The sequence below is a fragment of the Meles meles genome, chromosome 8 (genome assembly GCF_922984935.1).
Source record: "Meles meles chromosome 8, mMelMel3.1 paternal haplotype, whole genome shotgun sequence".
In the NCBI taxonomy this organism is placed as follows: domain Eukaryota; kingdom Metazoa; phylum Chordata; class Mammalia; order Carnivora; family Mustelidae; genus Meles; species Meles meles.
In genome coordinates, this window is record NC_060073.1 from 56,903,900 (window position 1) to 56,975,988 (window position 72,089).

Here is a 72,089-nt window from a genome sequence, read left to right on the forward strand (position 1 = left end):
GGGCCAAGAAAAATCTTACGCTTGCTAACATTTCTTCCACTCCAGCTCCCTCTCTTGCTGCCTTGATTTCTTTCTTTCTGGGAAGGAAAATTGGCTCCTAGTTCTCACACCTGCAGAGATGCTCTGGCTCCTTCCCCAGAGTCACTTCTAACATCTGGCTTGGGGCAGGTGGCCAGCTTGCTGCCATTGTCAGGGCTCCTTGCATGGTTTTCCAGGAGTCTGTGGTCTAAGCAAATGCATTTTCTGTTTGCTCATCTCTAGTGTATAATTATTAGGGCATCTGCCACCGACAGGACGGCTTCTCCTGATTTGCCACTTGTCAGGAGCTTCCATCCGGCCCATATATCCTCAGCTCCCCTCCCAGATCTCACTTTCCACATCTACTAGAACCAATCAGATTTGCCCCTCTGGTCTTTACCATTTTGTCCACATGCATCAATAGCTCCAAGAGTCCTGTCACCTCTGGTCTCTTGGGGACAGAACACCAGCCCAGTCCTTACCTTGATCCAGAAACCTCCCTACCCTCAGATGTCTAATTCACTCACCAGGCTTGGGCTGACTCCCTAGAGCAGGTGGCATAGCTCCATAATAAAATTCAGATTGTAGGTCTGGAGTTGGGCTGTTTATCCTCTCTTGTGGAACGGTGGAGGGAACACTTCCACTAGGGCTCCAGGAACAGAGCCAGTCTCCACCAGCCTCACCTTCTTCCCAAATAGGCTGGCTCTCTCAAACTATTTCCCATTTCCCTTCCTCTCCTCTTGATAATCTTCTCTCCTGGAAAGCCTTTTCCCCCTAATCTAGCCTTCCTAGAGGCCTATTTAATGAATGTTAACTCATTTTCAAAGGGAATATAAATACAAAAAATATGTACTAATGATTTCTATCTGTAAAGTTTTGTTCCTCATAAAGACTTAAGTTGAAGTTATATTCATCCCCTGGATTTTAATAAGTTGCAAATTTTAGAATCATGAATAATGATTTTTTTTAAGATTTTATTTATTTATTTGTCAGAGAGAGAGCACAAGCAGGGGGAATGACAGGCTATGGGAGAAGCAGGCTCCCCACTGAGCAAGGAGCCCAATTCAAGACTCGATCCCAGAACCCTGGGATCATAACCTGGACCAACCGCAGATGCTTAATGATTGAGCCACACAGGCATCCCTGTTATCAAGCTTTTGACCATTTGTCACTGATAATTTATCTAGTGTGACTGCCCCTCTGCAAAAATGGCTGACAGTAATTCTTTCCTCTGCAGCATGCATAAGCCAATTCCCGGTGTCATGATGTGCAGTTTGTTCCCCATCCCCTTGAATCTGGGATGACCTTAGGACTCATTTTGACCAGTAAAATAGGGTTGAAATGATCTGTGAATTCCAGGGCATACGGACCTTGCAACTTCCATTTTGCCCTCTTGGAAGCCAGCAGCCAGTTAAAAAGCTCAGGCTAGACAAATGACTAAGAGACGAGGTGGAGAGAGATCACATGGAGGACAACAGAAGCACACCAGCTGCCATAAAGGGAAGGGTTTTGCTATAGTTGCTTCTTCATAGCATAAACCTGACCTGTTCTTGGCATAAGGTAGGCACACGATATTTATTGAATGAAATATGATTGAATGAATAACCTTTATCTGAAGGATAGAAATATGACTTCAGTCACTGAGTATAATTTTTAAGGTGCTTGGATACCCTGAAGCCTGGTGATCCCACAGTCAGGGACAGTTTGGTGGTTTTAGAAAGTTTGATTGGTGTTAGATGATGCCAGGGAAAGGGATTTGGGAAACTCTCACTATTCAATTCATAGGGAAGTTTCTCAAGAATTCCCACTTCAGCTAGTTAGGCATTTTGCTGCAGGTTACTTTTCCAGCAATATTTCTCATTTCATCTTTCATAACTGTTCCTCAGACACAGTGCATAATTCATCATTCACCCCTCCTTAGTCATGCCATGTGCTTCTACTACTTCTGTGTCTGTATCCTCATTGATTTTCTTCTGCCAGGAATATTCTGTTTCTTTGACTGATGGATGAACCTGTACTCAGACTGCAACCATCTAAAATCTGAGCTCCTTCGTAGAGCATGTTATAAATCATTTTCCCAATGTAGCATTATAAAATCATACTGTCTTGATGAGAAAACAACATGTTCACACTCCTCTTTTTTAAAAGTGTATTTTTTAGTAAAGTAGGTAAATGTAGAACAATTTGACAAGAGTCCAAATAAAGTGTTTATAAAAATCATTATTTTTTTCAATGTAGAGATATACACTACTATCATTTCAGATAATATTACTAAATATTTCCTGTGTTGTATGTGTTCTATCTAGATACACATTTGCCTTTAAAATGTACCAAATACTACTATTCACTGTTCTGGAACACATTTTCCTCACTTAACAATATAAAGTGGACATATTACCAAGACAAGCATACGAACTTCTGCAGACATTTATAATTTACCCATGTATAATTTAGCCAAGTACACTCTTTTTTTTTTTTTCTAAAGACTTTATTTACTTATTTGACAGAGAGAGAGACACAGCAAGAGAGGGAACACAAGCAGGGGTAGTAGGAGAGGGAAGCAGGCTTCCTGTAGATCAGGGAATCTGATTTGTGGCTCGATCCCAGGACCCTAGGATCATGACCTGAGCTCAAGGCAGATGCTTAACGACTGAGCCCCCCAGGTACCCCCAAGTACACTCTTTTAAAAAGCATTTCTCACACATCATTGTAATTAGTTTTTATTGTTGTGTTTGTAGGGAACAAGAGCAGGCTGCTTCAAGATAAGTCACTTTGTCATGAGTATTATTTTGAGTAAAAAGCAACCAAAACCCAGCAGATTCAGGAAAAACTCTTTACCCTCCTTCAACAGCCAGCTTGTACTAGGAGAGCTGTTAACAGAGAGTTTCCTCTTTACCTAAGAATCTTATCTGCATAAAGGACAACCTGTTTGCCAAACTCCTCCTTTCACCTACTTGCTAATGGTCTTTCTCTCCTTTGTATCCTCAGACCCTTACCTCTCTCCTTAGTTCATAATAAGCTTCATGTTGCCTCACTGTCTGGGATTTCCACGTCTGTGTGGATTCCCCATATCTACACTACTGCTATTAAGTTTGATTTTGTCCTGTTAATCTGTCTCATGTCAATTTGGTTCTTAGTCCAGCTAGGACTTTGAAGGGTAGAAGAAATTCTTCCTCCCCAACATGTCCAATCAACAGGAGGTTCTCAATATATATTGCTCCATTAGTCTATTAATCATCTAACAGAATAGGTATTACATTAAGATGCTTATAATATTTTTCTTTTTAAATCATATAAAATCATGAAATTTTCACTATAAAATAAGAAATAATGAAATCCATAAAATGGACAGCTGTTGTTAGTATGGTTTAATTTATTTTTTCTTTGCTCTTTTCTATATATTTTTTAATATTCACAAACAATCTTTTATGGAGATTTATAATAGTTATTATATTTCAAACATATTTTCTGCAATATATGCAATATATGCAAAATATGTCAGTTTATGATAAAATCATATTTTTACCTACCCAATTCATAATTATTATTTTTACATTTTTAATAAATTTTAATTGTAGTAAATACGTATAACATGTCACTTCTGGGTGGCCTAGTTGGTTAAACATTCAACTCTTGATTTTGGCTCAGGTCATGATCTCAGTGTTGTGAGATCAAGCCCCACATTGGGCTCTGCACTGGCCATGGAGCCTGCTTGGGATTCTCTCTCCCTCTGCCCCTCACTCTGTACCCCTACTCTCTATCCCTCCCCCAAAAAAAAAAAATATATATATATATATATATCTGTGTGTGTGTGTGTGTGTGTGTGTAATCATAAAAATTACCATTTTGATCATTTTTCAGTGTACTATTCAGTCGTGTTAAGCATGTTCACACTGTTGTGCAATCAAACTTCAGAACTTTTCATTTTGCAAAACCGAAACTCTATACTCATAAAATAACTATCAATTTCCCCTGTCCTCCCGCCACTGGCAAACGTAATTCTACTCTTCGTCACTATCAATGTGACTATTCTAAAGGTCTCATATAACTGGAATCATACACTCTTTGTCTTGTGACTGGCTTATTTCACTTATCATAATGTCCTAAAGATGCATCCATGTTGTAGCATATGTCAGAATTTCCTTCCTTTTGAAGGCTCAATTACCTATTATATGTATATACCACTCATTTAAGCATTCCCAGACCTAGTTCTAACATGGGGGAGATCCTCCACACAACACCAAGCAATTCTAGGCCCCCACCAGGGTGTCCAAGAATTCAATTCAATTCTGACACTACCTTCCTAGAAATAATGTCAGATTCCACAGAGTAACTGTTCAGCCCTACAAGACTGCCCCTCCCCCATATCTGATGCCGGGTGCAAGCCCCAGGCTGTTACCCTGGCTTCTGACTCATGCAGCCTCCTCTTTTGGGTCCTTGAATTTGCTAGGGTGGCCCACAAATGGCAAGGAAACACATTTAACAGCTTAAGGATCAAGTCAACAGCCAGATGGGAAAGATGCAGAGGGTGAAGTATAGAGAAAGGGCAAGGCACAGCCACGCTTTCTGAGTGCACCACTCTGCTTACATCTCCACAGTTTCACCAACCTGGAAGCGCCAAGGTTCTAGTCTTTGGGGTTTTATGGAGGCTTCATTCATAGGATTGACTAAGCTCACAGAAATCCCAAACTTACTAAGTGATTTAACTTCCAGCCCTTCTCCCTTCCAGAACCGAAAATTCCAATCCCTTAATCACAAACTGGTCCATAGGCTAACCAGCCCTTGCTCCTGGGTGGAGTCCTAATGTCACCTTTATTAACATAACAAATATACCTTTGTTGCCCTTATCACAGGAAATTCCAAGGGTTAGAAAGAGCTGTGAGGCAGGAACCTCAAATGAAGACCCAATATGTATGAGGACTGGGTTTTGGGCCTCTGGGTGACCAGATACATATATTTCTTATAAATTACAGTATTGCAACCACATCATGTTTATCCATTCATCCATTGATTACCCTTAGTTTGCTTCCACCTTTTGCCCATTACAAATAATGCTGCTGTGAACACAGGTACACAAATAGATCTTTGAGACCCTGTTTTCAATTCTTTTGGATATATATACCCAGCATGGATTTGATGAATCATATGGTAAATCTATTATTAATTTTTCGAAGAACCACCATACTGTTTTTTATAACACCTGCACCATTTTACCTTCCTACCAGCAGTGCCCAGGGGTTACATTTCTTCCAACATTTACAATTTCCTGTGAGTTACTTTGTTGTTCTTTTGTTTTTTTGATGACAGCCATCTAACAACTTTGGCTCATAAAGGTAGCGTAAATAGATTAAGACAAAATGTCAGTATTCTCATGTAAATATTAAAACATTATTATCAAAAATGCCAACGTTTAAATGGCTTACTTAATACAGTATGTATTTAAGTTCAAGTTTTTCCAAATAATTAAGGAATATATTTTTTGTAATTAATGTTCTAAACATATATTGATTTTTTTTTATTTAAATTAAGTCAGTTAACATATAAGGTATTATTAATTTCAGGGGTATACTTGTGTGATTCATCATTTGCTATAACACCCAGTGCTCATTACATCAAGTGGCCTCCTTAATGCCCATCACTCAATTACCCCATCCCCATCGTATATATATGAGAAAGAGGCGGGGCTGGGTTGGGAGAGAGAGAAAGCTGGGCTCCATGTAAAGCTCACAGAAATCCCAAACAATGTGGAAATGTAAGAAAACAAGAGATAAGGGAACTCTCCAGACCACCCACCCCAGGTCTCTGAGGAGTAATTCTTTCTTACAACCGTCTACTGTGGTCAACAGAAAATAACCAGACCCTAAAAAGAGTAAGTCATTAAAGATGTTTTATCACTAGTCCTTAATCAATGGTGAATCAATGGTGCTGCCAGTAGAGAAGCCAAAAAGATTTAAGTTCCTTGGTTAGCTTTCTGTGAAAGACCAACCCTAAAAGCTCTCAGTGGCAACACTGTTGGGACCCTCTGTATCCTTGCTTTATAAAAGGTTGCTTTACTCACTCTCCATTGTCCACAAGATTCATTCTTCAACTGTGAGACAAGAACCCTGCTTTCCCACTTCATTTACACGACATCTTCTTTATTCATTGATCCATCGATGGACATCTGGGCTCTTTCCATATTTTGGCTATTGTGTACATTGCTGCTACAAACACTGGGGTGCATGTGCCCCTTCGCATCACTATTTTTTTTTTTTTGAAGGTTTATTTATTAATTTTGGAGAGAGAGAGTGAGCACAAGCTGTGGGGGAGAGGCAGAGGGAAAGGAAGAAGCAGGCTCCCCCCTGACCAGGGAGCCCCATGCAGGGCTGGATCCCAGGACCCCAGCATCACAACCTGAGCCCGAGGCAGCCGCTTAACTGAGCCACCCAGGCGCCCCTTCAAATCACCATCCTTCATCCATTTTTAATTCATTTTTTGTATGGCATACAAAAGTGGTCCAGTTTCATTCTTCTGTATGTGGCTGTCCCGTTTTCTCAACACTTTTTGTTGAAGAGACTGTCTTTTTCCATTGGATATTCTTTCCTGCTTTGTCGAAGATTAGTTGCCCACAGAGTTGAGGGTCCATTTCTGGGTTCTCTAGTCTGTCTTACTTATCTATGTCTGTTTTTGTGCCATAACCATGCTATCTTGATGATTTGTCATACAGCTTGAAGTTGAACTGGGACGCCTCCTGCTTTGGCTTTCTTTTTCAATACTACCTTGGCTATTTGGGATCTTTTCTGGTTCCATACAAATTTTAGAATACTTATTAATTCCCTTTCGAGTGGAAATTTGGTGCACTAATGTTAACAATTCATTTATTGGAAATAACACATGTGCAACCCTCATTGAGGGATGGTATTGTGGAGGGATGTGCAGTTTTAAAAAGCCATAAATATGCAGCCCGTGTATGTGGGTCACAGGGAGAGATATTAAAAAGGTGGTTCTACTTCTGAGCTTCCTGGCATTAATAGCTGCCCCTGAGATCTTCAGGCCATCACATTTTCATCTCTCGGTATTACTTCTATAAGTTTTTCTAATGTTGTAGGTTTGTCCTCCTATCAACCATTGTACTGTTATTGGTGAACAGAGGTTCTACCTGTAATATGGAATTATCACATTAATAACTTAAGGGAAGGCAGAGAAGTTTGACCTCTTATTTTCTTTCGTTAAACATTTCAATAATTTATTGATATTCAACTTCTTGTGATTATTTAACATCTATTTCTTTTCCCTCTAACTTCATTATTCAGTAACTAAATGGACACCTATTTCAAGTAAATTATTCTATCCATCCATGTTTGTTCCTGTAGTTCCTTTTGAATATTTCATCTCTTTGTGTATGTCCACAGGCACAACCTCTTCAGCTCAGCTCTCATGAGATCTCACTTCAATCTCTGCAAAATCTTTCCTGGAAGTGACAAGAGACAAAACCCATTTGCAATCTGTTTAGGGGTCCATCCAATCAGAGCAGAGCATACATTTCAAATTTGGTTGTCTTCCAACCTCCTGAAAATCCTGATACACTCTCCACCAGTTCCATTCCTTTTGTTCTGTCTCCTTTAACTTATTTACTATTTGATTTTAGGTTGGCCTTTAATTTAAAAAGATGGTTGTTACTTAGTCCATGCCCATGTGTATGACAGCAAAACATCTCATCTCTTCCCCTTTCTTTCACAGTTTTAGGCTACAGGATGGAATAAACATAGTTCCAAAAAAAAAAAAGCTAAGGTTCTGGGTCTTCTATGAGAAAGAGTAATTGCCCAAATTTCCAGGTGCTTCTTGTAGTCCATGTAACAGACTACTAGATCTCCACAAAAATCTGCACTTGCCCTTCCTTGAAACTTGATTGTACATAATTGCATATGGCTAGACAGTTCTACAATTTTCCTTGCAGGTAGGTATGGCCCTGTGGCTATTCTCAGAATAGAAAGTGAGCAGAAATTATGAATCCCATATTTAAGAGAGCAATTTAAGAACCAAACTGTCTCCCCAGGTTATTTTACCCTTCTGCAGGCTTGTTGCTTAAGACAATACTGTCTTTGGGGATGGCAGACTCAGATGGAAGAAAGCTTGGTGCATAAAACCCACATGGAACAGTGCCACACAGCACTAAATACACTCATGTTTGATTTTTATAAGAATTTTTTTTATTTGATCCATTATTCTTGGGTTTACTTTTCATAGCAGGTTAGTCTATTGCATTAAAACCAAAATGTCAAGGCCACTATGCCTCTGCCCAGACCCCCCAGGAGAGTCAGGGCTACAAATTCATGCCTCCAAATCTCATTGGACAACCTTCCCCAGATCTCACCTACACAATCCCAGCAAGTACTTTTGTCTTTCCTTCCTGTTTAGGCCATTCACTGAACACCTCCACTGGCAGAGGACAGCTGGCCTAACTCGCTTTTTACCTGGAACTTATTACATGAGAAGTAAGTGGCAGGGAGCAATTACTCAGGCAGATTCTACCATCCCTCATCCTCAGACCCCCACCAGCTCTGTGGGCAATGAGTTGCCTGCTCTATCTCCTTTCATAGTTCTAATTGAAATGCATGGTTTGTCTCCCCCTCTGATATAAATGTTGGGTATTCATCCTTTCTGATGGAGGCATAATACTCCATTGTATATATGGACCGTATCTTCTTTATCCATTCATCGGCTGAAGGGCAAATCAGGATGAAGAGTGCATTTGGCCTCTGGTTTCCCACAAATTTCATCTCCCAAAGAGAATTCTGCCCTAGAGCAAACCAGTATGGGGTTTTTACTGTAACCTGTACTTCATGTCCCCACAGACACCAGAGCTGAGCCCTGAAGATGAACTAGTTACTATTTCCTCAAACCATGAAGGAACATCAAATGTCCAACAGACTGAGGGCTAAAGATAGGGACTGGACTAGGCAGAATCATTTTCTCTGGCCATGATCCCTTTCTATGATCTTCTACCTCATAAATTTCTAAATATGTTGAGATCTTTTCTCTGCCCACACTGGGGCCCTGGTAGGGATAGAGATTGCATTACAGAAAGAGCTGTCCAATAGAAAGACAATATAAGCCACATGTAATTTTTTTTTAAAAGATTTTTATTTTTTTTTGAAAGACAGAGATCGCAAGTAGGCAGAAAGGCAGGCAGAGAGAGAGGAAAGGAAGCAGACTCCCTTCTGAGAAGAGAGCCCGATGTGGGGCTCGATCCCAGGACCCTAAGATCATGACCGGAGCCGAAGGCAGAGGCTTTAACCCACTGAGCCACCCAGGCGCACCAAGCCACATGTAATTTTAAATTTTCTAGTATCTAAAAAGCAAAATGAAACTGGTGAAGTTAATATGTATTTTTTAATCCAGAATATGCAAAATATTATCACTGCAATCTACAACAGAAAAGCTAGAAGATATTTTACATTGTTTTTTAAAATTAAGTCTTCAAAGTCAGGTGTGCATTTTATACATAAAGCACACTTCAATTCAGACTCGTCACATCTGAAGTACTCAATAGCCACTGGTAGCTCTTGGCTACCACTGGACAGCAGCTCTAGTCGACTCCTTGATATTTGTTTCCACACTCACATCCACCTCCTAATTTCTTCTAGAGCTGGCTCAAAAGCATATACCACCTCTAGCAAAGTCACAGCAGCTCACCCACAAGGCGTTCACATTTGAGCATAAAGATAGGCCGTGAAGCCCGAAAAATTTGTTCTCTTCCTAAAACCACTTTATATTTTCTTTGTACGTTTCCCTCCCATCCTGGGAGAAAAATCTGTATTGGATTGATCATTTTCTTCTCCCCTTTATCTACTTCAGTGAATTTGGGAGATTTGTCTTAAATTTTCAATTACTACCCTTAAATTTTTAAATCCATGAAGGTTGCAGTGAAAACAGAAGTTAAAATTTCTTTCTTTGAATTTAAATCCACCAAAGTTAACGTGTATAATGCTTTTTAGCACTCTATCCTATATGTACTTATACAGAAATACAGTAATTTCTTTGCTTATTTATTGCATTTTATAAAACCTGACAACAATGTTACAATGCAGGTCAATTTTTTTTCATAAATGGAGATAGAAATGAAACTTAAACAATGCATTAGCAAAAACAAATCCAATATTGCATATGAAGAACCGTGATTTATTCCAGGGCTTGGTGTTACACTTAAAAATGGAAACAAATCACTGTACTCCAGTTACAGAATAAAAATGACACAGGATTATCTCAATAATTATAGATACTATCTGCTGAAATTTAATTTTTCATTCAGTACAAAAAGGTATAGCAAATTAATAGAAAAGAACTTGCTGAATTTGCTCCCATGAATCAGCAACAACAACAAAAAACTCTGTCAAATATCATGCTTAATGGTAACATGTTGAAAGCGACCCCCCCAACCCATCCCAAGATCTGTAATTACTTAGGGATGTTCACTATCACCTCTGGGTATATTCTGGCGCCGAGCCAATGTCTGAAGGGAAGGATATAAGAATGCGAGAAAATGGAAGTTCAGAAAGGAGAGACTGAGGTACGGATGAATCTCAGAGTGAAGGATCCTGCTCAGAAGTGGATGCAGACAGAGGAATGTTCAAGGGCTTGGCCGACGCAGGGTGATTGGGACTACACAGTTGCAAGGATTAAAATATGGAGAAAGGGTGGTAGGAAAGTAATATTTAGAGAAGGTGTAGATGGGAAAGCCATGGTTCGTGACATTATAAAAGGAGACAGTGCCGGCCTCATAGTCTAAGAAAACCCCAACACGGCGAGGGGGCACCATCATGGAGAGGAGCAGGGAAGTGGAAGACTCCTCATAGGCTCTATATTCATGTTTACGATGCAGCCCAATCACCCAGTAGCCACTCTGAGGTTGGTATCTGGAGTAAACATTCCGATTGTTCGTAAACTGGTTGAAACAGTACGTAGAGTCAACTGAATTACTGCATACCCCTAGGATCCAGTCAGTCTTCTTAGTCACATCCACCTCCCAGTAATGTTTCCCAGAGGAAAAGACCTGAGAGCCCAGAATACCACAGTCATAATGCTCTTCCAGGTAAGACCCAGACAGCTTGGCACCCACAAATCTCACCTGTCTTCGGTTTTTAGACATGACAAGATTTAAGTTAGCTGTGTGTGGATTCAGAGTCACGTCCACTGTGGGAAAAGGTACAAAATCAGCGGATGACAATGGGTACAAGGGTCTTAAGACACTGAGAAGAGGAAACACAGAGGAGGATGGTATTAACACCCTGTAACATAGTGTGTGTGGTATGTCTAGGGGGGAGCATATGAGGTAGGATAAGAACATGCCAGCTCAAAGATGCCATGGTTGCTACTTACCCCAATAGCTCTGGACATCTGTCAGTTCTGTAACGATAAATAGAGTCAATTACGTTGTACAGAATGGACATAGATCAGGGCTGCTTGGTCGAGGGGTGAGGTAGGGAATTCTATAAGGATGCAAGTTACCATCTTGCTCCCCCTTAAGTATGAACTGCATCTTCTTCAGCACTGAATGTCCCTCTCTCCCTGTCCTCTCTGCGCCACTATTCTCAAACACCAACTCTATACTCTATTCTATTTATTGCTTATGCTACAATAATTCCACCTCCAAAAAGCTGTCCCCTGAATCTCCTCACCTCTGAACACTCGCAGCATCCTTTTCAGATCTGGAACTCGAAACATACTCTTCAGCTTAGTAGGGAGAGCTTCTGGCTTCTTTAGGGTCCAGAACTCACTTCTAGAGAGAACAGACCTTATGAATGTCCTACATTGCTGGCCTTGGGTTTCTCCAACATCCATCTCCTCATTGAACAAGCCCCTGGGAGAACTTCAGCATCCTTTCTTGAAGAAAATTAGAATCCTCCTGCAAGGAGCTCTGGCACTGGGACCAGAAGACCTAGACTAGAAACTAGCTTCTCACCATCTGTGCAAACTTTGATAAGATCTAATCCTGCAAAGGGTTGTTTCGTTTTTGTAAAATACCATTTCCCCTTCTCTCTCTCTACATCCTAAGATTATATAAAATTAAACAATCGCTGGGAAATCTTTTGCTAACTCTAAGAAAGATACAAAATACTTACAGTCAGTGCCATCTTAAGGGTCTAGTGTAAGGGGCTGGAGATGTGTGTGTTGACAGGGAAAACACCAGGAACCTGCTTGTTGGGGCTCTGAGAGTACTGAGTAAAGGGCTTCCTTCTGAACAGTGAGTTAGGCCTTAAGATCTGCCAGAGGCCTAGGGACAAAGGCCTCCAGAACAGTGTTTGAGGAGGCACTGTCTCTGGGAATATCATGCCAGTTGGAGAAAGGAGACATCTTCACCTCCAAACCATGAGTGAACACTTCAGAAGTGACAAAAGTCTCCATATTTCATGTGTCTGTGAGAAGCTTAAAGGTCCCAGGTGTGTGGGGAACCTCAGAGATCACCTTGATGGATGAGATTTTAGAGTATGGGACAGAGAAGAGAACATGTTTTGTTCCAGGACCAAAACCAATCTTCTCAAGACCTCATGTCTATGTTTTTACTGGAACTGAGAAAAATGGGACATCTGAGGAAAAATAGGTGGAAGGCAGGACTCTTCTAAAGCCAAGAGAGAAAGGGAAATTGAAAGCAAATGACCGAGGCACTGATTCTTGGACCTTGGGAAAGACAGATGGGAAAATTCCCCAATAAAATACTAAAAGCTCCTAGAATCAGGGCTGGAAACAGGTAGTTTTGTAGCAAAGGGTCGCATCATGGGATACTACAGGAGTTAGCGATACTGCAAATTTTATTCTTAAGAACACTACTGTTACCAATTTGTGACCATCCCCCCCACAAAATTACCCCAAATTCTCTTACCATAGAGACTAGGTAATTCCATTTCAGGGAACCCAAAAATTCTCAAGATGAGCAACTTATGACATCACAGTCCTAAACCTTCCCTGCCTTGTGATTTTTCTTCTTTCCTTTTCCACCGACCATAAGATAACTCTATGGGTATAGGAATCTTTTGTCAACCCAAGGGAACCACCCTGTATTCTCTCCTAAACATACCTTTTCATGACATCACTCACATCCTAGGAAGGAAAGAGAAATGTTAAGTCATTAAGTAATAGGCCTCATCCATGTTCCTTATTCCAACCCCACCACCCCATGGTATGATGGGAATAAAGATGGACCCAAAATGGAGGCCACAAAATAGAATAAGAACTCAGAGTAGACTGTCCCTGAGACCCTACATAGAGATGCTGGGAAATGACTGAACTCATTCATTAGTACCTTTATTTTGATGACAGAGTGTGTATATGTGCATCATCTATTAGCACTAGAGAATCCCACTTGATTAAGTCATAATTTCTGTCTTTGAGAGGCTGCCATTCTCAAAGATGAGATGTTGCGAGGATTCAAGAGCCTTAAAAGTGGTTATTTCTCAAACTTCACCTCTTCTCACCGTTTATGCTACCCTTGCTGACTTCATCCAGTTTTCTTGATTTCAACACACCCATGTTCGTGATTCCCAAATCTGTCCATCTGCTCAGATCTCTCTCACATATGCCAGCAAATGAGCCACAGGCACCACAAAATCAAGACATTTAAAAAACAACATAAAACAAAACAAAAAACCTTACTTTTCCCCCAACTGTGAGGTCTCTTTCCTTTAATCTCCCTCAGTGCTGCCACCATCCATTTAATCACTAAATTCAGACAAAGTGTGAACCTAAAAACTACCTTCTATTCACCGTGATGTCCCATCTCAAACAAAGCCAGTCCCCATCTTTTAGCCACCTGCTCTTCACTGTCATTACTGCCACCGCCAGCCTCCCTGGAGCAAAACTACCTCATGGCCTCCCCCTTGGTCTCCCTGACTTCTGTTCTATACACCACACCAACTGAAGAAAAGGCTTGATCTATGTAACACAGGAATAACTATTTCCTCTGTGTTAGGGCTATTTTCAGAGGCATTTGACAGAAACACAGCTCAAATGGCTTGAGTACAGAAAGCAGCAAAGTGGGTAGATGTGTCAATTGACACTGAATATCCAGGATGCATCAGCCTTAAGGCATGGCTGTAGGGAGGAACTCAAATGGCCAAATCTGGGTGCCACTTCTTGGCTCCTTCTCTTGCATTAGCTTTATTCTCAAAGGTCACACTGAAACTTGAGAGCTGCAGACTTCCACTCGTTATCAAATCTTAATGAGCAACAAAGTCACACAGATACAGAGAAGAGGAGGAAGATAGTGTGCTGGGTGAGCTCTAGAAAACCTGACTGTGAAACAGTACTCAAGTTAAAAGATCCACTTGGCAGTCATATGAACAGGTGTGAGGGTCTCAACAGGGACCGGGGTGAAATCATACAAACAGATGATCTCTCTGAACTTATGGAGCGATTTTTACAGCTTGAAAAATCTGTGGAGGGGCTAGAATGGGGCAGGGAGAAGCGTTAGGGTAACCCAACACCCAAGCTGAAGAAAAAGGGCAAGAGGAATAAAACGAAGATGGGAAACCAGAAGCAACACGTGAGAAAAGCCCCAATAGGTAGAGTGTAGCTTCTCCATGACCCCAATGCCAGGGCCCAAGAATAAGTAAAGAAGTGATTATTCTACCAACAAAGGGAGAGCAAGAGGAAAGCAAGAAGTAAGGCATAGCCTGAAGTTTCCAGAATGTTACAAAATACATCCTGTCTCCACCATCAGTCACACCATTCACTCTACATAGAAAACACCTGAAAAGATTTCAACTTCTGTTCAAGCTCCTGCATCAAATCTGTCCAAATTTGACACCCCGCACCCTCCTAGTGCACACACATGCACGCATGTGTACACCCAAATCCCAGAGCCCAGCTTTTTTTGTGCCTTAAAAAGACCTGTTTATACTTCTATTACATGTTAAATGATTCCGCCCAAGAGAGAGTGGAAGCAAAGAAGGAATGATGATGACATACAGAATCTCTAAGTACTTGAGCCTGGTGTGTTTGTCTGTGACTAAGCTGGGGTACCCGACAAATCCCAACACAGCCTCAGAGACAACAGGTACCACATGGCCAGTGAATCCCAACAGGGGGAGAGAGGATTATGAACCTACCCCACAGGGACATCTGACAATATCTGGAAGATTCTGGGTTGTCACAGCTGAGGGGAGATACTACTGACATCCATCCAGTATGTGGAGGCCAAGGAGGCTTGCCAAACATCCTACAAGGTACGTCAGCCCCTCATGGCAACGAATTTCCAGCTCAAAGTATCAGTAGTGTTGAGATTCAGAAATGTTGCTCTAGAACATCAGTGCGTATCATAGATCTCCACAGTAACAAATAAACTTTTGGACTACACTTTGTATTTAATAAATAAAAATGAGACAGTCCCCAAGCATTTGTATTTTCATCATCCTATGCTTTACCCATGACCTCCACACAGTTTTAATAGGCAAGAGGCGCACCAGGGCCAAATAAATCTTTTTCTTGCCCCTACCAGGTCATGAATCCTATGCATGAAGGGAAGGAATGTTGGTCTCCCTTTGCCATGACTCTCAGACTGGGGGCTCCTCACGAACCTTACCTGCAGCAGCTCCACCGCTGACCCCTGACACCGAAGCTCCAGATCGGAGATGAGCTCCCTCAGTGACTGGCTCTGCCGGACCAGCTCATTCTCAGCTTCTTCTAAAATACTCAGCCCCTTCCTCTCTTCCTCCTCCAGCTTTTTCAACTGTCGCTGCTCCTCTTTGTCCAGGATGCTTCTCAACTTATTAAACTCTGTCTGGATCCTGTGTCTCTCAGGTTCCATCTGATTCTTTGGGAACATGCAAGAGAAAACGCCTGCTCATCTGCTAAACTAGGGTCTCTGCTCCCGGACTGGGCTGGGGGTGGGCAGGGGTGGAGGGTCAGGCTCAGTGCCGCTCTCCTGGCCAGGTCTCACCGGGAGAGGAGGAGCAGAGATGGGAAGGAGTCCCTGAGAACCTGTTCTTTCCTTCTGCTCTCTCTTCAGCTCTTCCCAAACCATGAGCCCCAGGCTACCTTATCGAGGACTCTAAGACATAGACTGTGGCTCCCGGGTGAGGTCTAGATTTAAAGCTGCCTCCCCAGCCTCCTGGGCCTCTGCATCCACTTCCTCTTCCAATTTTGAGCACCCATGTGGGAATGATAAGCTGGTGTGTGACCTGTCTTTCCGGGAGCTTTCAGAACTTCCAACTGTAGAACAAGGTCTGGAATCAGGAATTGCGGGCTGCCAATGGCCATGGTTCCTCTCCTCTGTAAGTATCCTTAAAAACCTGAATTCCTTTTTGATATGTTCATTCTCTAATTCCCCCTTCTCTATCACTGCACCATGAACAACGTCCTTGTTGAAAAGGGCTACAGTAATGGATTATGCAAAAAGAAGCTCTTAGAGCCCAATCAGGAAGAGATAGGACCCAGACTCCCATGCTCTGCCCCAATTCTTCTCCCAGGACACCTTCAGACCTTCAGGAAGAAGCCTTACCTTCCAGGATGTCCTCTTTCTTATGATAACAGCGGCCAGTCTCTCAGCTTCCTGCTGCTCTAGCTTCAGCTTCCTCAGAGACTCCTGGAACTTCTCCTTAAAGAAACATCAGGGCAAGCAGGGTCAAGCACTACCTTATCTCTCTGCTCAGAACATAGTGAATGGGGGGAGATTATGCTGACCTCGGAAGCCTGTCCTGCTGGGCTGAGAAATGAGAAGCCCTAAGGCTCTTTTATGCACAGGGGGGTGTGCATAAAAAGCCAATGGGCGCCGGCGGATTCTCTTTCCTCCCAGGGAACCTGTCCATGCAGGACCTTCCACTCACCACCACCATATCCCCCACACTCAACCACCGAGCCCCCTAGTTACCCTCCGCAGCAACCTGTACTCATGGGGAGCAGATCTTGAGCAGCAAGGAAGAGATAAAGTCTCTACTCTTGGGCAGGAGGGCATTTTCTAGGTTCATCCTCTAGGCAAATGGGAAAACCAAAGAAATGAGATTACAGCATGGAGGTAAGTTACACTCTCCTGCCAAGGGCCCTGCTCCTCCTTGCCTTCCCTTTGGAATCCTACCTGGTACTCGTGGACAACCTCCTCCATGAGGACCGTGTGGTGACCACGGTGCTCCTGAGAACGCTCGCAAAGCCAGCAAATGAGCTTCCCATCCTCCTTACAGAACAGCTGGAGTTTCTCTCCATGGTGCACACAGAGAATCCCCTCCAGCTGCATCCCGGGGCCCAACACCACCTCTCTGAGCCTGTCCGCTATGTTGGCCAGGTGCCGATTTGGCCGCAGGTCCCCAGGCTGGTAGCTGGTCTGGCACACAGGACAACTGCTTTCCCCTTCTTGGTCCATCACCAATTCTGTGCTATTCCCCATGATGCAAGCCTGGCAGAAGCTGTGGCCACAGTCTATGCTCAGGGGCTCTGTCAGGAGCTCCAGGCAGATGGGGCAGGTTACTTCATCTCGTATGTCCACCAGGAGCGCTGAGGTCATTGTAGCTTCTCTCCTGGCTCCTGCCTGCCCAGCCAGAATTTCTAAGGTGCTTCTTGCTTACAGAATCCTGGGTAGGTGAGGGAAAAAAAAAAAAGGTTCAGGGTAAGAAACGAGTGTCAATAAAAGGTTACTGAGTATCCTGGACAAACAGGCCAGATACCTGGGGTCACAAGGGCTTCTTATCCAAGCTTCAAACATGTTATTCTTCCCCAGCTCATATAAGACATCAATTTGTACCCTCATCAGAACAAGGGTTATGATTTTCCTTCACTCTTGGTGGATGGAGGGACCAACTGAAGCCGGTGAGAGGAGTGGCCTTGAGTGAGCCACCATCTGTTTGATCTTTTCTCATACAACCTTGGTGTTCAAAGCACTCAAACAGTTTGGTGATCATGGACATTGCTGCTATGAACATTGGGGTGCATACGGTCCTTCTTTTCACTACGCTTTTTCACTTACTTGGGGAGCATAAAGAATAACGTGGAGGACATTAGGAGAAGGAAAGGAAAAGTGAATTCAGGGAAATCAGAGGGGGAGACGAACCATGGAGACTGTGGACTCTGAGGGTTTGGGAGGGGAGGGGGTGGGGGTTTGGGGGAGCCTGGTGGTGGGTATTAAGGAGGGCACATATTGCATGGAGCACTGGGTGCAGTGCATAAACAATGAATCTTGGAACACTGAAAAAATAAAATAAAATAAAAATAAAATAAAAGCACCAAAACACAGTGCTGCCTCCAGATATTTATACTTGCTGTTACTTCTTCTAGAAAGACCCTTCACCCCAATATCTGCCTGACTCAGTGACTTCATTCCACATCTCCTTACCCACTCCCTTATCAGCAGAGATGGCTCTGTGTAGCCTAACTAAAGCTTGGCCACCCACATAGTCACTCTCCATATGCCAGCCTGCTTGATTTTTCTTTTTATCACTACCTAATGTATAACCTTTTGTTGCCTAAATCCTCCCACTAGAATATAAACTCTAGGAATCAGAGACTGTTCTGTTTTTGTTCTGTACTGTATCCTCAGAAATAGCAGTGTCTACACACAAGCCCTCAACTTCTTTTCAAATTTTAATTCCAGTAGAGTTAACATATAGTATTATATTAGTTTCAAGTGTGTAAGGTCCTCAACTTTTGAGAAATGAACATTTAGAACCTCCTTTGTCATGAGCTTTCCCATGAGAATCCTTTTACTGTGAAGACACTTGCAGCTTCTCAAGAGTTCTGCTCCTCACGGGACCCTCTCATCTGTCAGGCTCACCTTCCTAGAAACACTGAAAAAACAATGACCATAACCCTGAGGTAATATTTTTACAACACTTTGATACCTAGTTGCGATTTAAAACGCCCATTTCCCTGCTTTCCTTATCCCTCACAGAAAAACTCCAAATAAATAAGAGTATTTGTGGCTCTCCGATAAGACAATAGATATGAATGACATTATAAAGTCAAACATCTTGTAAGTCATAGAGTTGGTAGAACCTAACATGTCCACAGTCCTAGCTCAAGGCCCCATCCTCAACCTCAGAACTTTGACCAGACATTTGGTGGTAACGGTAGTAAAAGTCAAACACAGACCCAGTGCTTTAGTAATGTGGAATGAGAAAGGTTCTGTTTGATGAAATTTCAACACAGCCCGTCATAAACTTTGACAGGGACCTGTGCGCTGGGGGGAAAGGGGAGAAGGGAAAGGTGGAGCGGTGAAGGTCACAGGCATTCCAGTGTAGGACCCCAGGAAGATGTGTGCTTGTGGGAAAAGACTAGAGAGTCAGCACGGTTCTGTGGCTGGTGTGGGGAGATAATGATGTATGAAGGTATTTGTTTCAAGAACAGTTAACAGGAAGGCAGAAAATCATCATCAGTACCATTTTCTGATCACTTCTTAAGTGCTAGTCAATGGCTGAACTGTAAAAAAAGATACTGTAAAAAAAGAAAATCCCACAATAATTCTATAAGGGAAGTTTAATGACACCTATTTTATGAAGGTGAAAATGAATTTCTTTTTTTAAAATTTTGTTTATTTATTTGACACAGAGAGCGATCATAAGTAGGCAGAGCAGCAGGCAGAGAGAGGGGAAGCAGGCTCCCCCCAGAGAGGCTGATGGGGGGGGATTCATCCCAGGACCCTGAAATCATGACCTGAGTCAAAGGCAGATGTTTAACCCACTCAGCTACCCAGACGCCCCGAAAAATGAATTTAAGAAGGTATTTAACTGCCAAAAGTCTCAGAGTGAGTAAGTGACAAAGTAAAGATTACAATCCAGTTTTATGCAGCTCCCAATCTCAGGTTATTAACCAGGGACCCACCTGGTTCTTAAAGGGAATATTTTCTTTACGCTACCCACACCATCTCCAAGGGCACTCAGGCCATGACGTCGCTGCGCTGATTCGTATGATAGCCCCCTTCTTAGCACTGAAAAGCACCCTACAGCTCTAAGATATCTGTAGGCTCCCTCCACAGTCCTGCTCTGCTTCCTTCCCGGCAGCACATCGTACAGACCTAAGCTGCTTCCTCTTCCCTGGCAGTGTAGGGCAGAAAAGGCACTGGTGCTAGAGCAACCTAGACCCAGGTCCAAATCCTAAATACACTGATCTAGTTTTATTTATTTGTTTGTTTATTTATTTATTTTTAAAATTAGACTCTGACCAGAGTCTCCTGTTACATTCCCATTCAATCCTGGAGCAGCAGAGGGAGAGGGAGAAGCAGACTCCCTGTTTAGCAGAGCCCGATGTAGGACTCGATCCCAGGACCCCGGGATTGGGACCTGAGCTGAAGGCAGACACTTAACCGACTGAGCCACCCAGGCACCCCCGCATTGATCTAGTTTTAGAACACTGGAATGATTCCTGATCTGAGATGCGGCTCCATCTTTTGTGCATTGCTGAGATCAATTCCTCCCTTAGGAGTATAGTTTTGATAATTACCTAAGCCGATGCAGAGAACAGTCTCAATAAAGGTTAATTATGGTTACCCTAATGCTGGTGCTGCTCTCTGATCCTGCAGGGCTCTTGCCTACCACCAGGAGGAAAAAGGCCTCTTCATAGAATTTTTAGCGGGGACAAAGCAAAGTGTGGTAGAGAGAGAGCTCTTTATAAGTATCTGTTATAAGAATTTATGAATCACTTTCTTACCCCTTTTCATTTCTTCTTACTTCTTTTGGAATTAGGAGAAAAATCCACTATTAAAATTCATAACAAGATTTAATGAGATGGCATTTAAGGACAATGTGAGAGAGCTTGACCTGAGTCAGTTGTCTCTGTGTACCTGTGGAAAGGATCAGTTAGGAAGTGTGGAGATTCCTAAAGAAATTAAAAATAGGGCCACCTTATGACCCTGCAAATGCACTGCTGGGTATTTACCCCAAACATACTAATATAGTGAAAACATACCCCTATGTTCGTAGCAGCGATGGCCACAGTTGCCAAACTGTGGAAAGAGCCAAGATGTCCTTCAACAGACGAATGGATAAAGAAGATATGGTCCATATACACAATGGAATATTATATCTCCATCAGAGAGGATGAATACCTAACTTTTTTATCAACATGGACATGGACAGGATTGGAAGAGATTATGCTGAGTGAAACAAGTCAAGCAGAGAGTGCCAGTTATCGTATGGTTACTTACTTGTGGAGCATAAGGAATAACATGGAGGACATTGGGTGAAGGAGACGGGAAATGAGTTGGGGGAAATCGGAGGGGGAGACAAACCATGAGAGACTGTAGACTCTGAGAAACAGACTGAGGGTTTTGGAGGGAAGGGAGATGGGGGTTAGGTGAGCCTGGTGGTGGGTATTGAGGGCACGTATTACATGGAGCACTAGGGTGTGGTGCATAAACAATGAATCTTGAAAGACTGAAAAAAATAAAATTAAATTAAAAAAAAAGAGAGAGAAAGCTAGAAGCTTCTCTAACTATACAACTTGACATCCGAGAACTTACTCTAACTTTACTGTTTGTGCTGAATTAAGATAGATGCTCTCATTGAAAAACACTATTTTATTCTCATTATTAGACATTTTCAGTTGTGCAATTATATTACCATTGTCTTAAATCACAATGAGAATTTTTTAAAGACATTTTTTCTTATGTATGTATCTATGTATGTATAGAGTGAATGAGTACGTGTTTCTGCATTTAATCATTTTCCTTGGAAGACATTTGCTCTGCTCACCTAGCTGGACTCTTCTCGGGAACATTAAAGAAGAGCCAACCCACAAATACCACCTCGTTGAAGGCACACTAGCCCTGGGGTCTCAATTGTGACTTTCATGTACAGGACAGGACACAGGGCATTTCTGCCTCATAGATGCAATGCAATTAACAGCCAAAACCTGGAAATAATCCATAAAACCATTAACGGTAAATGAAAAAAGATTGTTGTATATTCCATACAATGGTATATTACCAAACAATAAAATGGAACAGATACTTACACAACATAAATCTCAGAAGTATGATACAAAAGGAAAGAAGCTAGATATCAAAAGTTACTGTATGGTTCCATTTATATGAAATCCTAGAAAAAATAAAACTATGCTATTTGAAAACAGACTAGTGGATGCCAAAGCCCAGGGTTGTGAAAAGGGGATTAACTGCATCAGGACACAAGGCACTTTTGGGGGTGACGGAAATGCCCTTTATAAATGGTTGTGTTGGCAGTTGCACAACTGTATAAGAAACAAAACTCACAGAATTGTATGCCTTAAAATTGATTTTATAGATGTAAATTATAACTCATCAGAGCTGATTACTGCAAAAACAGAACAAAGAAACACATTGAGAAAAGTTAAAGGCTTGGCTTTCTGATCTTCTAAGCAAAAATTAGAACTGAGCTGTCTAATATTGTAGCCACCTGAAATGTGGCTAGTCAAAAAATGAGATGTTTTAAGTATAAAATACACACCAGATTTCAACGATTTTGTTAGAAAAAATAATCTAAAACATATCACTAACACCTTTTATATTGATTACACATTCTAATATTTTATATTATTGATGCATTGAGTTAAGTAAAATATATTCAAATCAATTTCACCTGTTTCTTCTTTTTAATGAGGCCACTGAGAAATTTTAAAATGATAAATGTGATCCCGTTATATTTCTGTAGTTCTTTTCCATCTAATGCAGTACTATAGATATTCAGGACAGAGAAAGATTTTTGCTGAAAGAGTTCATGTGTCTTGTCCGAGGGTATAAAGTTGAGGCTGCAGAAAGGAAGAAATTGTGGAGGGAGGCATACAGTTAGCATGTCTAGTAGCTGTTGCCCACTACCCAAGACAACAGAGCGCAGCCCAAAGGAGCCACGGCGGGTCAATTCAGTCTCCCAGGAAAGCCTGTCTCAAGAGCAGTGTGGTCTGACTGAGAGATGACAACCTGGCTGTGGGACGAGTGTAGATCCCAGAGGCTGAGATGCCAGAACCCTGTGGCTCAAATCTGCAAATGAAAGAGCCCAAATTCATGTCCCGGTGGAACTATTAAATCAGAAGCAGATGCCTGAAAAAGAATGTCTGGTGGTCTACTGACTATCAGCATTGGCATCCCTGGAGCTCTTCATGCAGAATCTTAGCCTCATCCTGGACAATTCAGTTTCTGCAAATCAATAAAGATCTCTAGGAGACATCTATGCACAGCAAGGTTTCAGAAGCCCTGTCTTCTGTAAAGGCATGTGCTTCCCAGGCAGATGCAATCTGGGGGCAAAACAGCTAAAAGGGAGGTGGGGTGGGGAGGAAAAGTCGGAGGACAAGCTCCAAGTTAGATCAGAAGCATCCACTCCAATGGAAGCTTACAATTCAATATCAAATGGCTTCAGAATAAAAGTCAGTGACAGGGCAAGAAATACTACAGGCTAGCCCAGGATGGGGCCTCAGAATGAGTTAGAAATAAGATGGGCAGGCTATCCACCAGCTGGGAGCTCTACTGAAAATGTGGTAAAAAACCTAAACAGGTAGAAACTAGTTTAGTTTCTTGCACTTAGGGAATAACAGTATTTTATTTATTTATTTATTTATTTTTACCTCTGTGTAGGGTTATATTCTATTTTAACCTATTATCTGGAATGGATTATCTAACAGGTGACACTTGATAAATACTGGAACTGGAACATAATCAGTCTCAAATTCTTTTTAAAATTTACTTTAAGAGAATCTCTATCCCATCCATTTCAGAAACGTACAAAAAAATAACTTTGCAAATTCTTAAAATACTGTCCTGCACAAGTTTTCTTCTCCCTGAGTTTTAGACAGTTCACTGTTTTTTTTTTTTATGGCTAATTCACAAAATTCTTATTTTTTTTTCCCTGCATTTGTGATATTCCACTTGCAATTCCAAATTTTTAAAACTCTTATTATATTTTCATTTGTTTAGATGTTGGTTATAGTCTTCTTTACCATAGTGCATTTTAACGTATTTTATTCCCCGCTCTACTCTTGCAAAAAAAAAATTTTGGCAATTTTTTAAAAGCTCAGCATTGACTTTTTCAAGAATAAAGACTTAATTTACACTTCGTCAGGAAGTCGCCCATGTTAAACCTCTCCCTCACTTAATTCTCACCAAAACTCTAGGGTATAAATATTACTGGGCCCATTTTACAGATGGAAGGAAAAACGGAAGCTCCAAGAGGTTAGTGTCAGAAGGATGAAAAGGAAATAAAAATAAAATAATCTATATCATGAGCTCGGAAAGCGAAGGGACCTCATCTTTTACTGCTCTCTCACCTCTGCCAGGAGCGACAGTTAGTGGCCCGTCACAGAAGGGCAGAGGTCTCCCTATGCCCGGCATACCGACAGAATGAGAAGCCCTAGAGGATCCAGATGTGGGCAGCCCCAGGTGGTCAAGACTCCCAGTAGTTTTGGGTAGACTATGAGGACCTGGGGCGCGTGGGCCTGCTCCTTTCCCTGAAACGCAGGGCTCGAGGACCCGGCCTTGGAACAGACCCTCAGGTCCGGCGAGGGCGGAAGCCTCACCCCCCAGCTCCCCGGGGAGAGGTCAGGGCCTCCCGGGTGGAGGATAAGCGGTGTCACTTCCTGGGGCAGAGGCAGAGATGGGGGAGGGGATGCTGACCTCGGAATCCACGCCAGTCCCACGGTTTGCACGCATTCCCGAACTCAAAAAACTTTCAGGGCTCCCTCCTCTACCTCCTGCGGTCCCTTGTCACGACCCTTTGCACACACCACCCCCGGGTCCCGAGCTAGGAGGAGCCTGGCCTGAGGAGGTCCCTTGCAAAAGTGAGTCAACTCAAAACCGCAGAGGTCTCCCTTACTCCTGTCCATCCGCGAAACCCACAACCCAGCCTTCAGGGCGAGTCGAACTCCCAGTACCTGCGCGGACAGCGGTGGCTGGCCAGAGAACAGAGTGGCTCACTAACCTGGACTCTGGGGCCTGGATCCGAACCGAGGACACACCGCAGCTGCCCTCCTCCACCCCGGCGGAGAGACTCCGGGCCCAGAGGCGGGGCGAGGGAGGGCGAGGGCTGCTGATAGGGCCCGCCAGTCCAGCGCCGGACGGGTCCGGCACTCCAGGGGTGTGGTCCCGCGGGCCCCAGCTGCGGGCGGGGGAGCTGTTGCGCCTACCTGTGCGCCGCAGTCCTGGGGCCCGCGGGACCACACACCTGAACGCCGGAGATGGCGCTTGCCGAGTGGTCATCCCTTGGGTTTTCCGACTTCGTGTCAGTGTTGAGGAACACTGAAAATACGCCTGATTAAAATGTCTGAATAAAGAATATCCAAACTTAAACGAGTAGGTGAAGATAACCGTTTCGCATCATAATGGTATGTTTTGCAAAAACATCATTAAAACTCATTAACTTTAAAAATTATACCAAGATTCAAACCTATATGACCTATGAACGATATGAGAGACCGTGTTATGGGTTTTTACGTCCTTGTGAATACATGCAAAGCTTATGAAGCCTGAGAGCTCGAACTATAAAGTTTCAATGGCACAGCAACTTTTCAGAAGAAAAGGAAGGGCAAGCTTTTGACCCAAGGGAACCTAGGAAATGAACCTGACCTGGTCGGGGAAAGTGGGTTGGGGGAGGAGGACCGGCAGGAAGGCTAATTGGGGGCGGGGGATGTCAAGATAAAAGTCAGGACAGAAGAGTTGGGCAACATGAAGTTTTTCACTTAGCATACTATTTTTACAGTTCATTATGGCTGCACGTCTGTGAGTACTTTATTCCTTTGATGGCTGAATAACATTCCATGGTATGGATTTTCCACATTTTCTTTACCATTTCATCAGGTTTTAGGTATTTTGGATTGTTTCTGCTTTTTGGTTTTTATGAATAATGTGACTATGAATTTTCTTTTACAAGATTTTTTTTTTTAACATAGGCTTTTTGTTTTTCTTGGGCATATACCTAAGAATAGAATTGCCTGATCGTGTATTTACTCTTGAGAATCTTCCAGACTGTTTTCCACAGTGACTGTACCATTTTACATTCTCACCAGCAGTGTAAAGGGTTCTAATGTTTCCACATCCTTGACAGTATTTGTTACTATGACTTTTTTTTTTTATTTTATTTATTTGACAGAGAGAAATCACAACTAGGCAGAGAGGCAGGCAGAGAGAGAGGAGGAAGCAGGCTCTCCGCAGAGTAGAGAGCCTAATGCGGGGCTCGATCCCAGGACCCTGAGATCATGACCTGAGCCAAAGGCAGAGGCCTTAACCCACTAAGCCACCCAGGCGCCCCACTATGACTTTTATAGTCATCTTGGTGGGTGTGAAGTGGTATCTCACTGATATTTTAATTTGCATTTCCCAAAGGACTAATGGTGTTAAGCATCTTTTCATATACTTTACTGCTATTTGCATATCTTCTTTGGAGAAATGTCTATTTGGTCCCCCCCCCTTTTAAACAGGTTATTTGTCATTTTATTATTAAGTAAGAGTTTATATATTCTACATAAAAGTCCTTTTGAATTCTGATTTCTAAATATTTTCTCCCATGCTAGGGGTTGTCTCTTCAATTTTTTGACTGGATCCTTTAGAAGAACAAATTTTGAATTTTGCTGAAAGACATTATTTTTTGTCACTTAGACTTTTGTTGTCATATCTTTGAAGGCTTTACATAATCCAAGGTTATCAAGATTTACTCCTATATATTTTTTTAAAGTTTTATGATTTAGCTCTTATACTTCAGTTTATGATCTATTTTGAGTTCATTTTTATTGTGTGAAATAGAAGTCCAATTTTATTCTTTTGCACTTGGATATCCAGTTGTCCCAGGACCATATTCTTGCCCCACTGGGTGATCTTAACATCACTGGCAAGCCACTAAAGAGATTTATTCAGGGGTGTGTGTGTGTGTGTGTGTGTGTGTGTGTGTGTGAGAGAGAGAGAGAGAGAGAGGGGGGCAGGTGGGGAGTGACATGATCTGAATTTGTAAATGACACATATGAGATCACCTAGCAGCAGCGAGCAGGGTACAGAGGTCTGCAAGTAGCAAAATGCCTCAATCCAGGGAGAGTACATGTCTAGCTATTGCTTTAGTACAGAGGAAAATGGTAACTAGATGCTCTTGAGTTCAGATAAAAGAGAATAGATCTGTGAAATAATTTGTCTTCTCTCCATACAAATTGGTGATAATATGTACATGAGGATTAAGGATATGTAACTCTAGATATACATCCAGATTTCTTACTTTCACATCTTAAGAGATGAAGAATACAAGTAAGAAGATATATGAAGTGATGATATTCAAAGGAGTACACCAAAGGCACATCCTTCCAGGGAAAGCACCTTGAAGAAACAGAGCGAAGGGCCAAAGAGAAAGCTTAAGGGAACCCCAATATTAAAGAAGGCCTGGGGTGTGTGTTCTATGGGGAGCAAAATAGGTAAAGGGAATTAACACACTTCCAGTTACAAAATAAATGTCACAGAATGAAAAAGTACAGCATAAAGAATAGTCAGTAATATGTAATAACATCCTATGGTGGCAGGTGGTGACTATACTTATAGTGAACACTGAGTAATCTGTAGAATTGTTGAATCACTATGTTGTACGTCTCAAACTCATACGACATTGTTGGTCAACTATACTTCAATAACAATTTTTTTTTAAAGGAGAAGTCTGAGGGCTAGGTCTGGAAAAGATACAAAGGAAAGATGGTATCTAGCATAGGGATAAGCTCAAAACTCTTTTCATCAAAACTTTTTTTTTTTTTAAAGATTTTATTTATTTATTTGACAGCGAGAGAGAGAGAGATCACAAGTAGGCAGAGAGGCAGGCAGAGAGAGAGAGAGAGGGAAGCAGGCTCCCTGCCAAGCAGAGAGCCCGACGCGGGACTCGATCCCAGGACCCTGAGACCATGACCTGAGCCGAAGGCAGCGGCTTAACCCACCGAGCCACCCAGGCGCCCCAAAACTTTTTTTTTTTTTAAAGAAAAAATCTTTTTTTTTTTAAAGATTTTAGTTATTCATTTGACGGAGAGATGGAGAGAGAGCACAAGTAAGCAAAGTGGCAGGCAGAGGGAGAGGAAGGCTCCCCACTGAGCAGGAAACCTGACATGAGTGAGGCTGCATCCCAGGACCCGAGATCGAGATCATGACCCGAGCCGAAGGCAGCTGCTTAACTGACGGAGCCACCCGGGAGCCCCATCATCAAAATCTTTTTTTCAACATGAGGATAAATAAATCAGAGTGGATACCTGATTCCATTCAATACAATTTGCATTTCTCTTCTGACTTGTATTTCTCTCAAGGGACTAGCTACTCCAAAATTCCATGTCACATGCCACATTGCTTTGCTCTTTTTAAAATGTCTTTTTATCTTTCAAATCAGTTTGAGTTCTCTTAACAAGTTTTCCTTCATCTCTCTTATTTCCCGGACTCGTATTTCCCCAGTGTTGAAACCCTACTTCACGCAAGCCCAGTCCACCCACCCTCACCCTTCACAGGCCTTTAACAATTCAGTTTTCACCCTGAAAATTCAGCTTATCACAGAAAGGATAGTGAAAGATGGAAATCTGCTTTAGAAAGAAACCCTAAGAAACTCAACTTACATTAGTTTGCCTAAAATTAACTGTCATGTCCGGTACTAAATAGGTCTTGTCCTGTAATGTGTCGGCTAGCTTACTTTCCATTCAATAAATACCTTCTATGGGTTGTTTTTGTTTTGTTTTGTTTGCGTTTGTGTTTTTTAGATTTTATTTTTTTATTTGAGAGAGAGAGAGAATAAGCAAGGGTAGGGGCAGAGGGAGAAGCAGACTCCCCACTGAGCAGGGAGCTGGAGGCTGGGGCTCCATCCCAGGACTCCTGGGCTCATGATCTGAGCCAAAGGTAGATGCTTAACTGACTGAGCCACCTGGGGTCCCTATGGGGATTGATTTTATTACCCTACAAGCAATGGAACGTGTAACTCCTTGTATTTTGGGTAGATCTTTATTTTTTTTTTTTAAGATTTTATTTATTTATTTGACAGAGAGAGAGAGAGAGAGAGAGAGAGAGATCACAAGTAGGCAGAGAGGCAGGCAGAGAGAGAGGGAAGCAGGCTCTCTGCCGAGCAGAGAGCCCGATGCGGGACTCGATCCCAGGACCCTGAGATCATGACCTGAGCCGAAGGCAGCGGCTTAACCCACTGAGCCACCCAGGCGCCCTTGGGTAGATCTTTAAGGTGTCCGGCGAAGGTGGCAGCTAGGAGGAAAGAAAGAAACTGGGCTTACCTCCTGGAGCAGGAAGAGAAAGAGAACTGTGGGCTGTGGGCCTCTCAGTCCCTCTCATCGGATGGCCCCATCCCTTTATTCAGGACTTCAGGTCTGCTTCTCCTCTTCCATTTAGCTTTCTGTATCAGACTCTGCTGGACAATGACCTTTACACCGCTACTTTGGGCCCAAGATCAGCTTTTCTGTGCTCTCTCCCCAAGCTCAGGTCACAACTTAAAACTTGCAAAATCCCCTACACTTCTCCACTCAACACCAGCCCACTTCTGAAGTCTTCCAGGGGAGGTGAAACTCTCTGGAGGAAGGATGAAGGACACCTGGTATCATTCACCTATACCTGCATATGCAGATTGGGACAGAGAGCAAGGACAACTTCTGGGGGGGGGGGAGGGGTAAAAGAGGAAAGAGTGGGATGGGACTGGAGGAGCCTGAAAGCCTGCTACAGGAAGGTTTTCAAAGTATATCCAGTTATTTTCAGTGTGTGGTTTTGCCGGGAATGCTGCAACGTCTATGGTAAAATTGAAAGAGGAAGAAATGCCTGCCTCACTGTGACAGGATCTTGAAGAACAGCAAATACAAAGGAGTTGGGTAATATCAGAGGTTAGGAGATGGTGATATTGAGGTCTTGGCCTCAGGGATGTTTATTTTTCCTGCATGATTTAAAACAAAGAAAAAAATGCCCACATCCCACATGTTCAAAATAATTAACTAGGACAGTCGAATTGAAACCTAGCAGTATGGTTAATAGTTAAGTATTGATTTATTTTGTTTTTAAAGCTTACCCCTCCCCTAGATTATAGGCAATATTGTTTTTAAGAATCAAATATTTTGTAAGCACCTAAGAGGTCCTGGAGTCTAATATTGTACATTTAAGGCTGAAGGTAGCATTGGAGAACTTGACTGCTTTGTGGAGAACAGATGATGTCCATCTTGTCCATAAGGGGCATGGAATGTTGGAGTGATGCCCCAGAAATCAAGACAGTGACCCTCTGCCTCAGAGAAGACCAGCCCTTCCCCAGCCTCCACATATCCAGAGGCTAGAGCAGGCAACGATGAGTTCTCCTGGACTGACCTGTCACATCTCCTTCTTCAGGATACTCACCACCACTCACTGGTTTGAGACCATTAGGAACAATGTCACTATGCATTTTATCCCTGTTATGTCACATGCAAGAAGCTCATGATTCAAGGTCATTGCGCAGACTCTCAATAAGTCTCAATGAGACCCTGGATATCCCCAGTTTTGATTCCATATTCCACCCCTCTCCAACTTTTGAAATTCTCCACTGGGCAATCTGAGACTTATAGTCATCTATCAGTAAAATTCCCTGTATTTTCAACTTCTTGGAATATTATCTTTACATTCTTGGTCTTGCTTCTGGTTCTTTCTTCTCTCTCTCTCTCTCTCTCTCTCTCTCTCCATAACTCTGTTATCATGATTTTTAATATTTCAATTCATAGAGGATCCTTGCTTATATTGACCTTCATTCTGTTCACTATCTTTCCTAAAATAAGCTTGTCTTCCATCTTTTCTCAGTCCCTCCTTCCCATGGTCATGCTGCATACCTATTGTCACATAATTACAAAACCTCTATATGACCTCAGTTTCAATTATTTCACTCTCTCTCTGTAGGTGCCATCACCATAATTTTCTTTAATCCCACCTTAATGAAATGGGTTCCTGCCTCCTATTCCCTGTCTACAGTACTCCCTCCATGTCTGTACTACTCTTTAATTTTCCCAGTTTAAATTCCACTATTGTAATCACTCTTTGACATGTTCAAAGACCTTGCCATTCTCCATCTTCTCTGTGGCTTCCTAGCAAAATACGAATCCTGTTTTTAGTTGACTCTTTGCTGCTTCTCTCTTCAGTTAGCTGACACACAGGCACCCCTCACTTTAAATTCATGTGAGTTTTTAATGTCACATAATTTTTTCTCTCCCCCTCATCCTCCTAGGTTCTCATCTCCTTTCTCATTAAAGGATTTAAAACAGAGATAAAATGGACAACATTTACATAATTATAAATAAACACATGTCAAAGATTTATTTAATTCATTAATTAAGAAAGGAGCCAGTAAGATACTAAAATCAGTTCAAATAAGATTACGACTTGAGGAATGAGAATGGAAGCATTCCACATCCTACATAACTTAGTCTCTGCATTAATAAAAACTTACTATCCCAACATGATTTTGCTATTTTAGGAGGCTCTTGTCCAGGAAGGTAAAAATTTCAAATAAGTTTATTATTCAACCTAGAAATATAATTATATGTGATCAACTTTAATAGACAACATTTACTCCTCAGACTTTTCAAGCCTCCTTACTTAAAATTCTTCTTACCTTACTGTTTCCATCAGTCTTAAACTGTTATCCTCACCCAGTCTTAATTAAGCCCCTGAACTGCAAGACCTATCTTGAATAGAAGTCTAAATTTTCATAAATATCTCAACTTTACCACTCTCCCTTTGAAGGCACTGGCTCCTTTCTTATATTAAGACTAAACTTTGCCTAGTTTTATCAGCAGATTATTTATGGGTTACTCTGAGGAAGCCAGCAGTTGACAAGAAATTTGTATTCTCAGCAGACAAAATTAATTTCATTTGCCATGAACAGAAATCATTCACAATGCCAGACAGAAAGCATTTGCTTGTTAACATTTTCTACAATTTGTAGGGTTTGAAAATAGCCTAGACCCCAGTCAGTCAAAGATAATCACAGTAGTACATCCTTATAGAACCAGATAATTCCCAGAGTCTGTTAGACAACATCCAAAATTCCACTCCAAGAGCACCAATAATCTTTTTATCCCATTTCCAAATATTTGCCAATGTTTCTTGACAATTCTTGTGAAGTTTTTCTCTAGGACCCAGCTTCAGTGCCCTGCAGTTTTCAGCCAGGATGGCCAGATGGAGAAAGGGTAGAGTGTTCTAGGTTGGAAGATGATCCAATCATGACATACAGTAATATAGGCTTGGCTTTTTCCTTGGCTGACTCTTACTTCTCCCAGGTTCTGAGGATGCATCCAGCCTCTCCGGATGCTTGGGGCATTGTTGGCACTCAAGGGTATTGTCAGAAGGTCCAGGATGGTGACATAGGTTGTCTCCTTCCTTGTTCTTCATTAGCAACTGTTTCCTAATTCAGATTGGTGAGATTCTGTTTCTGTCAAGGCCTTCAAGGCTCTCGATTTTTTCAAGGTTATTCAGACTGAGGGGTGAAGGACCAAAAAAAGAGAATACATTACCAAAAGTCACTAAAGCAGTTACCAAGACTTTGCTAAAATGGAACAGATACCCTAGAGTTGTTTAATTCAAGTCATAATTGATATGAACAAAAATATGTGAATAAGGCTTTTTAAAAAAGCCTTCTGAGTAGTAAAAGTGATGTGCTTTATTAGAATTTTAAATATGCATAATCTATCATCCAACTGTTCCACTTCGAGGTATTAAACCTATAGAAATACAGTTCCCCCAGAGGTGCACACAAATACACCTGAAAGGAGGTGTATTTACAGCTATTTTATAATAGTGACACCTGTTTAAATAAAGATTTACTTGTTTATTTTAGAGAAAGAGGGACACGAGCAGAAGGAGAGGGAGAAGAAAGCTTAAGCAGAATCCCATGTGAGTGCAGAGTCTGACACAGAACCCTGAGATTATGACCTGAGCCAAAATCAAGAGTGGGAAGCTTAACTGACCAAGCCCCCACGCACCTCAATAGTGACAAATTTGATAGCAACAAAATGTCCATTTAAAAACCATTTATTTTGTTATGTCAGGCTACTCTCTTTAATAATCAAAACAACTCTGAAGTGGGTGTTACTACATTTTACAGAGAAGTAAGAGAAGTTTAAAGAGGTTCAATATATTGCCCAGTGACAAATGGCTGGTATGTATTGAATATGGTGAATTTCTCTAAGTCAAATCTGTGTGGCTTTAAAGTCTTTGTGGAACTTAAAGAATGTACCACTCCTAGCAAACACTGGGGCCCAGGATTCAGACTCCATTTAAGTTTCACAATCACTTTAGTATTATAAAAACTTTGCCATAATTACCAACTTTGTGTATATATTGTTTTGTACCTGTGAAGATATGTCTAAAAGGCAATTTCCTGTGTGGTTGCTGGATTGAAGGATAAATGCATGAGAATTTTGTCAAGATATTTCCAAATCCCACAAAAATTCTGTCATATTTTGTATTCATGGGCAATGTATGAGAGAGCTAGTTTTCTTAAATCTTTGCCAACACAGTGTTAATCCTTTTAATTTATGCCAATCTGACAGGTGAGAAATTGTATTTTGGTGTAGCCTTAATATTTTCTTTTGTTAATAGTTAAGCATATTCCAATTAACTTTGTCCTCTTTCATTAGATTGCTGATCTTTTTTTCCCTACATTTTATGGGCTTTTATATCTTAGGAAAAATTAACCATTCATCTGTAATATAATTTGAAAATATTTCTTCCCGTTTGATATTGACTTTGGGTTTTGCTTATGGTATTTTATTTTGGGGATTTTTTTTTGGGGGGGGGAGCTTTGGTTTTTGTTGTTTTGCCATTAAAAAGGGGAAGTATTTATTATTGAAAGATCATAGGAATATCTCTGTGGAAGAAACATAGAAACAGAAAACTGAATGAAAGGAGGGGTTGAGTCATGTAAAGATAAAGGAAGAGCGTGTTTCAGGCATCAGACTGACGGGTAACAGGACCTGAGGTGGAGATGAACTTGGTGTGTCTGCAAAACTGCAATAATGTCTATGTATTTTGTAGTAGGTATACTTAAAACAGTGTCTACAACAATTTCTAAATATGGTTAATTTTTATATCTAAAAATTATATTTGGTTGAATTCCCTTATTATAAATATTAGATTAATTCTTTTTTAAATCTTGTTTTCTCTTTCCTATTCCTCTATGTAGAGATAAAACTCATTTATGATTCTGCTTGGGTCCCAGGATTAATTTTTTAAAAAATTCAATTAATTAACATATATTGTATTATTAGTTAAAGAAGTAGAGGTCGGTGATACATTAGTCGCATATAACATCCAGTTCTCATTACACCACATGCCCTCCTTAATGTCCATCACCCAGTTACCCCATTCTTCACCTTCTTCCCTCCAGCAACCCTCAGTTTGTTTCCTATGATTAAGAGTCTTTTATGGTTTTTCTTAGGACAACTTATTATTAATTATGAGGTAATTAGCTATTAATTGAGTTGGATGCACTATTACTTAAAACAACAATACAAATAAAGCTATATTTGCAAAGCATTTATTATATACCAAGCACTGTATATATATATAGTATATGATATATATTTTTCTATATTATATGTATTATATATATAATAGGAATACATATAATACATATTCTTATACGTATATTAAGGAGAAGATACAAGTGGATGCTGAGAAAAGTCTTATTTGGATGGTAGATCCAGGTAAGTTATCACATTTCCCTTAATCAGTTTTTCTTAAGACAGTAGGTTATCAAAAGGTATTGAATAACAGGTAGAAGAAAGTGGCATGGGTATTACTGTAGATTTCTAAACGAGAAATCGAAGGTGGGTTTGTGTAGAGTGCGTATTTAAATAAATTGGGACATAGATGATAATAGCTCTGCAATACCTGGGAGATATAGAGATAAGGGTAGGGTGACTATAGGAACAACCGATAGATACAGAAAGGATTAGGTTGAGGTAAAATTGAGAACATTTATTTAGATTCCTGGGCAAGATGGGAAAACATCTGTTTAGCCCCTTCCCAAATCTGGTTGGTCCTCACTCCATAAATAATGGGATTGAGCATAGGTGGGATGACCACATAGAGGTTGGCCAGGAGGATATGGACATAGTGTGGGATGTGTCTCCCACCAAACCTGTAGGCAAAGACAGAGAAGAGGGCAGGGATGTAGAAGAGCAGGATGACACAGACATGAGAGCCACAAGTGCTCAGGGCCTTGGACCGGGCATTGCGGGAAGGGAGGCGGAAGACGGCTCGGAGGATATGAATGTAGGAAACAGTGATAAGAATGATGTCCAGGCCTGTGGAAAGTAGAGCAGCTGCCAACCCATACCAGACATTGATGGAGATATCGGAACAGGACAGACGGGCGATGCCCATGTGCTCACAAAAAGTGTGTGCAATGACGTTGATCCGGCAGTAGTGCAGGCGCTTGAGAAGGAAGATAGACGGAAACATGATGATGAAGCTGCGGGTCAGGGCGGCAGCGACGATCTTCCCAATGACCGAGCTCGTGAGGACTATGGTGTATCTCAGCGGGAAGCAGATGGCCACAAATCGGTCAAAGGCCATGGCCAGCAGGACAGCAGAGTCAGCCACGAAGAGAAAGTGGATGAAGAACATCTGGGTGAGACAGCCATCGAAGGAAATGTGGCTAGAACCCAGCCAGAAGTTGGCCAGTGCTTTGGGCATCGTGGAAGTGGAGAGCAAGATATCAGCACTGGCCAGCATGGCCAAGAATATGTACATGGGCTCATGCAGGCCTGGCTGGGAGAGGATGACACAAATTAAAATGCCGTTGCCTGCCAGGGCAACTGCATACATGGTACAGAAGGGGATGGAGAGCCAGACGTGCAGGTGCTCCAGCCCAGGGATGCCAGTGAGGAGGCAGCCTGTCGCACGAGTGTCAGAGTCATTCCCGACAGCTGTGCTGCTGGCAGATGAAAGGGCCATGATTTTCTTCTCCTATACCAAAGGGGAAACATGTAGCTTCAGACTTCGTACACACCAGCAGAGTGCACGGAGAGGCTTGCAAACAGCCGCAAGGTCTGCACACACTTAGAGGTCCTACAACCACTCTGGGCTCTGCGCAGGCATATTCTCTCTAGACAATGACCCACAGGCGCTCTGCACAAAGGGCACAGTTATAGACCCTGCCCACAGAAAGGGTCTGTGTTCTTATTCTGAGGCTTTCAGTATCGTTCTAGGACTTTCATAGGGCTCAAAAACATTGCAGACCCAGTACAGTGCCACAGGTTCTGAAAAGAACGGGAACAGCTAGAACACCAAAAGCAATCTCTGTAATCGCTATAGGTATGTGAACTGTAATGAGCTCTGCAAAAGCCCCAGGCTGTGCCCAAAAGGGCTACAGTCCCACACCAAGGAGCAATTGTCTTGCTTGGCAGACCATGTGGGAGAGTGGGACTGGGGGCAGTGGGCACGAAGACACTGCATCTCTTTTCTCCCCATCACAGATGCTCTGACAAGGATGGAGGCAGTGAAGGCGCTGTGGCATTTAGAAAGAGCACTGGACATTATGTGGGGAAAAAAAAGAAAAGACCTGGGTCTGCAGGTCATATAGTTACTTTCATGTGTATGTGTTCTTAAACTATTTTTAAAACTAGCTGTGCAAACACACCTGTACATATATTCCTGCATGTGTGCCTATGTATATATGTGCATATGTGTGTAAGTATGAATGCATGTCTAAAAGAATAATTTCCCCATCTCTTCTCTGAATCCTCTTTTTTTCCTACCGCCTCTGGGACTTTGTTCCGTCAATTACTTCTCTCTTCTATATCTTCAATTTCTCCCAATTTTTCTTGGATCTTCTTTCTTAGATCTTTTGCATTTATAAATATTCACGTCTTTAGAACCTTTAAAACAAAGAAAACAACAAGAGCTCTCATATAAACATCTTATTTTACTAACCTGTTCCACTACTTACTGTTCTTTTTTCTTTCCTTAGAAGTCCGTCCTTCCATAAATACCTCTTTAGGTTTTGATTTCTTTATCCTCCGCTGGTTCTTCTCTTGTCTCCTGGCCTTGCTTTCCAGTCCTCATCAAGCCTTACGCTGTTCCAACAGGACTGTCAGTGTTTCCTCTGGGTTGTCTGCAACCTCTCCTCACTCGCCCACTCGCCCTGACTGATCTGGTCCACAGTCTGGGCTTCATTCAGTGTGCAGGTGCTAATACCTCCCAAATCGACATTTGTCATCTACCCCATTTACCAGGCTTCAGATCCACTTACCTGAACATTGCCCCCCACACCACCTAGTCTGCACTTCTTCCAGTCCCTAAACCAGCCTCCATATGTAAATTATGTTTCCTAAAGATAATTTTGAGCACAGTACTGACGATTACAAATCATAATCTCCCTCTGCCTGAAAGATTCACCCAAATATGTTTCCTGCTTCCTCTGCTGAAACGGGATCAAATGCTTGTCTCTGAACCTGTTCTTCTTTCTCTGTGGTCTTTTATATATTCTGCTTCTTCTACCTCCATCCTCACTTTTATTTACCCAGTTTATATTTCTCATTCAGGAAGACTATCCTCATCCTCTGAGGGGGGCTGTGCGCCCCCTCAAGGCACCTGTGTTCCCCTGCAAGCACCTCTCTCCCTCTAGAACTTATCACACTGAAATCTTTCCAGCCCCAATATATTGTGAGCTCCTTAAGGGTTAGGGCTGCTATCCTATTCACTGGTGTCTGGGACAGAGTTGACATGTGGTGAGCATTAGGAAAGATGAGAAAATAGGTAAGGCTCCACTCACATGGCCACATAAGTTCACACTGTCAGGGGCACACACTCATGCCATAAAAACCATGGGTTTGCACAGACCCTCTGTTCTCACACTCTCTCCTAGTCTACAGCCCATGCCACTTGTTGCCTTCGTTCTTCCTCCAGCATCACTCACCATGGGCACCCTCCACTATGTGCTCCCACCTTCCTGGGTCCCATTTGCCCGAGTCAACATTCTTCTCTGGATTCAGTTCTCCTTCTACATAAATCAGCCTCCAAGGCAGCCTTTGTTTATAGCAGCTCCCTATTGCTAATCCATGGGGCTTGTGTTTTCAGTCCAATTGAGGCAGCCTTGATGTTGCTGCACCCCCCAACTAGGGAGTGTCCCTAGGAGCTCCACTCACAATTTTCTCTCTGGAAGCCCCTGTTTTCAGATATCCCACTCCTTCTATGCCCAATTCTCTTGCCCTCTAGTTCTTGCTTTTCTCAGCTTTGGGGAAATTACCAGAAAAAGTGTTCCTTCTATTTCCAATTCCCACCTGTTTTTGAGCTCTTTACCTGACTGTTCCATCCAGGAACTTTATCCTTTATAAATGCCCCCCGCCCCCCGCAGTAGAATAACATTTTTCCCATTGTTTCTCAATGCCAGAGGATAGTGCTTGTGTGCCATTTATGATTCTACTATCTTTCTTACAAGCCAAGGATCACCTGCTCATCATCCTCACCTGTATTAAAGAGACCCTTTATAAAAAGTGACCCTTCAAACTGCCCTTCCCCCCTGTACCCTGCAGAAGAGCACAGTTCCCTTGGGTGACCTAGTCCACTCTTCCCCTTCATCGTTTGCATCTTCTTGAATGTTGCTAAGAGCTGTCTACTTATCTTGTACCCATCACCCATTCATTCCCCCATATTAATAAACTCCTCTCCAACTTGAAAATATATGACCCAGACTTACTTCACTGAGGCCACCTTCTCAGATTCAGTTTTTCAATTCAATGTTTCCTGCACAACTCAGCCTTCCTTAATATACAGAATTGAATTGAGGGCTTTGCTTCATATGGTCTTTGTTTCCTCTTTTCCTTTGGGGATACAGATTCTCCTCCCTTTGTATGTTCTTTCCCCCCTTAGTTTCAAATCCCTCCCCTGACACTTGGGCCAATATACTTCTGTTCAACACAGGATCTAAGTCACACAAGGAGATGTTCTGGCATAGAGCCAGAGAAAAGAAATCAATTGATAGACACTCTGAGAACCAAAGGAGTGTGGTGCAGTGATGGTCAGCACCAACTCAGAGGCTCTTACTTAGTGTGAGAGTTTCCATTGAACTTGTTTTTGCATCTCCTTTCTGATACTAGTTCTCTTCCATGCCTTCACTCCCACTCTCTCTCCTCTCTTTCTCTCATCCTTTTGTCCTTCCTAGAGCATTTTCCTCTTGGGCTTCTTTCACTCACCATCTGTCTAGTGTCTGTCTTCAAACCTCTGCTCCTTTTTTACCTTAATGCTCTCTCTTCACCCCTTCATTGCTAAAATCTGTTATATTCAAATGTCGTCCTGAAGGAAAGGATATATAGGGACTATTGTTCCTATCTTGCTCATTTAAAAACTGGAAAAGTCAAGAGTGATCCCTTCTTTAGTAAATATTTCAGGTCTACAGGTAAGGGAAACATGTCCTCTTACCGTGAGCAGCTACGAGTAATTAAGTAGGACAGTGGGTGTAAAGACCTATGGGACTCCAGAGGCTAGAAGTATAATTCTGCTTGGTAAAGTTAGGGTGGCTTCAGGGAGTATCCAATTGCACTTGGGACTGAAAGTATGTGGTGTGCACAGATTTGTGTGTATATGTGTTTTACGATTTTATTGTGAGTGACAAGTGAGAAAATGAATGTGAAAGAACTTTATAAGTTTCTGTTGATTTAAGTGCCTATTCTTGCTCTAGGATCACACTTTCTTGATTACTATTTCATTATAAGTTTTAACTCAGGAATTATGAGTCCTCCTATTTCACACTGCTTTTTTTTTTTTTAGAATTGATTTGACTATTCTGGATCCCTGAGACTCCATAAGGATTTTAGAAACAATTTGTTAATTTCTATGAAGAAGTTGGCTGTGATTCTGATAGAGATTGAGTTGAATCTGCAGATCAATTTAGGAAGTATTGCTATCTTCACAATGTTGAGTTTTCCAATCCATGAACATGTGATATTTTACCCCATTCATTATGCAGAGCACATCTCCTTTAATTTTTCAACAATATTTTCTATTTTTCAGAGTATACAATTTATACATCTTAAATTTATTCTTAAATTTTATTCTTTGTGATGTTCTTATAAATTGAATCATTTTACTAATTTGTTACAAGATTGTTCATTACAAATGAATAAAAATATAAGCAATTTTTGTATATTGACCTTAAATATTTTGTAATTAATTGTACATGCTGAACTCATGTATATTTCTTATTTTTATTTTTAGTGGGTTCCTTAGGATTTTCTATATAAAGATCATGTCAACTATAAATTGAGAGAGTTTAACTTATTCTCTTCCAATCTAGATGCCTTTTATTTTTTATTCTTGCCAATGTCCTTGGCTAGAACCTCCAGTACACTGTTGCATAAAAGTGACAAAAGCAGACATCCTATCTTCTTGATCTTAGGGAGAAATCATCCAATCATTCACCATCAAGTATGGTGTTAGCTGTGAAATTTACACAGATGCAACTTATTGAGTTGAGGGAACTAATATCCTAGTTTGTTGAGTGTCATCTGCATTTCTGAAGAAGAGTTTTTGTCAGATATAGAATTCTTAGTTGAGTTTTTTTTCTTTCAGCCCTTTGAATATTATTCCATTGCTTTCTCACCTCCATGGTTCCTGATGAATTATCAGCTGTCAGTCCTATTAACAAGTCCTTGTACATAATGAGTTGCTTTCCTCCATGTTTTCAATACTCTGTCTTTGGCTTTCAGCAATTTCATTACGAAGTGTCTCATTGTGGATTTCTTTATATTTGACCTACCAAAAAATAATTGAGTTTCGTGGATGCGTAGATTCATTTAAAAATTACATTTAGGAAGTTTATTGCCATTCTTTCTTTCTTTTTTCTTTATTATCACTATCACTATTTATGTATGTAAGTATGTATGTATGTATGTATTATTTATTTATTTATGAGAGAGAGAGCACAGGCAGGAGGGAGGAGCAGAGGGAGAGGGAGAAACTAACTCCCCACCAAGTGGGACTCAATCCCAGGACCTTAGATCATGACCTGAGTCAAGGGCAGATATTTAGCCAGCTGAGCCATCCAGACACTCCCATTATTTCTTTAAAAATTCTTTATGCACTCTCCTTCTCTATGTTCTCTCTTTCCTTTCTTTCTCAGACTCACATTATGTATCATATGTTGGTACATTTGGTAGTTTCTCATGTCTCTTAGGCTCTATTCATTTTTTATTACTTTTTAAAATTTTAGTTCCTCAGATTGGTTGACCTCAATTGACCTGTCTTTTCATTTGGTGAGTCTTTATTTTGCTTGTTCAAATCTGCCTTTGAGCCCCTTTCAGTATGGTTATTACAATTTTCAACTCCAGTATTTATATTTGTTTTCTTTTTCTTTTCTTTTTTATAATTATAACCCTGTAGACATGGTTGGTTTTAGCTCTTTGAACATATTTAAAAGAGCTATATCAAGTCCTTGTATAATAATTCAAACATCTGGGCTTTTCAAGAACAGTTTCTATTGATTATTCTTTTTCTAATCTGTGAACTATATGAGACATGCATAGACACTGGGCAGTGGTTTAAACTGTGGTAACTCTGGAAATTGGATTTTCCCTTATTCCTAGGTTATTCTTGTGTTGCTGATTGTTCTAGCTTCTGTTTGTTTAATCACTTTCTTGAACTAATTCTCCAAAGTTTATATTCTTTGTCTCATGTGATCACTGAAGTCTCTACTCAGTTATCCTAGAGGTCAGCTAATGATTAAACAGAGATTTTTGTAAATACCAAGAACAACAAACCACCCAGTCTTTACTGAGAGGCTCTGTGTGCATTTTAGAGCACATAGTCACTACTCAGCCATGCAGTTTACAACCCTGCCTTAGCTTCATTTCCAGCTTTTGCAGAGCCTGAGGTTAGCAAGAGGTGAGAACATAGAGCATTCTTAGATCTTTCCTGAGCATGCTCACTGCCCTCACATGTCTCTGAGCTTCTAGATTCACAAGGATATGCCAGTCTTTTCCAAAGCTTCTACAGATGTCTCATTTCTACAGCTTTAACATTTCAGGTTTTTTTGGTTAGTTTACTCTCTACTGTAATGGTCCATGTTGCCTCAAGCAGCAACAAAACTAAAACACTTGCCAGTTTTGTTTTCAATAAATGTCTCCTTCTCCCAGAAAACTTTTAATACTTTTAATACTGGACAAACATTGTTCAGCTGTGTAAGTCAGGTCTTCCAAGGAACTACCAGATAAGTCAGATAATGAAAATTCTTTGGGAATAAAGATTTGAATGAGCCCAGTTTCCATTTTACTTCTTCCAGCAGCTGCCAAACTTCTCTGGGAATGTAAGCTGTTATTTTTAAGGCTCTACATAGCTGGAGAGAGGAGAATAATTTTCAGACAACTTAAAACTCCACAAAGCTCTTTGTTCTTGACTCTGTTGAGCTGTTTTTCTTGAATAAATGTTCTGCAAGTGGCTTTAAGCCTTTGATTAACTTCCAGAATTATGAATAAGTTGATCCTAATTATTTATCTAATTTTTTAATAACTTTTACAAAGGGCAACTATTGAAGGTCTTTACTCATCCATTTTTCCATGTCATCTCCTTAATTTGGTTGTCTTAATATTAAAATGAGATTGAAATTTCAGGACATATTGATAAGCCCTGGTCATGAGTCTTAACAGATTTTCTCTTCATTATTAAAATAATGGTAAATAATGTTCAAATAGCACTAACCCAATATTCAGCTCTCTGTTTTAAGCTGGGATTCCTTAATTCTCCATGAACATCTAAGAAGAATAGACAAAATAAAAACAGAAACAAATAGAAGCAAATAACAATCAAATAAACAGATGTAGTCTCACTAACAAAACTTTAAAAAGATTAGCCTTGTGCCATTTTCCACAAGGGAGCTATTCTGACCCTTATGTACAAGATTGCATCCCTTAGGGAGAAACTGTGAACCTATAGTAAACTTTCATCAGAATTTTTACCTCATTTGGGCCACTGGGGGGAGAATTTCCCCTATTTTATAATACAGATATAGATAATAAAACAACATCCAAATGGAAAAATTTTAAAAAGCATTCTTAAACATAGGAGCAGAAGTGTGCTTGAGCTGGCTTGAAAGAATTTCAAAAACGGATTGTGTCTTTATCTACCATGTCCTTCTTTTTAAGTTTTGTCATTTTAAAAAGGGAGGGGTGTTTCATATTCTTTGCAAACATGTAAAATATATAGAATAAAATATAGGAAAATAAATTTATGACAACTGGATAAGAACTTATTTCTTATTAGAACTTGAAAAGTACAAATAATAAAATTAATGCTTAACCAATTGATTATACCTACATAGAAAATGTCTGTATAGACAAACACAAAATAAGTAAAATGATAAGTATTAGCTGATAAGTATCAGCCTGGAAGCAATTTTTAAATAATGGGAAAATAACTATGAGGCAATCCTATAAATAAATAAATAAATAATAAAAACGGACAAAAATTACAATAGAAAACGGGTCAAATAAAGTAAGTAGGCAAAGAAAAGACAAAGACACCTGTATGTTTAAGATATATATTTGAGAATATATTTGCCCTGAATTCTGTCAGTTGGCTTTTTAAACTACCATTTAACATTCCTTCTTTTTGAAAAATTTGGAACACTATATCTACATCTGAATGAAATTTAACTTTCTTCAACTGGATGTATTCTTATAGATCTATCAGGAAGGAGTAAGTCAGAAATCATGATTTCCTTCTTTTTTTTCTCCCCAAAAAAGTTCAAAGTGCAGATTTTTTTAATCTGTTTTAAAATTTTTATTTATTTTATTTTTTAAAAAAATATTTATTATTTTTTTAAATTTCTTTTCAGTGTTCCAGAATTCATTGTTTATGCACCACACCCAGTGCTCCATGCAGTACATGCCCTCCGTATACCCACCACCAGGCTCACCCAACTTCCCAATCCCCACACCTCCAAAACCCTCAGTTTGTTTTTCAGAGTCCACAGTCTCTCTTCCCATTTCCACCCAACTTCCCAACCCCTGCTCCTCCAAAACCCTGTTTGTTTTTCAGAGTCCACAGTCTCTCTTCCCATTTCCCCCAAATCCCTTCTCCTTTCCATCCCCCCATGTCCTCCGTGTTATTTCTTATGCTCCACAAATAAGCAAAACCATATGATAATTGACTCTCTCTGCTTGACTTATTTCACTTGCATTCTTCCAGTATGACTAATATGTTGATGTGATAGCCATTGATGGTGGTGTCTTTGGTGACTCCTTGATTCTAACTTGTGACCCCTAGATTGTAGGGCATACAGGTTTATTTTGCAGTCTTCTGGGAACTGAGAATCACCTGTGCTAATGTTCATGGCAGAAGTATTAGCTTCTTGATTTTTTTTTTTTTTTTAAATTGGAACCCTGGGTATAGTAGCTGCCCTAGTAAAATACCATTCTGGCAGTCATTGCTCTATTCTTTGAAACTGTTCCTTTGATTCTGTCAAATATTTTTAGTATACATAAAATTATTATCATTCTCTAGAGTTTCTCTGCCAACTAACAGTCATATGATTTTATATGTACACTGTATGAGAGCTCTCTTTCCTCTAGAGTCAAACACTTTTAGTCAATAATATTTGTTATTGAGTACTTACTGGTGATAACCAAACAAATAAAGTCATTGCTCTCACAGATTATATTCCAGTGGAAACATGTATATAATAATAAGTGAATAAATAAGTGAATCCATAATTATGGTACGTTGAGATAAGAGAAATGAAGGAAAATAGAGTAAGGTAATGGGATTGAGAATGATGGGGGTACAGATAGGTTCTATTTTGCATGGGATCAAACAGGAGTGATGTCATATCACATACTTGAATTATATGATGAAAGCAAACATTCAGAGTTTTGGTTAAAGGTCATCCCTAGCAGAGGTATAATTAAGAGCAAGAACTGAGAGACATGAGCTTGATTGGTGTGTCTGAAGAATAGGTAGTGGTATATTATAACTGGAGGATTGTTAGGGATAAGTACTTGGGTGGGGAAGAGGCTGCATCATTCAGGGGCTTTAGTAAGTCATGCAATACAGATTATTAAAAAAACTTATTTATTTATTTTTTATTTTTTTATAAACATATAATGTATTTTTATCCCCAGGTGTACAGGTCCGTGAAACGCCAGGTTTACATACTTCACAGCACTCACCATAGCACATACCCTCCCCAATGTCCAAACCTCACCCCCTCTCCCAACTGCCTGCCCCCAGCAACGTTCAGTTTGTTTTGTGAGATAAAGAGTCATTTATGGTTTGTCTTCCTCCCAATCCCATCTTCATTTATTCTTCTCCTACCCCCCCAACCCCCCATGTTGCATTCCACTTCCTCATATCAGGGAGATCATATGAGAGTTGTCTTTCTCCAATTGCCTTAATTCACTAAGCATAATACTCTCTAGTTCCATCCACATCGTCGCAAATGGCAAGATTTCATTTCTTTTGATGGCTGCATAGTATTCAATTGTGTGTGTGTATATATATATATACCACATCTTCTTTATCCATTCATCTGTTGATGGATATCTAGGTTCTTTCCATAGTTTGGCTATTGTAGACATTGCTGTGATAAATATTCGGGTGCATGTGTCCCTTCGGATCACTACGTTTGTATCTTTAGGGTAAATACCTAGTAGTGCAATTGCTGGGTCATAGGGTAGCTCTATTTTCAACATTTTGAGGAACCTCCATGCTGTTTTCCAGAGTGGTTGCACCAGCTTGCATTCCCACCAACAGTGTAGGAGGGTTCCCCTTTCTCCGCATCCTCGCCAGCATCTGTCATTTCCTGACTTGTTAATTTTAGCCATTCTGACTGGTGTGAGGTGATATCTCATTGTGGTTTTGATTTGTATTTCCCTGATGCTGAGTGATGGGGAGAACTTTTTCATGTGCTTGTTGGCCATCTGGATGTCTTCTTTGCAGAAATGTCTGTTCATGTCTTCTGCCCATTTCTTGATTGGATTCTTTGTTCTTTGGGTGTTGAGTTTGCTAAGTTCCTTATAGATTTTGGACACTAGCCCTTTATCTGATATGTCGTTTGCAAATATCTTCTCCCATTCTGTCAGTTGTCTTTTGGTTTTGTTAACTGTTTCCTTTGCTGTGCAAAAGCTTTTGATCTTGATAAAGTCCCAATAGTTCATTTTTGCCCTTGCTTCCCTTGCCTTTGCCGATGTTCCTAGGAAGATGTTGCTGCGGCTGAGGTCAAAGAGGTTGCTGCCTGTGTTCTCCTCAAGGATTTGGATGGATTCCTTTCTCACATTGAGGTCCTTCATCCATTTGGAGTCTATTTTCGTGTGTAGTGTAAGGAAGTGGTCCAATTTCATTTTTCTGCATGTGACCATCCAATTTTCCCAACACCATTTATTGAAGAGGCTGTCTTTTTTCTATTGGACATTCTTTACTGCTTTGTCAAAGATTAGTTGACCATAGAGTTGAGGGTCAATTTCTGGGCTCTCTATTCTGTTCCATTGATCTATGTGTCTGTTTTTGTGCCAGTACCATGCTGTCTTGTTGATGACAGCTTTGTAATAGAGCTTGAAGTCCGGAATTGTGATGCCACCAACTTTGGTTTTCTTTTTCAACATTCCTTTGGCTACTAGAAGTCTTTTCTGGTTCCATAAAAATTTTAGGATTATTTGTTCCATTTCTTTGAAAAAAATGGATGGTATTTTGATAGGGATTGCATTAAATGTGTAGATTGCTTTAGGTATTATAGACATTTTCACAATATTTGTTCTTCCAATCCAGGAGCATGGAACATTTTTCCATTTCTTTGTGTCTTCCTCAATTTCTTTCATGAGTACTTTACAGTTTTCTGAGTATAGATTCTTAGCCTCTTTGGTTAGGTTTATTCCTAGGTATCTTATAGTTTGGGGTGCAATTGTAAATGGAATTGACTCCTTAATTTCTCTTTCTTCTGTCTTGTTGGTGTAGAGAAATGCAACCGATTTCTGTGCATTGATTTTATATCCTGACACTTTACTGAATTCCTGTACAAGTTCTAGCAGTTTTGGAGTGGAGTCTTTTGGGTTTTCCACATACAGTATCATATCATCTGTGAAGAGTGATAGTTTGACTTCTTTTTTGCTGATTTGGATGCCTTTAATTTCCTTTTGTTGTCTGATTGCTGAGGCTAGGACTTCTTATACTATGTTGAATAGCAGTGGTGATAATGGACATCTCTGCCATGTTCCTGACCTTAGCAGAAAAGCTTTCAGTTTTTCTCCATTGAGAATATTTGCAGTGGGTTTCTCATAGATGGCTTTGATAATATTGAGGTATGTGCCCTCTATCCCTACACTTTGAAGAGTTTTGATCAGGAGGGGATGCTGTCTTTGTCAAATGCTTTTTCAGCATCTATTGAGAGTATCATATGGTTCTTGTTCTTTCTTTTATTAATGTATTGTATTACATTGATTGATTTGTGGATGTTGAACCAACCTTGCAGCCCTGGAATAAATCCCACTTGGTCGTGGTGAATAATCCTTTTAATGTACTGTTGAATCCTATTGGATAGTATTTTGGTGAGAATTTTTGCATCTGTGTTCATCAAGGATATTGGTCTGTAGTTCTCTTTTTAGATGGGATCCTTGTCTGGTTTTGGGATCAAGGTGATGCTGGCCTCATAAAATGAGTTTGGAAGTTTTCCTTCCATTTCTATTTTTTTTTTTTTTTTGAACAGTTTCAGGAGAATAGGAATGAGTTCTTCTTTATATGTTTGGTAGAATTTCCCTGGGAAGCCTTTTGGAGATTTTTAATGACTATTTCAATCTCCTTACTGGTTATGGGTCTGTTCAGATTTTCTATTTTTTCCTGGTTCAGCTGTGGTAGTTTATATGTCTCTAGGAATGCATGCATTTCTTCCAGAGTGTCAAATTTGTTGGCGTAGAGATGCTCATAGTATTTTCTTATAATTGTCTGTGTTTCTTTGGTGTTAGTTGTGATCTCTCCTCTTTCATTCATTATTTTATTTATTTGGGTCCTTTCTCTTTTCTTTTTGATAAGTCTGGCCAGGGGTTTATCAATCTTATTAATTCTTTCAAAGAACCAGCTCCCAGTTTCAGTGATTTGTTCTATTGTGTTTTTGGTTTCTATTTCATTGATTTCTGCTCATATCCTTATGATTTGTCTTCTCCTGCTGGGTTTAGGGTTTCTTTCTTGTTCTTTCTCCAGCTCCTTTAGGTGTAGGGTTAGGTTGTGTGCTTGAGACCTTCCTTGTTTCTTGAGAAAGGCTTGTAACACTATATATTTTCATCTCAGGACTGCCTTTGCTGTGTCCCACAGATTTTGAACTGTTTTGTTTCATTATCATTTGTTTCCATGAATTTTTTCAATTCTTCTTTAATTTCCTAGTTGACCCATTCATTCTTTAGAAGGATGCTGTTTAGTCTCCATGTATTTGGGTTCTTTCCAGCTTTCCTCTTGTGATTGCTTCAGAGCATTGTGGTCTGAAATTATGCAGAGAATGATCCCAATCTTTTGATACCGGTTGACACCTGATTTAAGACCCAGGATGTGATCTATTCCAAAGAATGTTCCTTGTGCACTAGAGAAGAATGTGTATTCTGTTGCTTTGGGATGAAATGTTCTGAATATATCTGTGATGTCCATCTGGTCCAGTGTGTCATTTAAGGCCTTTATTTCCTTGTTGATCTTTTGCTTGGATGATCTGTCCATTTCAGTGAGGGGAGTGTTAAAGTCCCTTACTATTATTTTATTATGATTGATGTGTTTCTTTGATTTTGTTATTAATTGGTTTATATAGTTGGCTGCTCCCACATTATGGGCATAGATATTGAAAATTGTTAGATCTTCTTGTTGGACAGACCCTTTGAGTACAATATAGTGTCCTTCCTCATCTCTTATTATAGTCTTTGGCTTAAAATCTAATTGATCTGATATAAGGATTGCCACCCCAGCTTTCTTCTGATGCCCATTAGCATGGTACATTGTTTTCCACCCCCTCACTTTAAATCTGGAGGTGTCTTTGCGTCTAAAATGAGTTTCTTGTAGGCAACATACTGATGGGTTTTGTTTTTTAATCCATTCTGATACCCTGTGTCTTTTGATTGGGGCATTTAGCCCATTAATATTCAGGGTAACTATTGAGAGATATGAATTTAGTGCCATTGTATTGTCTGTAAGGTGACTGTTACTGTATATTGTCTCTGATCCTTTCTTATCTACTACTTTTAGGCTCTCTCTTTGCTTAGAGGACCCCATTCAATATTTCCTGTAGAGCTGGTTTGGTGTTTGCAAATTCTTTCAGTGTTTGTTTGTCCTGGAACTTTTTATCTCTCCTTCTATTTTCAATGATAGCCTAGCTGGATATAGTATTCTTGGCTGCATGTTTTTCTCATTTAGTGCTCTGAATATATCTTGCCAGCTCTTTCTGACCCTCCAGGTCTCTGTGGATAAGTCTGCTGCCAATCAAATATTTTTACCATTGTATGTTACAGACTTCTTTTCCCGGGCTGCTTTCAGGATTTTCTCTTTGTCACTAAGACTTGTAAATTTTACTCTTAGGTGACTGGGTGTGGACTTATTCTTCTTGATTTTGAGGGGGGTTTTTTGTACCTCCTGAATTGTGATGCTTGTTCCTTTTGCCATATTAGGAAAATTCTCTCCAATAGACCTTCTGCTCCCCTCTCTCTTTCTTCTTCTTCTGGAATCCCAATTATTCTAATGTTGTTTCATCTTATGGTGTTAGTTATCTCTTGAATTCTCCCCTCGTGGTCCAGTTGCTATTTGTCTCTCTTTTGCTCAGCTTCGTTATTCTCTGTCATTTGACCTTCTATATCACTAATTCTATCTTCTGCCTCATTTATCCTAACAGTGAGAGCCTCCATCTTTTATTGCACCTCATTAATACCTTTTTTGATTTCAACTTGGTTAGATTTTAGTTCTTTTATTTGTCCAGAAAGGGCTTTTATATCTCCAGAGAGGGTTTGTCTAATATCTTCCATGCCTTTTTGAGCCTGGCTAGTACCTTCAGAATCGTCATTCTGAACTCTAGATCTGATATATTACCAATGTGTGTATTGATTAGGTCCCTAGCCTTCAGTACTGCCTCTTATTCTTTTTTTTTGTGTGTGTGGTGACTTTCTCTGCCTTGTCATTTTGTCCAGATAAGAGTATATGAAGGAGCAATTAAAATACTAAAAGGGTGGCAAAGATCCCAAGAAAATGTACTTTAACCCAATCAAAAGAGACCCCAAATTGTGAGGGGGGAGAAAGGGGATAAAAAGAGGTTCGAAAAAAAAAAGAAAAAATTAAAAACAGAAAACAAATAAAGAAAAAGTATAAAAAAAGAAATATATATATATATATATATATATATTAGATAAACTAGTTACAAAATGTTAGAAAAGAAAAGGGTAAAAGTTAAAAAAATTTAGCAGAAGAAAAACGAAAAAAAATTGAAAAAATTAAATTAACTTCAAGACTAAAGAATCATGGGGAGAATGCCATGTGTTCCATGCTTTGCTTTTTCCTCCTCTGGAATTCTGCTCCTCTCCTTGGTATTGAACCTGCTCTCCTTGGTAGAATTTCTTGTTGATCTTCTGGGGAAGGGGCCTGTTGTAGTGATTCTCAAGTGTCTTTACCCGAGGCAGAATTGCACCGCCCTTACCAGGGGCCAGGCTAAATAATCCTCTCGGGTTTGCTTTCGGGAGCTTTTTTTCCCTGAACGCTTTCCATAGACTTCCGGAGGACAGAAATAAAAATGGCAGCCTCCAAGTCTCTGGCATGGAGGAGCCGAGAGCTCAGGGCCCCTCTCCTCAGTGTGCCCTCAGAGAATAGCGCCCAATCACTCCTGTCTTCCTGGCCTCTGGTTGGGCTCCGAGCTCACCCAGCCTGCGAGTGGTTCAAGGTAACCCTGAGTTGAGAGCTCATTCCTCAGCTCTGTCTCTGTAGCCGGTTTCCCTGTTCTACGATCTGCAAGCTCTATGACACTCAGACTGACCCTGCAGGAACTGGGGCCACGCTGACCCTGCTTGGGCTTCACCCTGATTTAGCCTCTGCAGCGATGTCCCTCAGTGGAACAGACTTTTAAAAGTCCTGATTTAGTCCTCCATTTGTCCGCTTCTTGCCAGGAGCCTGTCCCTCCCCCAGCACGGTCTATCTTCCCATCGCTTTGGATTCACTTCTCCACCAGTCCTACCTTTCAGAAAGTGGTCAATTTTCTATTTCTATAATTGCTGTACTTCTTCTTTTCAATCTCCCATTGGATTTGAAGGTGTTTGCAATGTTTAGATTAGCTATCTAGCTGATGTCCTGCTACCTGATGTAGTCTCAGCCTGCTACTTCTCTGCCATCTTGACTCCTCCCTGCAATACAGATTTTATATTTTATTCTTAGTGAGCTAGAAAAGCACAGTAAGAGGTCTTTAAAACTATTTAAATTTTGACGTAAGTATAAATTCATAGAAGTTCACAAAGAAGCGTACTAGGAAATCTCATGCACCTTTATTCCAGTCTCTCAATTTTGATGTCTTAAATATCTATCACAAAATATCAAACCTAAGCAATTGACAAGGAGCTACAGAGCTCATTCCAATTCCACCATTTATACATGCACTCATTTGTGTCTGTATGTATATTTCTATGTAATTTTGTTAAATGTATTGGTATTGAAATAGAACATTTCCACAATATTCCCACATTTTACTGCTGTATAGCCATGACTACCCTTTCCCTCTTCCTAACCCTTGACAGCCACTATTCTAGTCTCTATCTCTATATTTATATTTTACCAATGTTTCATGAATAGAATTATGCAGTATGCACTCTTTTGAGAATGGCTTTTCACTCTGCACGATTTCTTTGCAGTTCATGCAAGTTGTTGAGTGTGCCAACAGTTCGTTACTGTTTATTGCTAGGTAGTATTCCATGATACTACAGTTTGTCTCACCATTCATTTTTGAAGGGTATTTGTGTAGTTTTCAGTTCGAGACTATTATGAATAAAGCTTTATGAACATCCAACTATAAGTTCATGCATGAAAAAAAATCTTTATTTCTCTTGGATAAATGCTCAATATCTACTGCAAAATGTGCAATAGCTGGGTTACATGGAAAGTCTATTTTTAGTTTTGAAAAGAACTGTCAAACGATTTTCCATAGTGGTTGTCAAAAAGATTTTACATATTTAGAAATATTATTGGCTTTTCTATGGTAAGTAAACTGAAGATAGACCATTTAAGAAGATATTTTGATTTTCCAGATGAGCAATTATAGCCACATGGACTAGAGACAGAGAATTAGAGGTTTTGAAAATAAATTTTGAATAGACTTTGATAGTAGAGCTAATAGGATTTAATGATGATCACACAAGTGATATAAGAGAAAGAATCAAGAATGCTTCAAAGGTTATTGGTCTCAGCAACTGGAATGATGGAGTTGCTATTTACAGTGATAAAGATGGTTCAAGGAGGAGGAAGAGTCTGATTTTGGCCATGTTTCACTTGAAATTCCTATACAGCATTAGGTAGATGTGCTGAGAAAGCAGTTGAATCTAGGAATCTGGAATATAAATTTAGGAGTCATGAGTGAATAAATGGTGCTTAAAACACACACACACACACACACACACACACACACACACACACACACTTTGTGGAGTAAAACTAGAGCAAGGAGAGCTGAAGACAGAGCACTGGAGTAATAAAAGATTCAGAAAAAGGAAAGACAGAGGACCTAGAAAGGGAGAAAAAAAGAATCAGCCAATGAGTTAGAAGAAGGGACAGGAAAAAATATAAAAATCAAGATATGAAAGAAAAAAATTGGAGTATGTGGAAGCGTTCATAGTTTTCAAATGCTGCTTATGTGTTGAGTAGATAGATGACTGAGAATTTCCCATAAGACTGGACGTTATGGAGGTCACTGGGTACCAGAAAGAGGGCAGTTTTAGTGGGTGGTAGAGACTGGAGAGTGTTCATGAAAGAATGGGAGGAAAGAAGTGGAAACTATAATGAGGGGAGCATTTTTTCTCATAGTCTTAGGGCTATGTAAGAGAAGAGAAATGCTGGTGATTTTTAAAAAAACATTGTCTTGTATCCCTTTACTGTAATAAACTCCTATCTTAGTAGTTTCTGGTACAGAAAACTTACAAAGACTGTACAGAGATTTCCTATAATTAATAATAAGATATCACTAATATCTTTTACTAGTATGGTACATTTTATAACCAATATACCAATATTGACACATTATTATTAATGAAAGTAAAGTGATATCAACAAAGGTTCATTTCAGATATAATTTATATCAGAAAGATTTACTTCTGTTTACAGTATATTTGCAGTAGAAATACCAGTATATAAGTAAGATTATTTGTACAGAAAAAAAGATGATGACATAATTATAGGTGATACATACGTACATGTACATTCTTTTTTATTATATTTTATTTTATGTCTCTTCAGTGTTCCAAAACTCATTGTTTATACGCCACACTCAGTGCTCCATGCAATATGTGCCCTCCCTAATACCACTACCAGGCTCACCCCATATATTCTTTCATATATACAAGAACTAATTATAATAGTTAAACATCTTTTAAGCATTTACTATATGTTTTGTAGGTTCAGAAATCAACCTTGTTAGAAACACTACTTCTTTTGGTATAGCATCCTAGAATGGTATATATCTGTTTCATTTTCAACAAATCATTTTATAATTAAATTTATTTGTTCCAAAGAATCAATCTTGACACCTTTATAAAGAGAACAGCTGATAGTAAAGATAATTTCATTTCTGTGAGTCATTGTTTCTTAGGGATATTTTGCTTACTTGGTTTTATACTCAGAATATGATGTATTTATTCTATATTCCCAAATTGTCTATGTTAAGAACTGTGAGGAGTCTGAAATTTTCCTCTCCTTGCAAGCTAACCAAGGTATCTTGCCACAGTTTCATGGTGGCTGGTAGAAGACACAAATTCCTCAGTCAGAGACAAGGACAATTTAGAACAAGAAGCCATCATTTTTCTCTAGTTTCAATTGATGTACTTTTTCTGTCCCAGAGTCCTATCCTGGGAACTTCATTATATTGTTTCATATCTCCTTAGGCTCTTCTTAGATGGAACAGTTTAGTTAGTTTTTGTTTGTTTGTTTGTTTTGTTTTGTTTTTGTTTGTTTACTTACAGCATAACAGTGTTCATTGTTTTGGCATCACACTCAGTGCTCCATGCAGTATGTGCCCTCCCTATTACCCACCACCTAGTTCCTCAACATCCCACCCCCCCCCCCTTCAAAACCCTCTGGCTGTTTTTCAGAGTCCATAGTCTCTCCTGGTTCATCTCCCCTTCCAGTTTCCCTCAACTCCCTCTCCTCTCCATCTCCCCATGTCCTCCATGTTATTTTTTATGCTCCACAAATAAGTGAGACCATATGATACTTGACTCTCTCTGCTTGACTTATTTCCCTAAGCATAATCTCTTCCAGTCTCATCCATGTTGCTAAAAAGTTGGGTATTCATCCTTTCTGATGGAGGCATAATACTCCATTGTGTATATGGACCACATCTTCCTTATCCATTCATCCGTTAAAGGGCATCTTGGTTCTTTCCACAGCTTGGCGACTGTAGCCATTGCTGCAATAAACATGGGGGTACAGATGGCCCTTCTTTTCACTACATCTGTATCTTTGGGGTAAATACCCAGCAGTGCAATTGCAGGGTCATAGGGAAGCTCTATTCTTAATTTCTTCAGGAATCTCCACACTGTTCTCCAAAGTGGCTGCACTAACTTGCATTCCCACCAACAGTGGAAGAGGGTTCCCCTTTCTCCACATCCTCTCCAACACACGTTGTTTCCTGTCTTGCTAATTTTGGCCATTCTAACTGGTGTCAGGTGGTATCTCAATGTGGTTTTAATTTGAATCTCCCTGATGGCTAGTGATGATGAACATTTTTTCATGTGTCCGATAGCCATTTGTATGTCTTCGTTGGAGAAGTGTCTGTTTATAGCTTCTGCCCATTTTTTGATATGATTATCTGTGTTTTGTGTGTTGAGTTTGAGAAGTTCTTTATAGATCCTGGATATCAACCTTTTGTCTGTACTGTCATTTGCAAATATCTTCTCCCATTCCGTGGGTTGCCTCTTTGTTTTCTTGACTGTTTCCTTTGCTGTGTAGAAGCTTTTGATCTTGATGAAGTCCCAAAAGTTCATTTTTGCTTTTGTTTCCTTGGCCTTTGGAGACATATCTTGAAAGAAGTTGCTGTGGCTGATATCGAAGAGGTTACTGCCTATGTTCTCCTCTAGGATTCTGATAGATTCCTGTCTCACATTGAGGTCTTTTATCCATTTTGAGTTTATCTTTGTGTATGGTGTAAGAGAATGGTCGAGTTTCATTCTTCTACATATCGCTGTCCAGTTTTCCCAGCACCATTTATTGAAGAGACTGTCTTTTTTCCATTGTATATTTTTTCCTGTTTTGTCGAAGATTATTTGACCATAGAGTTGAGGGTCCATATCTGGGCTCTCCACTCTGTTCCACTGGTCTATGTGTCTGTTTATATGCCAGTACCACGCTGTCTTGGAGATCACAGTTTTGTTGTAAACCTTGAAATCGGGTAACGTGATGCCGCCAGTTTTGTTTTTGTTTTTCAACATTTCCTTCGCAATTCGGGGTCTCTTCTGATTCCATACAAATTTTAGGATTATTTGCTCCAGCTCTTTGAAAAATACCGGTGGAATTTTGATCAGAATGGCATTAAATGTATAGATTTCTCTAGGCAGTATAGACATTTTAACAATGTTTATTCTTCCAATCCAAGAGCATGGAACAGTCTTCCATCTTTTTGTGTCTTGTTCAATTTCTTTCATGAGTGTTCTGTAGTTCCTCGAATACAGGTCCTTTACCTCTTTGGTTAGGTTTATTCCCAGGTATCTTATGGTTCTTGGTGCTATAGTAAATGGAATCAATTCTCTAATTTCCCTTTCTGTATTTTCATTGTTAGTGTATAAGAAAGCCACTGATTTCTGTACACTGACTTTGTATCCTGTCACGTTACTGAATTGCTGTATGAGTTCTAGTAGTTTGGGGGTGGAGTCTTTGGGGTTTTCCATATAAAGAATCATGTCATCTGCGAAGAGAGAGAGTTTGACTTCTTCCTTGCCAATTTGGATACCTTTTATTTCTCTTTGTTGTCTGATTGCCGTTGCTAGGACTTCTAATACTATGTTGAACAAGAGTGGTGAGAGTGGGCATCCTTGTCGTGTTCCTGATCTCAACGGGAAGGCTGCAAGCTTTTTCCCATTGAGGATGATATTTGCTGTGGGTCTTTCATAGATAGATTTTATGAAGTTCAGGAATGTTCCCTCTATCCCTATACTTTGAAGCGTTTTCATCAGGAATGGATGCTGGATTTTGTCAAATGCTTTTTCTGCATCAATTGAGAGGACCATGTGGTTCTTCTCTCTTCTCTTATTGATTTGTTCTATGACATTGATTGATATGCAAATTTGAACCAACCTTGCAACCCAGGGATGAATCCCACCTGGTCATGGAGGATCATCTTTTTAATGTGCTGCTGGATCCTGTTTGCTAAGATCTTGTTGAGAATCTTTGCATCCATATTCATCAGTGATATTGGTCTGAAATTCTCCTTTTTGGTAGGGTCTTTGCCTGGTTTGGGGATCAGGGTAATGCTGGCTTCATAAAAAGAGTCTGGAAGTTTTCCTTCTGCTTCAATTTTTTGGAACAGCTTCAGGAGAATTGGTGTTATTTCTTCTTTGAAAGTTTGGTAGAATTCCCCAGGGAAGCCGTCAGGTCCTGGGCTCTTGTTTTTTGGGAGGTTTTTGATCACTGCTTCAATCTCGTTACTAGATATCAGTCTATTCAGGTTGTCAATTTCTTCCTGGTTCAATTTTGGGAGTTTGTAGTTTTCCAGGAATGCATCCATTTCATCTAGGTTGCTTAGCTTATTGGCATATAACTGTTGGTAATAATTTCTGATGATTATTTCTATTTCCTTGGTGTTAGTTGTGATCTCTCCCTTTTCATTCATAATTTTATTAATTTGGGCTTTCTCTCTTTTCTTTTAGATTAGTGTGGCCAGTGGTTTATTGATCTTATTGATTCTTTCAAAAAACCAGCTTCTAATTTCATTGATACGTTCTACTGTATCTCTCGTTTCTACCTCATTGATCTCTGCTCTAATCTTGATTATTTCCCTTCTTGCATGTGGAGTTGGTTTGTTTTGTTGTTGATTCTCCAGTTCTTTAAGGTGTAGAGACAGCTGGTATATTCTGGATATTTCAATTTTTTTGAGGGAGGCTTGGATGGCTATGTATTTCCCCCTTAGAACCGCCTTTGCTGTATCCCATAGGTTTTGGACCAAAGTGTCTTCATTCTCATTGGTTTCCATGAATTGTTTAAGTTCATCTTTGATCTCCTGGTTGATCCAAGCATTCTTAAGCAAGGTGGTCTTTAGCTTCCCGGTGTTTGAGTTCCTTCTGAACTTTTCCTTGTGATTGAGTTCCAGTTTCAAAGCATTGTGATCTGAGAATATGCAGGGAATAATGTCAGTCTTTTGGTATCAGTTGAGTCCTGCTTTGTGACCCAGTATGTGGTCTATTCTGGAGAAGGTTCCATGTGTACTTGAGAAGAATGAGTATTCTGTTGTTTTAGGGTGGAATGTTCTGTATACGTCGATGAGGTCCATCTGGTCCAATGTTTTATTCAATGCTCTTATTTCTTTATTAATTTTCTGCTTCGATGATCTGTCTATTTCTGAGAGAGGTGTATTAAGATCTCCTACTATTATTGTATTCATATCAATATGACTCTTTATCTTGATTAATAGTTTTCTTATGTAATTGGGTGCTCCCATATTGGGGGCATAGATATTCACAATTGTTAGATCATCTTGGCGGATAGTCCCTTTAAGAATTATGTAGTGTCCTTCTGTATCTCTGACTACAGTCTTTTGTTTAAAATCTAATTTATCTGATATGAGAATCGCTACCCCGGCCTTCTTTTGAGGCCCATTGGCATGAAAGATTCTTCTCCATCCCTTCACTTTCAGTCTGGGTGTATCTTTAGGTTGAAAATGGGCCTCTTGTAGACAACATACGGACGTGTCCTGTCGTTTTATCCAATCTGCAACCCTGTGTCATTTTATGGGCGCATTTAGGCCATTCACATTGAGAGTGATTATTGAGAGATAGGTTTTTATTGACATTGTGTTGCCTTTGAAGTCTTTCTGTCTGTAGATTGTTTCTATATTTCTGTTCAATGATATTCTTAGGATTTTTTCTCTTTTATAGGACCCCCCTTAATATTTCCCGCAGTGTCGGCTTGGTGGTCGCATAGTCTTTTAAGCCTTGCCGGTCTTGGAAACTCTTTATCTCTGCATCCATTTTAAATGTCAGTCTTGCTGGATAGAGTATTCTTGGTTGCATGTTCTTCTCATTTAGTACTCTGAATATATTTTGCCAGCCCTTCCTGGCTTGCCAGGTCTCTGTGGAAAGGTCTGACGTTATTCTAATGGGCTTTCCTCTGTATGTAAGGAGCTTCTTTGTCCTAGCTGCTTTTAAGAGGGTCTCTCTTGAAACATAATTCCTCATTCTAACTATAAGGTGTCGTGAGGACTTTCGAGAATCTACAATCTTGGGAGGAAATCTCTCTGCCTCTAGTACATGAACGTTTTTTCCATTCATGAGATTGGGAAAATTTTCATAGACAACTTCTTCCACTATATCTTCTAGACTTCTTTCTTTTTCCTCCCCTTTACGAATTCCAATAATTCTGACGTTGGAACGTTTCATGGCATCATTTATATCCCTGATTCTGTTTTCGTGGCTTCTGAGCTCTTTGTTCCAGGCTTCCTCCTGATCCTTTCTCTCTATCTGTCTGTCCTCCAGATCACTAATTCTGTCCTCCAGATCACTAATTCTATCTTCTATCTCAGTTACTCTAGCTTTTAGAGAATTTAGATTAGATTGGAACTCATTGAGAGCATTTTGAACATCATCCCTGGTGGCTTTCAGTTCTGCCCTAACATTGTGAACATCATCCCTGATGGCTTTCAGTTCTGCCCTAATCAATTCTGTTTGGTCATCCATGGCTTTCTCCAACCTAGCTATTGCCTGGGTAATTGTTAGTCTGAATTCCTTTTCTGACATATTGTCTATGTCGATAGCCATTAGTTCTGTTGCAGAAGGCCCATCCTCTGTATTTTTCTTCTGTTGGGTATTCCTCCTCCTAGTCATTTTGGAAAGAGATTACTGATCAGATGCAGCTGGACTTACGATTGTGGTGCAGTCTATGTGCACCCTGGAACGCTTCTGTGCAATCAGGATTCCCCATCCAAATGAGAGAAAAAAGAAAAGAAAAAGAAATAGAGACGAAGAAAGAAAAAAAGGGAAAAGAAAAAAGGGTAAAAAAGAGAGAGAGAGAGAGAGAGGAAAAAAAGGGAAGATAAAAGAGAAGGCTCAGCCCAAATGGGCCACAAGGTAAGATTTGTGAAGTATACAAACAAAAACAGACAAACAAAACGACTGATAAAAGTTTATGACAAGAGAAAAAAATATATATATATAAGCAAAAAAAAGGGAAGAACCTCATCAGAAAGAACCCCAAGTATAAGGTTTATATATTATCAGGACAAACACAAATTCACAGAAACACTGGCAGAAGGAAAAATTGGGAGAGTGGTTATAAATTCTCAGTGTGGGTGAGGAAGGTTATTTTGATTCTTCCTGAAGGTATCTTGATGTTTTTGTGAAGGGACTCAACTTTCCTAAGTTACAGGGGGATTAGAAACTGGTTTGCCTATAGGGGTAGCATTGATTGGGGAATGGGGATTACCTTGAAGTTTAACTCTATATGTATAGTAGAAAATAAAAATTAAAAAAGAATAAACTAGACTAAACTAAGTTAAAATTAAAAAAGAATTAAAAAATAGAAAAGCAAAAGAAAAACATGGGTGTATGTATTAAAAAGTTCAGGTTAGAAGGTTATTAAAGAATTTGATGTACTGGACATCTCAGTGTGGTGGTAAATAGGTTAAAAATTATCTGTATGTATAAAAAAAGAAGAACCAGAATATTGGTAAAGAGTTAAAAATAAAAGTTGTATTTATGAAGTAGTGGTGGTTCTCCTGTAGTCGTGTTTTTTTTTTCTTCCTTCCTGGTTGGTTTTCTGGGGGAGCGGCCTGCCACGTGGGTTTTCAGACAATGATGTTCCCTGAGTTAGGTCCTCCCGCTCCCCTCAAGGGGGTGGGCTCTGAGGAAACTGTTTTTTTCAGGATTTTGTTCTCTGGGGGTTTTTATGTTCTTTCATCTGCTTTCTCTTGCCTTGACAGCTTTTGATGGTTTCTGGAGGTTTAGAGGAGAGCAAACTGCACCCCGACCTCCCTCTCAGAGAGAAGCCTCAGAATGTTTTCCAAGAGCTGCTGGCAGAGTCGGTTCTGAGTCACTGTCCCTGGGGATGCAGGAGCTCCTCGTTGTACCCAAATCCAGGGCAGCGGTGGCTGTCTAGGCAGCTCCAGACCGCTAGAGAGGTTCTGAGCAGAGATCGCACACTGAGATTTTCCCGCTGTCCCGGGCTGGGAATGTCTGGTTTTTCCGGATGCCAGAGCTCCAGGCTAGCGCCTATGAGCACCTCTCCCAAGGGTGGGTGTGGGACGCGCGCATTTCAGGATTGCCGTCTGGCCAGGCTCCCAGCCAGAACAGTTTAGTTTTAAAATATTTCAGTGTGTTACTATTTTACTTTGATTTTTTTGAAATGGAGTTTTTGTGTATGCTACGTGTCTTTATTTTAGAATGTTAGAATTACTTTTTTATATTGTTGAAATGGATGGGATTAGTGTTACCTTGTACTCAGTTTGATTTTTTGCTCTGGAATTTCCACTTTGACCTGCTGAGATGAAAGAAGGTCAACTTCATGTAAGTTGTTCAAAGATCTGCAAGAACTCAGGGGCACAGCAGAGTCAAAAGAATACATTTTTAGGGGAGGAGATTATTTTACCCATTTAAAAAAACTTTTTAAAGATTTTATTTATTTATTTGACAGATAGAGAGTACAAGTAGACAGCGCAGCAGGCAGAGGTAGACGGAAAAGCAGACTCCCCTGCTGAGCAGGGAGACTGATGCGGTGCTCCATCCCAGGATGCTGGGATCATGACCCGAGCCGAAGGCAGCCGCTTAACCAACTGAGCCACACAGGCACCCCTATTTTACCCATTTATATGTGCCACAGTTGATATACCAAGCTGGCCAGCCTACAACCTTTAATACTCTGAATTGTTTTCCCTTGAGAAACTCTGAACTTGATACTTTTATCTGATTTGTAAAATAGAAAGCTTAGTACCACAAAATTACAATGTATCTTCAGCTCTTTCCTTAGTAAGCAGATCTGTTACACTGTCAAGACAATTCAATTGTGAAATGTCCCTGTAAGACACTAAGACTTATGGTAGGTTGTTGTTTTTTTTTTGTTTGTTTGCTTTGTTTTTGGCAATACATTAACAGAATCAATAAAATGAAAATAAGAGAAGTGAGAGAAGAAGTGGTTTCAAGAATAACTTTAAAGTTTCTGCCATAAGCATCTGGTTGTTAATGATAATCACCGGCAGTAGGTTAAACATTCGATAATATGCAAAGACTTAAAGGAGTTGTTTATGTAAAACATTAACTCATCTTGCTCAGGAGTCTAGAGTTTCTTCAAAGTACCTCAAGGCAGTTACAAGGAGAGACCAGAAAGTCCCATTTGGTGAAACAGGTGATACTCGTATCTGTCCTACAACCATATCTGGAACTCACCCACATCCCTAATCAATCGATTGTTTTTCTCCAAACACTCACATAAACATCTGGGATCTGAGTTTAAAGGGTTATTATCACACCATTCTTCAGAGTCAGAACCTGGAGCTTAGCTAATTTAAATTAGTTTTTTCTTTCAAAAAAAATATTTCTTGAATTCTCTGTAAATGACTACTCTATGCAGGCACTTCCTGGTTCCTCCTCTCTGTCCCAAACCCTGAATCATACCATGTTTCTAGACCAGGAAAACATTAATGCAAGCATTTATATACTAATACTAATAGTATTGACTGGTGACTAGACTCCCTGGAGTCCCCCTAGAATTTAGACACCTCACTTCTCAGTCTTTCCATCCCCTGAGAAAAGCAGTGAGAAATAAAAGGTTATGCTGTCCAGGTGTGTCTGTCTTTCTTGGCTGAAATTAAATTTCTTTGTTCCTATGCCTCACTTCTTGTCTGGGTACCTTTCTCTTAATATGTTCTCCCCAACTGTGTTGTGTTACCTCCTGTATCTCTCTGTTCTTATCTTGGAATTATCCTCTTCAAATCCTTTATTGGTTTCCTAACATCAGTATAAGGTGCCTGTGAGTATAATCTGAGCGTGGTAATGTTGATAGTTGTCTTGGGGAGGCAGACTGGTGAAGATCCTGGGAAAAATCCAGGGAAAGATTATAATAGCTAAAATAATGAATGACTCCTCAAAGATATGCATATACTAATTCCTGGAACCTGCACATAAGTTATTTATATGTCAAAAGATATTTATGACTGCTAATCACTTGACTATAAAATACTACATTGGGTTATCTGGGTGATTCTGATATAATCGCAGTGGTCTTTAAAAGCAGAAGAGGCAGATAGAAAAGTTCAGAGTCAGAGAGAGATATGTGACTGTAGAGGTTAGAATAAGGAGACTTGAGAAAGATTCAACCCACTTTTATTTTCTTTGAGGATGGAGGATGATACAATAAGCCAAGAAAATGCATGTGTGTGGTATATGTGTGTATTCAAGCTATATATTCAATATTTCCTGGCCCAAACAGGACACAATGAAAAAATAAGTAAAGAATGACAAGCTTAAAATATCAGTTTTACTCCTGAGATTGTATGAACAGTTATTCTATGTGAAATCTTGCCTTCTTTTATTCTAGAAGAGATCTGTGAGGACAGAAAATTTGTCCTCAATAGGAGTTCCCAATCATTAACAGAGGATGCTCACATATCTATAAGAGAGAATCCAAGAGAACAGGCATGAAAATAATGTAAAAATACAGTCATCTGGTAGTTTGGTAAAATTATTAAAGTGATTTTACAAGCAAGGGAATGGACTGCTTGGTTCAGAGAGTATGCTGGAGACATCAGTGTTGGTAAAGATCAAGAGCAATGAACAGAATTTACACAAGTTGAGAGAAAACAAGCTTACACTGATGGAAAAGGCAGCAATCTAAGCAATGAGTTGTAGGAATGAAGGAGAAATTTATGGAGGTTGATATGGATGTTCATCTTATGGGGGAAAATGTGAGACACATTCACATAGGTAGAACTAAAATATATAAGGAAACTACTGACTTGCCAAGCAGGAGATAAAATATATTCTGTAGGTATAATGGGGACAATGACAAGCTTTTATTTTTTTTAAAAATATTTTTAAGATTTTATTTATTTGGAGAGAGAGAGAGAGAGAGAGAGAGAGGAGTGCACACGCGTGTGCGAGCAAGCAAGCACCAACAGGGGGAGCTGTAGGCACAGGGAGAAGCAGGTTCCTTGCCCAGCAAGGAGCGTGTGGGACTCAATCCCAGGACCTGGGACCATAACCTGAGCAAAAGACAGATGCTTAACTGGCTGAGCCACCCAGGCATCCCAATGACAAGCTTTTAAGCAAGGTTGTGAATGTTCTAATAATTTCATATTTTTAAGAGAGCAATCTGGCAGCATGAGATAAAGAAAAAAACTCCCAAGATATTGGAAGAACTGGGATTCTTATTGTATGCCTCCAGTTAGTGACTAATGACTTGAAAAGGTGAGGAAGTAGAAAACTAGAGTAGGCAGATCAGACAGGATTTCAAAGAGGATCAGAAGAGCTGGCAGATGAGATATAGGGACTGAAGGAGGAGGAGCCTCTGTCAACCCTCTGAACACCATGCTCCAGTGGTGGGTGAAGATGTGATGACAAAGTGAAGGTCACTAGTCAGGAAACTGACAGGTGGAAGAAATAATGGGTTTTGGAGAATTGTCAATGAGTTGACAGAAGAATATTTAGAAGGAGATTTTCTTCCAGATATTAAGGAAGTAGAACGAATAGGCAGTAGTCGATTGGCTCGCCAGAGTCCTAATGATTTATTGGCAATGAAGAATGCAGATTTACTAATTCACATCTGGTCCCTGTTATTTCTTTGAATGGATACATCAGTGAAGATATTACTGAGACTTGTGCCTGGTAGGGTATTCGGTACTTCCATCTTTGGGAAATCTTAGACTGAATTACTTGGTGAGGACAAGATAATCTTGGAACTTCAGCTGACAACACAGGCCCAGCAATAATCCCAGGTCATAGATCTGGTGGGACATGGTCCCAATATAGTAACAATAATGTGTTATAGTAATGTCTATAGACAGGGAACAATAGATTTAATTAATGTTTCTTGGCAGCCTGTGGTAAGTGCTGTAAAAATTGTGACAAAAGGTAGGTTGTGTTTGCCACAGTGTTTGTTATGCAAAGAGAACAAAGGGATCTTAGCTCTGGAAAAGTCTTACAGGGAATTCATGGCCAATCAGTTCCAGAAATAAAATACTATATTTTTGTCCTCAAGGAATTACAATTACCATGATGACTACACTGAATTTAACAAGTTTCAGTCCAGGCTCCTTCATGCTTGTGGGGATCCCAGGGCTGGAGCAGTTCCACATCTGGATTGGAATTCCTTTCTTCGTTATCTACCTGGTGGCCCTTGCAGGCAACGGTATCCTTCTTTACCTCATCACAATGGACCACAGCCTCCATGAGCCCATGTTCTTCTTTCTCTCCATGTTGGCCTCTGCAGACCTCATATTATGTACCACTTGTGTGCCCAAAACCCTTGGCATATTCTGGTTGAAAGCTCAGAAAATTACTTTTCCTGGATGCCTTACCCAAATGTTCTTTCTTCACTTCAGCTTTTTTCTGGACTCAGCCATTTTGTTGGGCATGGCATTTGATCGTTACATGGCCATTTGTTCTCCTTTGAGATACACAAGTGTTTTGACACCTAGGACAATTGTCAAGATCATGGTGGGCATTGTTGGTCGGAGCTTCAGTGTCATTCTGCCTGTTGTTTTCCTGGTGAAGCGTTTGCCCTTCTGCAGGTCACGTATCATTCCTCACACATACTGTGAACATATAGGTGTGGCCCAGCTTGCCTGTGCTGACATCTCCATCAACATCTGGTATGGTTTTGCTGTGCCTGTAATGACCATTATCTCAGACCTGATCCTCATTGGTATTTCCTACTCTCTCATCCTTCATGCTGTTTTCCACCTTCCATCCAGAGATGCCCGACAGAAAGCCCTCAGCACCTGTGGTTCCCATGTCAGTGTCATTCTCATATTCTACACACCAGCCATGTTCTCTGTCCTCACTCATCGCTTTGGTCACAATATCTCTCTCACCTTTCATATCATGTTTGCCAACCTCTATGTGGCAATCCCTCCTGCACTCAATCCCATCATTTATGGTGTAAAAACCAAGCAGATCAGGGACAAGGTCATCCTCCTTTTCTTTTCTAAAAGGATGCAGTGACCCTTGGCTGAGAATACAGAGAGAAAAATTGTGGAAAGTTAAGTAATCATATTGATTTAATAGCATTTCTTAGGTAAATCAGTAGCAGGAAGTCCTCCAATAATGGAATCAATTCCCATGAACCTCAAGACCTTAATTCTGTTGGAGAAAATCACTGGTAGAATTATAGGAAGACAGGTAAGGATTTTTCAAATCCCTAAAAAATGATAGGCATCCAATGGAAGAATCCTAATTTTCTACTATCAAAAACTTAAATGCAAAAAATGTTTACTTTTCTTTTGGTCCTTTTATCCTGCTTCAATGTCCTCCTTAAATAAATTTTTAAAAAAGAAAGAAAAGAAAAAATAGTACTTTATTCATAGGCTTGTTTAGCACCCATTAAGCTCATAAAGTGAATAACCATTTTCATGCTGAAAATTCCCACATCTAAAGCCTTACTCCAAATTCTTTCTCTGTCCCACTTAGCTGACTCTGTATTTGGCAGCATCTCCTGGTTATCCCACTGAAACTCCACAATCAACATAAACTAAACATCATTTATTAGTAATTATGTCCTCTGAATATCCTTTAAATTCATTCACATGCCATATTAAAATATGATCACCTCTCTCTCTCTCTATGCCCTTGGTCTGTTCAGCAGCCTCATTTGGAATTTGCTCACTCCAAGTTTTTCTCTCTTGTATCCATTTCTCTACTCAGAAACCAGAGTGCTCTTACTAAACCCCAATTAATGAGGTCAATCCTTTACTTAAAAATCATTCAAGTTACCCATTTTGCTTGGGAGAAAACTCAAGTGCCCCAACATATCTTCAATGCCTTTTACAGCATGGCTGGTACTAACCAGTTGTTGCTTGGTGTCCACTGACCCACCTCTCACCCTTGCTCTCACGTTGGCTCACATGCCCTTTATGCTACTGTCACCTTGTATGTCTTAGGCTTTTTCAAACTACATTCCCTTTCCTTCTGGACTTTCACACATGCTATTTCCTCTGGAATTTGAAGCTTAGCTTGCACTTGGGTAGGAAAGGGAGTGAAAGGAAATATTTTTTTTCAATCCCCTTTTATTGTTCTAGTTCATACCAACCAGGATTACTGTAATTAAAAAAAGGGGGGGAAATAATAAGTGTTGGTGGGGATATAAAGATATTGAACCCTGATGCTTTGCTGGTAGGACTATAAAATGTTGCAGCCTCTGTAGAATACAGATTGGCAGTTCCTCAAAAGGTTAAATATAGCAGCATTGTCAAAACCAGTCCTCCTCCTAGGTATATACCAAAAAAAACCTGAAAACATGTTTGCACTGAAACTTGTAAATAAATGTTATAATGGCATCATTTATAATAACACCTCAAATAGAAACCACTCATATCAAATGTACATCAACCGATGAATGGATAAAACAAATATGTTCAATCTAAACAATGGAATCTTTTTCAGCCATAAGAAGGTATGAAGTTCTCATACACAATACCACATGGATGAAGCTTGAAAACATATGCTAAGTGAAAGAAGCCAGACACAGAAGGCTGAGGTATCATGGGATTCCATTTATGTCAAAAGTCCAAAACTGTCAAATCCATAGGCAGAAAGTCAATTAGTAGTGGCTAGACAACTGGGGAAAGGGAAATAACGAGTGACTCTTGGGGAGGATGTGGTTTCCTTGTGGGATGATGAAAATGTTCTGGAATTAGATAATGGGGTGATTGCACAACATTGTAAATGTACTAAAAGCTATTGATTTGAACACTGTAAAATGGTTAAGATGGTGAATTTTTTATGTTATATGAGTCCTACCTTAATCAAAAAATTAATAGTATGTTCAGTATCATATAAATAATATATGTTGAGCATAAAGCTAATGAGTCTGTATGATCTCAAAGTATTTGCTCCTACTGACTCACTGTCCTAGCCCCCACAAAGGCAGGATTTCTCCAGCACGGAGACCTCACTCTTTTGAATCTCTTCTGAGCTAAACCAAAGCCGCAATTTTCAAGCTCATTCTAAGTCCAATGTATCAGGCCTAAGAAGGGCTGCAATTAGTGGGGTGCTGAATGAAGAAAGGCTTTTCACACTGAAAGCCAGGTATTCAATTTTCAGGAATTTTGCAAGAAGTTCAACATCATATCGGCAGCTTGAAATCAGTTATCGTGGGAGTATCTACGCCTCAGGAATCAGCAAATATACAAACCAAACCCTCAAAAAACAGTTGCTGAGCACTGGCTACGGTTCTGTTGAGACCCAGCTCAGAGGCCTAAATGTGGATCCGGCCATGACTTCAGTCCTTTTAGGACTGCATTTGAACTTCACCCGCGCTTGGGCTTTTGTCTTCTGAACTCTGATGTTTATGTCCATTTGGCCATTTTTTTTGGCCCTAAAACCCATCATCTTCTAAGTAGTAGTATTGGTAGTATTATTGAGGGGGGTGGTTAGCACATTATTTTGTAGTGATTGAGATAGGCTCTTTTAGGTACATGGATTTACACGACAATAAGCAATAAAGTGGGAAGGAGAGACAGGGATAGGCACAGGGACAGCAGCCACCCGAGACTTACAGAGTTGTGTATTATGGAAGTAGAAGACCATTTATATTGGAATGTTGTGCTGAGCATTTGTTGCCTTGTAAGGCGACAGTTTTGTCCTGAATGCACACACAAACTCTTCTAGATCAGGAATAGATTATCACTATTCCCTTAAAAAGCTAGTGAAAACTGTGTGGTTTCCCATACTTGATTCTTACCACGAGGGCTATACAATCAAGGCTAGGTCAAAACCAAACACTGAAGATAAATGAATTTTCTCTGCTTGTAGAAGCCAGAGAGACTATTTTTCCTCCATCTGGCTCCCACTTCTTTCAGGGAAAGTTTCTTTGGAGTCTGGTAAGAAATAAATCTCTCCAGGGAAAAGATGAGACACTTGTCTTCAGCTCTAAACCCAGACATGTGTTTGTCCTTCTGGAATTAAGTAAATCTGGAGATTTCTCACTATTCTTAGTTATTTCACTATCATTGTAAATTAACTTCCCAAGACTTGCTCTTAGTCCAGGATGCCAAGATTTTGGTAAAAGTTATTCAGAAAACCCAACTTAGGGAAAACACAAATGTATTTTCTTTATACCCCAAACATGCCAGGAGTCAGAGCACACAGCTGAAAAGGAAGTTCTATGGTTATGGAGCAAGGTGGAATTTCTTTGAAAATTCCTGCAGGTGCTTCTGAAGGAAGTGCAGACCCAGTCCACACTGCCTAGAATAAGGACTATGCAGACTGAACACCCAGGAGTATGCCTGGTCACCCCCCATCCCAAGAGGGCGGGTCACGCCAGGGAGGGCAGGACACCTCCCTGGGGCTGGATTAATCCTGATGGAAAAGAAAGGAAAATATAAGACTTTGCTGTAGACAAAGGATGGGGTTTTTGCTTTGTTTTGTTCTTAACCTTTGACTATAAGAAGTGTGAAAGCTCATACTAGGGAAGATAATGACCTTAATTACAGCAACACAACACATTTGTATAGCATTTTATAATTTCTAAAGTGCTCTTGCATCCAACTTCTCTTTGGATCCTCATACCACAACCCTGTGAAATAGATGTTAAGAAGTCTGAAAAGAGGGTTGCTCAAGCACAGATTAGGAGGGTAGCACAGGACACAGCATCCAAGCAGTTTGTGTTTGCAAACATTTAATTGTCTTGTCTTTTTTTTTTTCTCCCAAATTACATACTTACAGCAGTAAATCTCACTTCATTTGTGCAGATCAGGCTATCTACTATCATCAAATATTACCATTTGTATTACAAGATTGTGAAGGTGGTATTCTGTGAATAAAGTAAGATAGAAGGGAGAACCTCCACATTTCCCTTATTTATACACAATTTTGGGGTGAACTCTAATTTGTATTCAATATAGCTGTTGGGGAGGACACATAGAGATCTGAAAGTCTGAACAGTAGATGGAGATGTGCTCTATAAACTTATTTTTGTTTGGTAGAAATGGAAATGTGTTATTAAATACCAAAGAACCCTGTAGACATTTAAAATAGTAGCTTTATGCCTATGGGTTTTCAAGAACATATTTACCTTTGAAATAAGGGACACAAACAACTTGGGTCATCTCTAGCGAATAAAAAAAGACTACTTTCATAACAAGTAGAGTTTATCCATAATGACAACTTATCTGTCCTTTTTTTAAATAGGACTCTTCCTACTTACCTCTAAAAAACCACAAGAGTCATTTATCCTTGGCAACATTTCCTTTTCAAAGAAAACACAAGGGCCACTAGGTCACAAATCTGTTTGATCTTTACCCCATAGATAACTGGGTTCAACATGAGGGGAACAAGAACATAGAGATTGGCTAACAAAATGTGGACTTGCTTGGGGATTTTTTGGCTGAAGCACTGAGCAATGACAGTGAAAATCCCTGGAAGATAGGACATGAGGATGATACAGACATGGGAACCACACATGCTGAGGGCTTTCCTTCATGCATCATGGAATGGCAGCCTGAGGACTGCCTGGAGAATGAGCCCATAGACGATGTCTATTGTCACCATATCTAGCATAACACTGAGTAATGGTACAGAGATCCCATACCAAATGTCGATGGTGATATCAGCACAAGCCAGGTTTGCCAGCCCTATGTGTTCACAGAATGTATGGGCAATGATGTTTGTCTGGCAAAAGGGCAGATGGTTCACTAGAAAGATAATGGGAAAACAACTGCAAAACTCCTGAGTACTATAAAACCCCCTGTCTTGCCAATGACACCATGGCTAAGAATGGGAGTATATCTCAATGGGTAACAGATGGCCACATTAATGATCAAAAGCCATGGTCAAGAGAATGCCTGACTCCCCTATGAAGGCAAAAAGCATAGAGAAGAGCTGGGTTACATAACCATCAAAAGAGATGTCTACATCATCAAACCAGAAGATGCTCATCCACATACTGTGGATGTGGATTGCATTAGATCCCAAAAACCAACATAGAGAAGAAGAGGTACATGAGTTCATGAAAATTGTGCTCCACCGCCACCATGCCGATCAGGACAACATTTCCCGATACAGCCACCAGGTACCTCTCAGAAGGGTACGGAGATCCTCATGAGCAGCTCCTTCAGACCAGGGATGCCAATGAGGATAAACACATCACAACTGATAGTGGAATCATTGGGATAAACCATGCCTGAATCGTGGTATGGAATTTTTATCATTTGCCTGTAAGAAGACAGAATGTTTGAGAGCTAACCTGTCACAATCAACTAGCAAGATCAAAGGGCTCAGACATCTGCTATGTAAAATTTCAGTTAGGAAGTTCCCTCCTACTCAGAAGTGGTAAGAATGGACCTAAAGGTTTGTAGTATTCTATAGCAAGGAGAAAGATTCCAAACATTCAAAGCAAGATCAAAGAATTTCAGGGGTGCCTGGGTGGTTCAATCAGTTAAGAGTCTGCCTTCAGCTTGGGTCATGATCTCAGGGTCCTGGGGTCCAGCCCCACATCTGGCTCTTTGCAGAGCAAGGAGCCTGCTTCTCCCTCTTCCTCTGCCCCTTCCCCTACTCGTGTTCTCTCTCTCACTTACTGTCTCTCAGATAAATAAAATCTTAAAAAAAAAAAAAAAGGATTTCACAAAGATGCTCCTGAGGAAAATCCCAAGGCTGGTACTGTTTTCTCACAGAATGGTCGTAATTTTAAAATGACAGTCATACAAAATTTTAAAAGCTGTAATAATAAATTATATTATCTGACTAAATATTTTAAGATGGGGAAGAAAGTTATAAATTTTTGTAAAGCATATAAAAACCAAATAAAAACATTTTTTTTAAAAATTGTTAAACAAGAATCCTGTTATCTGGTACTTCTATTTACCTAATCAACTATTGATCTTTTGATCAACTAAATACCTATTAATCACCTACAATGAATATAGAGATATCTACATGTGCATAAAAGGGAAAAGGAGTTCAAGACCTATAAAATAGAAATCCCACATATCAAGGTATAAGTTAGAGAACCATGGAGTCCAATATGGCATTTTCTGTTTAATTAATTACTATCCACTGATTATAGATACCCTTTGTTTTGAAGTTTCGATAGTGAAAAATTTTAGTAAATTATGGACAGCCATCATCACAGGTAGGGATAGTGCTACTTGAGAATGGGTGGTGGTGGTCATAGCACACCTCACTCAGGCTGAGATGCTGTAAGAAATTTACCTAGACTATTCAAAAATACTGTTTCTCTATCTCAGAGTTTTCTTTATTTATACATCCCAACTTCATTACTTTTTCCCCCAACTTCTTTACTTTAAGGAAGCATAATCAGAAATAAGTAACTTGAGGAAGTTGAAAATGTAAATCATAGATATAATTGGATTCTGCTACCAATCACTTATTGAAATTCCTTTAAAAATGGATTTCATAATTTCTTTCTTTGTTGGTTTTTAATTCTTTCAAGTTTTATCTCATATGTGTGCAAACACTGAATACAATTAGTAAACAAGAAAATTCTATCCTTTGGGAAACGTAATACTGTTGACTTTTCTCAAATCTTCCCCCTCAGACAATTTTGTGAAACCCTCTACCTCGTGTTAAATGGGTTTCATCTCTGAAAAGGTAACATATAATGGATACTATCCTCTTGAAAGAAAATAAAAATAAAT

General features: G+C 40.1%; 3 protein-coding genes across 4 annotated transcripts; 1 reads left to right on the forward strand and 2 right to left on the reverse strand.

The window, feature by feature from the left end:
• Positions 1-10,439: 10,439 nt before the first annotated feature.
• On the reverse strand, positions 10,440-24,875 carry TRIM6 (tripartite motif containing 6). 2 transcript variants are annotated; one of them, XM_046017450.1, is made up of 8 exons: positions 24,858-24,875; positions 17,066-17,555; positions 16,493-16,588; positions 15,575-15,805; positions 13,073-13,095; positions 11,676-11,776; positions 11,377-11,403; positions 10,440-11,190 (listed from the first exon to the last, which is right to left on the reverse strand). In XM_046017450.1, the coding sequence occupies exons 2-8, from the start codon at positions 17,486-17,488 to the stop codon at positions 10,628-10,630; spliced, it is 1,464 nt and encodes a 487-aa protein (XP_045873406.1). In that variant the 5' UTR covers positions 17,489-17,555; positions 24,858-24,875; the 3' UTR covers positions 10,440-10,627. The 2 variants fall into 2 exon arrangements, with proteins under 2 accessions (XP_045873406.1, XP_045873409.1); XM_046017453.1 differs by lacking the exon at positions 24,858-24,875 and having other exon boundaries at positions 17,066-17,603.
• A 9,989-nt stretch (positions 24,876-34,864) lies between these two features.
• LOC123948730 (olfactory receptor 52B6) lies at positions 34,865-37,109 on the reverse strand. The gene is made up of 2 exons (XM_046015892.1): positions 37,026-37,109; positions 34,865-35,857 (listed from the first exon to the last, which is right to left on the reverse strand). Exons 1-2 carry the CDS (start codon positions 37,107-37,109, stop codon positions 34,865-34,867), a joined length of 1,077 nt encoding a protein of 358 aa, XP_045871848.1.
• A 27,379-nt stretch (positions 37,110-64,488) lies between these two features.
• LOC123949810 (olfactory receptor 52H1-like) lies at positions 64,489-65,439 on the forward strand. Its single transcript, XM_046017458.1, has one exon. The coding sequence runs from the start codon at positions 64,489-64,491 to the stop codon at positions 65,437-65,439; it is 951 nt and encodes a 316-aa protein (XP_045873414.1).
• The last annotated feature ends 6,650 nt before the right edge of the window (positions 65,440-72,089 follow it).

Excerpts from the sequence above, each read along its gene's own strand:
- LOC123948730 (XM_046015892.1), bottom strand. The coding sequence starts at position 37,109 with ATGACAAATGTCGATTTGGGAGGTATTAGCACCTGCACACTGAATGAA. Across the intron at positions 35,858-37,025 it reads AGATCAGTCAGGGCGAGTGG|GAGAAGAAAATCATGGCCCT; the intron begins GCGAGTGAGGAG and ends CCTTTGGTATAG.
- LOC123949810 (XM_046017458.1), top strand. The coding sequence starts at position 64,489 with ATGATGACTACACTGAATTTAACAAGTTTCAGTCCAGGCTCCTTCATG.
- TRIM6 (XM_046017450.1), bottom strand. The coding sequence starts at position 17,488 with ATGACCTCAGCGCTCCTGGTGGACATACGAGATGAAGTAACCTGCCCC. Across the intron at positions 13,096-15,574 it reads CAGCGGTGGAGCTGCTGCAG|GATGTGAGTGATGTCATGAA; the intron begins GTAAGGTTCGTG and ends TTTCCTTCCTAG. Across the intron at positions 11,191-11,376 it reads AGATGTCCAGAGCTATTGGG|TGGACGTGACTCTGAATCCA; the intron begins GTAAGTAGCAAC and ends CTTTTCCCACAG.